Raw genomic sequence first — 72,089 nt, 5'->3', positions numbered from 1 at the left:
TACCCCCACACCCGTTCCTACTCAATCATCAACACGCCAGCCTCGACAGACATTGACGTGTGCTCCGACGCCACCGAGGAGCCAAGGTCATACGTCCAGGCACAGCACTGGACGGCCTGTACCCACGCCCCCAGTAGGTCACACCCCGGAAGCCACCTGCACCCCCTCTTCATCGCACTCGGCTCCCATCTTACCAACTTCAGTCAGCACTTCCACGGCACCAGATGCCACTTTATCTCAGGACCCGGAACCAGTACCAGTCCTCATTGATAATATACAAGTTGCCACTGACGCCCCAAGCTCTCAGAGCACCTCTACTACTTCAACAACGTCTACTAGCGCTCGCCACGACAGCTCCTGTGCCACGCCCCCAGTAGGTCACACCCCGGAAGCCACCTGCACCCCCTCTTCATCGCACTCGGCTCCCATCTTACCAACTTCAGTCAGCACTTCCACGGCACCAGATGCCGCTTTATCTCAGGACCCGGAACCAGTACCAGTCCTCATTGATAATATACAAGTTGCCACTGACGCCCCAAGCTCTCAGAGCACCTCTACTACTTCAACAACGTCTACTAGCGCTCGCCTCGACAGCTCCTGTGCCACGCCTCCAAAAGGCCACGCCCCGGAAGTCGCCTGCACCCCCTCTTCAATGCACGCGGCTCCCGTCCTGCAAGCTGCAATCCGCACTTCCACGGCACCAGATGCCACTTTATATCAGGACCCGGAACCAGTACCAGTCCTCATAGAAATTACTCAAGATGCCACCTATGCTTCTACTTCATCCACGGCTGTCAGCTCTCAACATGACGGCTCCTGTGCCACGCCCCCAGTAGGCCACGCTCCGGAAACCACCTCCACCCCCTCTTCATTACACTCGGCTCCCATCTTAGGAACTTCAGTCCGCGCTTCCACGGCACCAGATGACATTTCACATCCAGAACCGGAAGCAGTCCCGATCATCGTTGGGACTACACCAATTGATAATGACGCTCGAAGTCCTCACATTACACCATTCGATCCTGGAACCACTGCTACGGTCCCCAGAGAAGACGACGTCATCAGCTCCGTAGGAGTCCGCACTCTTAAAGGAGAATACGAGCGGTCTGTCACACGAATCATCCCTCGAGAGATCGATCTGAGCGCGGACACGCCCCCTCATTCCCACGCGGACCGTCACGAACCGACCGCGGAGCACCTTCCCCCCGCGGGGGAAGGCGAAGCGGGCACCGTAGACGACGGAACCTCTCCGGCGGCGAACGACCCGATTGAAGTCGCCTGTGAACACGAGTACCTCACCACGCCACCTACGCTACAACCCCGCACAGCCTCGATGACCGACGTCACAACGAGAGCTTCAGCCACGTCACTCAACGAGCCAGCAGCGGCTCCATTAACAAGAGCACGACCAAGAAGAACGGCCGCCTAGCAAGCCAGAAACTAGTTCTTTCACTCTTGATGAAAGACCAGCCTTCTTCTCCCAGCTTCAAGCCATAGGGGAGACCGCCCCCCCCTCCTCTTTTTTGGTTCATAACCTGTGTCACAATTTTTTAAATTGTGACACCCAGCTCGTTGTCTCCCTTCCCATTTTCTCGTCTGTTTTCTCTCCGTATCAGCCCTAAATTCCCCATACTCGGGGGAATTTCCAGTCCTTAAGACTTCTAGTAGCAACATCCTGTCTTTTCTCCTCCTCGATATCCTCTTTATTTGTCATGTCATTTTTGACAACCAATTCAATGCCTTAACGAAGGGAGAGACTTCTAATATCTAGAAACACCCCCCCCCCCCTTTTTGATTTGTGTTCTCGGAGCCATGCTCAACGGTTCGCACTCACACAAAGCACTCAAACACACCCCCTTCCCGCCCCTGCGCGCTGCCACATATTTGATTAAGCTAGGCAATTAGAATTATTAGGACTGTGTTTAACCCGCTCGTGAACAGTGTCTACCTCAAAGAACACTTGGAACTGTGTCACCCTCCCGCATGAACATTATTCGTAGTACCCTTCGCAACTAGGGACGGAGACATAGTACTATTGGCAACGTCGGAAGCCGGCTAGCGGACATCGTGACCTGACCTGTCGCAGGACACAGGCAGTCTAAGCATCGAGTTCGAAAAAGGAGGTCAGACCGCTCGATCTCGGAAGAATAAGCGCGTCCTTTCCTCCCTCAAGTGACTGTTGGGGATTTATATCCTCTTGAATAAATCGAGTGTCGATTATTTGGGTATAAACCCCTCAAGCAAAAACTGAGTGTAGTGCGATTGACCGGGAAAAGTACGCCGACGAAGTGACTTACAACCCCCATCACAGCGCGCCCAGGCCGTCCACTCCCCGCCCCCACCAAACGAAGTGGCGCCGATCGAAGCTCAGCAGGAGATCATGCTAATTGAAGACGTCTCCACAAGCAAGACAATTATAAGTACACATTAAATAACAATTTCTTAAGCTAGGAACGCGCGCAGGGAATAGATAGGATGTATGTATGTATGTGAACCCAACTGTTAAAACCCTTATTTAATGTCAAGTAGCTTAATTTTAGTGTTTAATTATTCAATTCATTAAAACTCACAATAGGAGTTCTGGGTTTCATTAGCCTAGGACGGTTCTCTTTATGAGTTGTCCCCACACCCCTCTTTGATTTACGTACATACACGCTTGCTGTGAGGAAGCAAGCGTGGTCCCGTGTGGTAATGCGAATTTCCTGGCCTTCGGTTCCCCACTGAGATTATCCTCCTCCTCCATTCTTCACTCCCTTGAGGTACGTATTTCCCCACGTTCCCTCAACCACCTCCTCCTCCTTCCACTGTCCAGGAAATTTGTAATATCTGGGTCGACCTCAGGCTCTCCTTCACTCCCGAGGTCAAGTGCCTTCGTGAAGCCACAAAGACAAGACTAAATCTCATCGAAGCCATGGCGAGGCCCCGGCTGCTGGGTGCCGGGCACAAGGTCCTCCTAACGTACTATATTCAAGCGGTACGTTCCGTTGTGGACTATGATGCCGTGGCTCCCATCTCCCTCAGATCGTGGGACAAGCTCGGTGTCCTGCAAAATTCAGGCTCTCCGCACCATCACTGCACCATCACTGCGGCTCCTACGGGTGGAGAGTCTCTCTGTCTTCTCGTCCGGCTTCTGACCGGCCTAAGGAAGAGTGAAGTCAAGGACCCCCTTCTGAGTGTCCTGGACATCGAGGGAGACCCCACCAACCACCTCTGGAAGACCCATGCGGTACGGCCGTTCCGCGTCTTTGGATTTCGTAAACTGGTTCGGCGTCGAGTTCTGGGCAACCTGCATCCAAACTGTATCCCCTTTCCCCTATGGCAGTCTCCATGGGCCAGCTTCCAAATCTTCCACCTCACTAGGAGGAAAGCTGACTGCGACCCGACACGATTACGGCCCATGTTCCTCGAGGCCATAAGGTCCATTAAAACACATATACACAGTACTAAAAATAATATAAAGACAACTGAAATCCAAAGAACAATTACAAAGATGGCACCAACACTTTCAAAACTGTCAAAGCTGGAATTACCAACCGTAGAACAAAGAAAAGAAAGAGGTGACCTACTGACCATCTATAGAATTATGAGAGGCATGGGAGTCCTTAAGAAGACTTAATAAACTGGGATAAGAGAAATGCAAAAGGACATGAAAAAAGAGTTATAGAAGAGACCTGAAAAAGAACAGTTTTCCACACAGAGTGGTGGATGTCTGGAACAAATTGGACAAAACAATAGTGTGTGCAAACACCATACATGAATTTAAGAGGAAACTAGATATTGTGAGATACAAAGACGGGACACCATGAGTGTAACTCCCCTTTGCATAAGATACAACTAGGTAAGCACACACAAAAATACACACATATATATCCCTGATAAAAAAAAGTAGTAACACCCACATCACAACTGATACCACAGTTGGAGCAGAAAAAAGACTGTACATGGATTGTCTATATATTTCGAGCAGTTAGCAGTCATAATATATAGAAAATCCATCTCCAGTCTTTAGTTCTGCTCTGACTTTGGTATTAACTGTGATATATATATATATATACATATATATATATATGTGTATATATATATATATATATATATATATACACACACACATGTAGACCATCGATTTTCTGGCATGCTTGGTTCCTAGGCCATGTAGGATTATCAATTTTTCCAGACCAGCAATGGTCCCCCTCTTGTCAACATGCACTAAACAAATATTAGATATAAACCAAGCAATAAAATGAAATTCAAGTATAAACGGTACAAGTTTATTAGTACTTTACAAGTTCCTGTTTCAGTATCAGTATAAAAAAATCAATGGATGCCTAGCACTAGGACCATCAGGTCATTCAGTGCTGAAAAAAAGGAACTCGCACCTCACCTATACCTATAGGTACCTGTATAAGTAAAACTGGATTAATGCAATATGATTAATAAGCAGAATCTAACAATAAACACATTACTTAAAATAGTCTTGTTCAGTAATTTTGTAATCAAGCTATCATAAGAAAGTCTTTCAGTTGTATTTGTTTCATCTACATCACTGTCATCTTTATCGTTTTCCCTTCCTTTCTCTGGATGCATAAAATTGCCTATAATTTCAGAGGCTGTAAGTTAATTTACACCAAGTGTTCCTTCGTCAACATTCATCCATTCAACCAAATCTTCTTTAAATCCATGGCAGCAACTCATGAACAACTTCTTTTCTCTTTGATACATGAAAACCTGTGAAGTCGTCAATATTTTCGTCAGGTGCGTCACCAAACATCATGGCAGGTCTCAAGTTATCCCATGCTGCATGTTACTGTGGCAAAGTAGCATGCAGTTGATACTTTAGGGTCTATATGGGGCACCCCTATGGATCAGAGCCACACATCATTTTGGCTGATAGAGGAAAACTCTGTTCATAGAGAAATGATGACACTTTTATACCAAGACTGTCCCTCCATTATGCTGTCCCCCAACCCCTTGTTACTGTCCTGTATAATTTCTCTGAATATTCATTTCCTTTTTCACCTACCTACCCTGTGGTGGAGGAAAAGAATACTGCTACCAAGTATTTTCACTTGGATCGTAGGAGGCGAGAAAAAAGGGACGGGGATTGGGACCAGGCATCCTTCTCCCTGTAGCCCCACAGGGGACATTCCCCCCCCAAAAAAAAAAAAAGTAAAGGCATAAGAGGGTCTAGGAGTTTTCCGAACAGCACCCTAAGGTTTGGGTCTTTTAATGTGCATGGATGTGGTACAGATGAGAGTAAAAGGGAAGAGATAGGTAGTATGTTTGTGAGAAGAAAGGTAGATGTGTTGGCTTTGAGTTAAACTAAGTTGAGAGGGAAGGGCGGGTGTAAGTGGGAGGTTATCAGGAGTGAAGAGAGGGCGAGGGAGGGAAGGGGTGGCTATACTATTAAGTGAAGAGATAGGTAAACGTGTAGTGGTGTGGAAGGAGGTTTCCTCAAGGAGGGAGTCACAAAGTGTGCAAAGATGGTGTGTGGAACAAGAAGGACAGGAGGAAATAGAAGGAAGGGTAGTGAATGGTGGGATGAGGAAACAATGAAGGTTGTAGAAGAGAAGAAGCGAGCTTTCACAGATTGGTTACAAAATAGGACGAGGGAGTCATATGAGAGGTACAAAGAAAAGAGAAGTAAAGCAAAAGGTAAAGGAGGCAAAGAGGAGAGCAGATGTGAAATGGGGTAAGAGTATGACAGAAATTTTTGAAAGTAATAAAAAGATGTTTTGGAAAGAAATTAAGAGAGGAAGAGGAGGCGAATCAAGTAGAGAAGGAAAAGTAAGAGGTGCAGATGGAGAGATGATAATGGAAGAGAAGGCAGTAAGGGGAAGATGGGCAGAGTATTTTAGGGAGTTGCTAAATGTGAAGGAGGATAGGGAGGGAAAAATAGCTGCAGTGGGAAATGACAAGAAAATGAGAGTGATGAGTGAGGAAAATGGAGGAGAAATAAGGAAGGATGAAGTGAAGGCAGTTGTTAAGATGATGAAAGCAGGTAAGGCACCTGGTCTGGATGGATGCCATGCAGAATGTCTAAAAAAAAAAAAAAAAAAAAAAAAAAGAGGTACAGTGATGGTGGACTGGTGGTGAGGTTATTTAATGTTTGCTGGAGAGAGGGTAGAGTGCCGGGGGACTGGAGGAGTGCCTGTATAGTTCCACTTTACAAGGGAAAAGGGGACAAGTGTGAATATAGTAGTTTCAGAGGGATTAGCTTGTTAAGTATAGTTGGGAAGGCTTATGGGAGGATCTTGATTGAGAGGATTAGGAGAGGAACAGAGGGAGTAGTTGGTGAGGAACAGTGTGGATATAGAACGGGTAGAGGTTGGTTGTGTAGATCAGATTTTTGTGGTAAGACAGATATGTGAGAAAGCTATAGGAAAGGGGAAGGATGTCTTTTGGGCTTTCATGGATCTGGAAAAGGCTTACGACAGGGTAGACAGAAAGGCACTGTGGGAGGTTTTGCGGATATATGGGATAGGAGGAAAGCTTCTAGGAGCTGTCAAGAGTTTTTATGAGAGTAGTAGAGCTTGTGTAAGGATTAGAAATGGAGAGTGAGTGGTTCGAGGTAAAGATGGGACTTCGTCAGGGATGTGTTATGTCGCCCTGGCTGTTCAAATTATACATGGATGGGGTAGTGTGAGAGGTAAATGCAATGATGGGTGGTGGGTCAGGGATTGGAAATGGTTAAAGAAAATGGAGAAAAGTGGGAGGTGAGTCAGCTGTTGTTTGCGGACGACACTGCGCTTGTGGCAGGATCAGAGGAGGGATTGAGAATGTTGGTGACAGAGTTTGGGAGAGTGTGTGATAGAAGAAAGCTGAAGATAAATGTGGGTAAAAGTAAGGTGATGAGATGTTCAAGGGGTGAAAGTGGCAGTAGACTGGAAGTGAGCATTAAGGGAGAGCAACTGGAGGAAGTGGATAGTTTTAGATACTTGGGTGCAAATGTGGCAGGAAAAGGTGGAGTGAAGGTAAAGGTAGAATGTAGATTGAGAGAAGCGGGTAAATGCTTTGGTGGATTGAAAAGTGTAATGAGGAATAGACATTTGGGAATGGATGCTAAGAGGAGACTGTATGAAGGAGTGATTGTGCCAACAGCACTGTATGGGGCAGAAACATGGAACATAAAAAGAGAGGAAGAGAGAAGGAGTTTGAATTTGTTTGAGATGAGGTGTCTGAGAAGTATGATGGAGGTTACGAGGCTAGATAGAGTGAGAAATGAGGAGGTGAGGAGGAGAACAGGGATGGAAAGGGAGTTGGGAGATAGGGTTGATGAAAGAGTATTAGGATGGTTTGGACACATGGAAAAAATGAGTGAAGAAAGACTAGTAAAAGACGTATGGAAGGTAGATGTGGAGGGAGTGAACATGAGGGGACATCCTAGGATAAGATGGATGGATGGGGTGAAGGGGGCTTTGGGGAAGAAGGTAATGTCTGTTGAGGAAGGATGGCAGAGGACAGAAGACAGGGGTGAATCGAGAATGGTTGTATATGGATGATGTTGTGATGCATGAGGTGGAATGGGCAGGGGCTTGGGGGGTGAGGTAGTATGTGTGAGCAAAATTTTATGCAGCCTGAAGGGATTTCTCCCCCGTCTTCTCCTTTTAGGCATGGAGGGATGGAGAGGGGGGTCGCCGACTTAATGAAGCGGCCTTGCTGTGGATGTGCTGTGTCTTGCGACACTGCTTCTGACCCAGGGTAGTGGACAAGATGCAGGGATGACCCGTCATCCAGGAGGTACTAAGATAAGAGGGAGGGTGGAGGTGTGTGGAGTGTATCCAGGGATGGAATGGGTGGGAATGATTTTATGCCTTTTCCTTTTTGGCTATCTCCCTTGTAAGGGGGAAAAAGCCTTGATATATATATGTATGTTCTTTAGTGTTGATGATTCAACATTATCCCATGTAATAAATCAAAGAACAGTTTCCATGTTAATTTCTTTTATTGTTAGAACAAACTTACCATCATTTACATGTACAGAATCCTGCATATGCTTCATTAAAAGTATGCCATATTTAGCCTTAAGAGAGCATACCACATCTTGGTCTTGGGGTTGGAAAAGTGATGGACAGTTGGGGAGTAAATATACAGTGTAAACATTGTTTTTACACAGCAGCTCAGCCTTGGGGTAGGCTGAACAATTATCTAAAGAAGATTTTTTGCAGCCTTTTGATAGGTTTACAGTTACCTATATCATGTGATTCAGGAAGACATTTTCTATCAATAATACTGTACAGTATATGCTTGTTTATAGCAATTCTTACCAAATGCTCTTTTTTAAGATTTACCAAAAATATAAGCAAAATGAGCAAATAATATAACAATATTCAACAATCACTGCCAGCATTAATAAACAAAGAGAAAGAGTGCTGGTACACTTAGCATCATCTTTAAGCCACCCAGTATTCTAGCCTTGTGGTGGAGGGATTAGAAAAAAAAAAAAAAAAAAAAAAAAAAAAAAAAAAATAGTTTGGATTAAAAGAGGTTCTGGAATATCGAATACTGGAAAATTAATGGTCTACATACATACACACACACACATATATATATATATATATATACATATGTGTATATATATATATATATATATATATATATATACTGAATTTCCCACTATCAGAGAAATGAAAGTTCTTTGCAGATCCATATATTGCAATCACTGTGATCCTCTTCAGCATGGTTTTACAAAGGGTGGGTTGACTTATATATGCTAAGAGGGAATACACAGAGGGGATATGGTGACGTAAGCATGCTAATGCATGGTCTGTTAGAGCCCAACTCATGACAACCACAAGGTCAATTTGACCCTGGGTCAAATGTTTGTGCAACAAGAGGTAGGTTCAGGTCTGGGCTGACAACTTGACCTATAACATTGTTGATGGCTAAACTGGTAATGGAGTCGGGGGGACCATTGTCCTTTTAAAGTATTAAAATTTGGTAGTTATTTGGTCAGTCCTCCACTGCATTGAAATATTCATCGTACCAATCTTTAGGAGCTATGGAAATGGCACAACCTTTATCAAACTGCATAGAAAGTTTAGTATTTTTCAGTTTTATTGACACTATAGGAACAAGAGATTTTTCACTACCTTGTACAGCATTCACAGAATGTACTGTATTTTAAATTTGTACAATTCCTTCAGTCTCTTCCACTTGAACATTATGAAAATTTCTCTTGCACTTGTAACACACAGAATTACGAAAACTGCACTTATCTCTACGATGCCCTGCCCTTGCGGAGGACAGACACACACAACTTGAAGTAATCAGAGCAGAAGCAGTAGAAATCTCTTTTGAATTCCCAGCAGGAGGGGAAGACCTTCTTAAATTTCCAACAGGAGTGGAAGACTTTCTGGACTGGTGTATCTAGTACACATTTGTTTCTTCTTCAGGATCTTGTTTGTACTTAATGAACAGAACTTGAACTTTGGAACTGCTGGGTCTCAATTCCAGCAACTTCTTTATCCTCTGCTATTTGTAAACATTATTCAAAATTTCTCTCAGCAGTCATAAGCTTCTTCTGTATCTCAGTACTTTGAATTCCACTAACAAACTGGTCTCTCAAGGCTTGTGTAAGGAACTGACCAAAATCACAAGTGGAAGCCATGTGCCAAAGCCTGGCACTGTATTCTGCAATGGTTTCATTGGAATCCTGTACATGTCGATGGAATTTGAAGGTTTCAGCAATGTGAAGCCTTTTTGGTTGATAGTGACCCTTCAATAAATTTATAATCTCACCATAGGTCTTGTTCTTAGGTAGCACTGGACTGCATAAATCTTGAAGTAGCTGGTAGGTATCTTTTCCTAAAACTGTACTAAGAACAGCAACCTTCCTTTTCTTAGCTGACTGAATCAAAGTTTCACTTGCATTTTTGGCATGAATCCCAATCTCATTTGCACAGAAATACCGGGTATTACTCTAATCTCTCTGAATAACTTGCAAAATCCTCTGTAGAAAGATCAAAGGCATCAATGTGTCCAAGCAATTGTTGCCCTACCATTTTGGAGGTATGTCATATATATCACAATAATAGCTCACTATCAACTCTTATTGCCTTGGAGACTTACTGGATAATTTTGGCAATCCTATATGTCATCACCATCTGTGATTTCCTCCATATTCAGGGAGCTAAAATGAGAGGTATTTAGTGGGGTCAACCATATTTAATCTATTCCTAATGGGGGATCCTCAAATGTGAAAAAACAAACCTAAGGGAGCATTTGTATGTAAACATAAAGCCAATTTTTAAGTAAATGATAAATACTATATAACACCCAGTATCTGCTGGAGACACCTGGTGTGAAATTCCTCCAGTGTGCAGATCTGGCGTCTATACGTAGTCCAAGTTTCTGAGCCATAGAGCAGGGTGGATGTATATACGGCTTTATATACTGCTGCCTTGGTATCTACTCTTAAGTTGTTATCTGAGAAGACTCTATCTCTGAGATGGCCAAATGCAGTGGAGGCAAGATCAATTCTTCTTTGGATATCCAGGTCCAGCGAGCAGTCTGAATGGATGCTGCTGCCAAGCCACGTGAAATGTTCTACTGTCTTAACAGTTTCTCCATTGACAAGGAAAAGGTGAGGTGTTTCAGGTGAGTGTAAATTTTGATCAAGTATTTCTGTCTTTAAAGTGTTGATTCCAAGACCCATGGGAGCATAAGTAAAGGAAAAGACATCAAGGATACTTTGCAGGTCTTCAGCATCATGTGCAAATATAGCACACTCAGCAGCATATTGCAGTTCTATTGCCTGTGTCGAAGAGATTTTAATTCTGGTATGCAGGTGCCGGGTGTGGTAAAAAGTTGTTAAAGAGAATGGGTGCAAGGGTGCAGCCCTGCTTAACTTCAAACTTTATGTCAAAAGGTTCTAAGAGTGCACTGCATACTTGAACCCATGCTTGCATCCATTCATGCAGCCCTTTCAGAAGACCATGTCTGTGGTGGTACAATCCTTTTTGAAAGCCACATTGTCTCTCCGGGAGGTTTGTTTGACTTAATTTGTCAATAAGGCGGGAAAGCATGATCTTGCAACAAATTTCCCAGCTACTGCTAGGAGCCATATGCCCCTGCTATTGCCACAGTTAGTCCTGTCCCCCTTCTTATAGAGAGTGATGATATTAGCATCTTTCAGGACTTGAGGTATATTCCCAGCTGTCCAGACCTCGGAGGTAAGTTTGTGGAGATCAACCTTTAGTAGGTGGCATCCTTGTGTCTAGAACTCTTCTGGGATCCCATCTGGCCCTGGGCTTTTGTTATTTTTCAGCTCTCAGATGGGTCTTAGAACTTCTCTCATTTCTGGTGTATTGTCTACAGAAACCAAATGGACTGACCTCGACTCAGAGGACATTCTCGGAGTCAAGCAAAAACACTATCAATATCGATTAGACCAAAACTCCCCTCATATTCACCAACTATTAGAAGACAAAGAAAAGAAACATGCTCATCTAAACAATCCCCAGTCCAGTACACTGAAAACTCAACTTACCAACATTAGAGCTTTGGCACAGAGGGACCTGAGGAAAATGGAAAACAACTGGTGGAAAGCCAGGGTAACAGAAACTGCAACAATATGCCGACAGCAACAATTCACATGGATTTTACAATGCATTCAAGACTATACATGATCCAAAGAAGCATAACAACCATATAGTCAAAACACCAGATGGAACTACACCCTCCCCAATCTCCCCATTGGGAAACCTTTCAAATATGCTACGCATGATGGGATTTGCCTGATGAAGAAGGGTATTAAAATGTTCAGCCCATTTGGAGGTAATTCACTCATTGCTTTTCAGTAGTATGGTTCCATCTGCTGTTTTGGCTGGATGGTTGTTATGCTTCTTTGGACTGTTGATAATTTTAAAGTAAATCGCTAGTAACAACAAGAATAATAAAAATAATTTTCAATGGTCGCCCCAGGAATCAAACCAAGACCTAGCTTGATGCCAAACAATTACCTTACAGACTGAGCCATAGGAGCTACAAAAATACTTTAACTTGGAGTTAATTTAACTACCAAAGAATCTAGGTAGACTACTACCGTCCTTACCTAATTTTCACAGAGTCCTTGAGCTCAACTCATGGAACAGTAGTAAGCTGGTACAAAACTTTGATGGGCTTTTGTCGTCATTGTAAATACCTTCAGTGAACCACTAGTAACAGCGATAATCATACAATTTCTGACAGTTGCTCCGGGAACCAAACCAAAGCCTAGCTTGATGGCAAACAATTACCTTACAGACTGAGCCAAAGGAGCTACAAAAGAACTCTAACTTGGAGTTAACCTAACACCTGAAGAATCTAGGTAGACTGCTAACTGCCATCCTTACCTAATTTTCACAGAGTCCTTGAGCTCAACTCACGGAACAGTAGTAACTTGGTACGAAACCTTGATGGGCTCTTGTCATTGTAAATACCTGAAGTGATAGTAACAGCAAGAATTGTACAAATAATTTCCAAAAGTTGCCCTGGGAATTGAACAGAGGCCTAGCTTGATGCCAAACCATTACCTTACCAACTGAGCCATAGGAGCTACACACACATATACATATATATAAATATATATATAGTGGGGATGAAGAAAGTAGACTAACATCAGCATTAGTAAGGTAGAAGTAGTCAAACAGATTGATAGACTTAAAGCTACAAAATCCCCAGGTCCAGACAAAAAAATTCTGAGAGTTTGGGGAGGTGTGTGAAAGAAGGAAGTTGAAGATAAATGTGGGTAAAAGGTGATGAGATGTACATGGGGAGAGAGTGGGAGCAGGCTGGAAGTGAGTATTAAAGGAGAGAGACTGGAGGAAGTGGATAGTTTTAGATACTTGGGTGCGAATGTGGCAGGAAAAGGAGTGGGGGTGGAGGTAGAATGTAGATTGAGAAAAGTGAGTAAATGCCTTGGTGGATTAAGAAGTGTAATGAGAAATAGACATTTGGGAATGGATGCTAAGAAGAGATTGTATGAAGGAGCGATTGTGCCGACAGCACTGTATGGGGCAGAAACATGGAACATAAGAGAAGAGAGAAGGAGTTTGAATGTGTTTGAGATGAGGTGTCTGAGAAGTATGATAGGGGTTACTAGGCTGGATAGAGTGAGAAATAAGGAGGTGAGGAGGAGAACGGGGGTGGAAAAGGAGTTGGGAGATAGGGTGGATGAAAGAGTATTGGGATAGTTTGGACACAGGGAAAGAATGAGTGAAGAAAGACTAGTAAAAGTGGTGTGGAAGGCAGATGTGGGAGGAGTGAACATGAGGGGGCGACCTAGGATGAGAGGGATGGATGGGGTAAAAGGGGCATTGGGAAAGAGGGGAATGTCTGTTGAGGAAGAACGGGAGAGGACAGAAGATAGGGGTGAATGGAGAAGGGTTGTATATGGCTGATGCTGTGATCCATGAGGGGGAATGGGTGGGTGATGGGGGGTGAGGGAGAATGTATGCAAAAAATTTGATGCAGCCCAAAGGGATTTCTCCCCGTCTTCTCCTTTTCTGCATGAGGGGACGGAGAGGGGGAGTCACTGATTTAATGAAGCAGCCTTGCTGTGGATGAGCTGTGTCTTGCGACACTGCTTCTGACCCAGGGTAGTGGACAAGATACAGTGATGACCCATCATCCAGGTGCCAAAATAAGAGGGAAGGAAGAGGGTGGGGGGGAGTAGAGTGTGATAGGGATGGAATGGGCGGGAGTGGTTTTTATGCCTTTGTTTTTTGGCTACCTCCCTTATAAGGGGAAAAAAAGGCCTTTGGTATATGTACATATGTATGTAGAAAGAATACAAAGAGCAACGACAAAGTAGGCACCAACTCTCTCCAGATTAACATACAAACAAATATTGTCCAAATTGGAACTACCAACTCTGGAAGAAAGAAGAGAAAGAGATCTACTGACTATACAATCATGAATGGAATGGAAACCTTAGATAGAGATGATTTATTAAAATGAGACAACAGAAAAACAAGAGGACATGAAAAGAAACTCAAAAAAGATAACTATAGAAGAGATCTGAAAACAATAGCTTCCCACATAGAGTGGTGGATACCAGGAATAAGTTAGATAAGGAAACAGTGTGTGCAAACACTATTCAAAATTTTAAGAAAAAACTTGATACTGAAAGATACAAAGATGGGTCACCATGAGCATAACTCCCTTCCCGTATAATACAACTAGGTAAATACACACACACACACACAAAACAGTTTTCCACATAGAGTGGTGGACACTTGGAACAAAATGGATGAAAAAATTGTGTGCACAAAAACCATTCATGAGTTTAAGGGCAAACTTGACACTGCGAGATACAAAGGCGGGACACCATGAGTGTAGCTCCCCTTCCCATAACATACAACTAGGTAAAAACTAGGTAAATATATATATTATAAATATACAAGCATATATGTATATGAGGGAGTGAACATGAGGGGACGTCCTAGGATGAGATGGATGGATGGGGTGAAGGGGGCTTTGGGGAAGAGGGGAATGTCTGTTGAGGAAGGACGGAAGAGGACAGAAGACAGGGGTGAATGGAGAATGGTTGTATATGGATGATGTTGTGATGCATGAGGTGGAATGAGTGGGGGGATGGGGGGTGAGGTAATATGTGAGAGCAAAATTTGACACAGCCTGAAGGGATTTCTCCCTATCTTCTCCATTTATGCATGGGTGGACAGAGAGGGGGGGTCGCCAATTTAATGAAGCAGCCTTGCTGTGGATGTGCTGTACCTTGTGACACTGCCTCTGACCCAGGGCAGTGGACAGGGTGCAGGGATGACCCGTCATCTAGGAGGTGCTAAGATGGGAGGGAGGGTGGAGGGGAGTGGAGTGTATTTAGTGATGGTATGGGTGGGAATGATTTTATGCCTTTTTCTTTTTGGCTACCTCCCTTGTAAGGGGTAAAAAGCCTTGGTATATGTATGTATGTATATATATTATACATATAATAGAAATTAGCAGCAGTTTCTGAATGCAGAAGCTGCTGCAAATTTCAATGACATCTGCCTAAAAGATGATCTGCTGTCCAACTATAGCAATATTATATATACTATATATATATATATATATATATATATATATATATATATATGTATATATATATATATGAACATTTTTAGAAGCTCTGCCATGGGATTCGAACCCTGACCCATGCATCCATAATCACGAGGTGAAGATGCTAGCAACCAAGCTACATGTGATGGTTCAGAAGGACTGTACAAGTTCCCGACCACGCTTCACGTGAAGTGTGGTCGGGGACTTGTACAGTCCTTTTGAACTATCACATGTAGCACAGTTGCTAGCATCTTGACCTTGTGATTATGGACACATGGGTCAGGGTTCGAATCCCATGGCAGAGCTTCTAAAAATGTTCAATCTGTCTTTAACATACACAACATATATATGTATATAAATAATTTCCAACAGTTGCCTTGGTGGGAAGGTCCCTTCTTGTTTGACCACAATATACTTAAGAGCAGTCTTGGTGAGGAATTTTATAGATGCCTGGACTGCTAATATCTTTAGACCTTTGCTGAACATTTACATTTTTTTATGTTGTTAGGGTGACAATATATTATTTTGGTGTTGTCAGGGAGAAGAGAATTGGAGGCGTGCACAGAAGCATTGTATGGAATTATCAATTTATTTTTTCAATCAAATAGATTTTGGGGAGACAATTTGTAGAAACTTGATTTAGCTTGGTTGAAAGCTTCAGTTAGAAACCAAAGTGAGTATCCTAAATTTTTGAAGTTGAGATGTTATGGTGTTAGTTTCAGTGTCTAAGTAATGGGGGCTACAAATTCTCAGTGCTCTTAAGTAAAGACCTAAAGCTACACTGAGCTTGATGTTGTCAGGGTGGTAACTGAAGAAATGTAGATAGTTACTGGTATGGGTTAGTTTTCTATAAACAGATGTAAATACTTGTCCTTCTTTCCTGATGATCAAAATATCAAGGAAAGAAAGCCAATTGTGCTCTCCCCATTCAACTTTAAATTCAATGTTGTTTGTTAGTTTGTTGAATTATAATAAAAAACTATCAAAAGACCCCCATTTATTAGAACTCAACAAATTGGCCTAAAGAATGGGATCCAAAAAAGGTGGACATCAATGATCAGATCTAGATATCAAATCTGTTAGGTGACTGGAATGTGTTGACCAGATTAATGAAAAGGGTACTTCTGCAGTGGAAATGTCTGCAGAAATAGATGATTGACAATTTTAAAGTGAAAGATTGAAACCCATGGTCTTCAGCCCATTGGGCTTTAGTGGACAGAGCTCATTGGGGAAGATGGTTGATATGGACAAGATGAGATCTAATAGAAAATGGGAAGAGATCGTCGACATATAAGCTGACAGTGATTCAGTGGAGGGGAAAATAGTTTTCCTATATCATCAATGGGTGGGGTAAAGAGAGCACTGAAGACGCTTTCTTGAGTAACTCCTTCAAACTCAGTATGTGTGTGGAGAGGACGAGTAAGTCCTAATGTACAATGAAGAGTTGGTAGGAGAGGCTGGCACCACTATCACCAGGTTGTGTTATATTCTGGGTTCTAAAAATAAATAAATAAAATAAAAAATAAAAAAAGATGAAGGGAAACATGGTACTTTTTGGCAAATGTTCTGAAATATTGCTTCCATTTGCACCAAGCTATTTGCATGGCTAGCATAGAAGCCAGCTCTGAAGGTTAACAGGAAAGAATAATGTTCCATTTGTGAGAGAGATGGCAAGACAATATTTTATTTGAAGGATGGTAGGAGGGAGTTTCAGTTTCAGTTGTTAGGAGTGTCAGAAAGAGAAAATATATTTTTCCAAGTTTGCAAATCCAAGTTGTAAGAACAAATGAGCAGTAGTTATCAGTCGTGGGCGCAAGATAAGTAAAGTGATAATATCGCTTTAACGGGAAAAAATTATCGCTTATATTTATCGCTTTCATATTTCCCACGCTAAATCCAGCGATAAAGTAGAAGTAGAAAAACCGTTACGGCGGGAGGTTACAGGCTCACTGTTACGCGGCAAACAGATATGGTGTTTTAAGTGTAAAAAAGAGGTTTTTAAATGCATAAGTAGCAAAAATAGAGTATTTTTGGATTTATCGCAGGATTTATCGATTATCGCTTTAAGGTATCTTGGAAATTTATCGCTTTATCGTTATAAGACTAATTTATCACTTTATCATTATCGCTTTATCGCAAAATTTATCGCTGCCCACCACAGGTAGTTATACAGAGAAATCTTTTGCCAGTTTGGGGAAAGGGAGGATGATGGCCACCCAATTCTATCCTCATACAGTTGAATACATCTAGTGTAAAGAATACTGCCTTTTGTATGCAAGTGCTGTATCATATATATGTATGTATCATATGTATGTGTGTATGTTGTTTTGTAGGTAGACAGAAGAGCAAAATTCTTCTCCCATGACCAGTCGATTATATACTGGAGATGTGGGGTGTAATGTCAGAATGGATTGAAGTCTTCCAAGATGTGCAATTTGCGTGGTTAGAGGTCAATGATAACCTTCTTATCAATGTCTCTACCACTTGAGGGATTTAAGAAATGATCTGGTTGCTGAGTTGGAGGATAAGGGGGGAGATTATCAAAGTAGTTTTTTTTGGAGAATTTCCAAATGATTTTCCATATTTTGGAGATAATGGGGTCTGATAGGTGATTGATGATATGTAGGTCTGCCAGGAGGATCAAGGTTTTTCATCCTTACTCGGCAGGCATGAACTCATGCTTTTGTGAACAGGAAGTTCTCTATGGTGGAATGTTTTTGTATGCGGTAAAATAGTGTCTTCCTTGCTCTATAAATGTTAGTGCAATCCATGTTTCAACAGAGAACTAAGCATTGAGATGTGGATGGTGTGATCACTGGGAAAGAAGGGAGGGCTGTTTATGCTAATGCTAGGTGATCTATAGGGAAGGTTAGTCAACTGATGAGAACTTCTCTATTGTTTGGGAATATCTAGTACTGATTGGAGGTTTTTCCAATTTACTTGGGAGAGTGATCACTGGCGTCACAATTGATTTGTCCTACTTACTGCAGCACACAGCAACATACTCTACTAGTCTTATTCTATCTTGAGATACCAAAAGAAAACTGGAATATAGTGCACAGAGTACTGGAGAATGCATCAAGCATAGTGTTCACAGATAAGTAGTAGAGTCTGTTGTTTTTGGACAAATAAGGATGGCCACTCCAGGAATTCTGGTGGCTTTATCTGGACTATTGTGCAGTGAGCCATTAGGCTTTACTCAATACATGAAATCTGAGTGTCTAATTGGCACTCTGAAGTAGTGTGACAATTTTGGTGCACAGTAGCTCCTCATAAACAGCCCAGACTGGGCTTAGCTAAAACTGTCAAATATATTAGCTGACATTATAGCATTTTTTTTTTTTTTTTTTTTTATAGAATTTCTGAATAGGCATGTAATCACAAAAACATGGTCAATGTATAAAACTATCACTTTATATAAACACTTTCTTTGTTATGGTCTTTATCAAACTGTATATTCCATTTTTTAATTCTTTTTTTTTTTAATTTGAAAAGAAACACATTTGGATATTACATAAATGTGGATTAGCTTGTTAATCTACTTCATACATTCATCAATGATATACTGTTAAGAAAGACTTGCATGATTCCTTATACTAAATTGGTGAAAATTCATTAGCTGAATTTGAATTATAAAACTTTTGTGCTAGGTTTATTAGTACTAATAGTCTATCGGACAATCAACTTTTTTTTTTTGTAACTGAAGATTTGTACACTGAGAAGTATAAGCAATTGTTATGAAGATTAAAGGAGAAATCTCCATTAAGATAGTACAGACTGGTTACAGCTGTTGTTACTTCTTGTTATGGCAGCAGCAGCAGCAGTAGTCTTTTTTATCACTGATACTTATCTCTCTGCTTACCATTATTATCTATACTTTTTTACTACCACTGCAGCAGCGAGATTTGCTATCTGTCCCAGTGATCTTGAGGGCTGAAGTTTGGACTTCTATATCTTCTGTAACTGCCATTTGCCTGCAAGAATCATGAAGAATGGATTACATACTTCACATTCAACAACTCTCTAAAATACTCTACCTATCTTCCTGTTACTGCCTTCACTTCCATCATCTGCTCATCTTACCTGCCTGACTCACCCCCCTCCTCACTCTCTTAATTTTCTTCCAAAACACCTTTTTATTATTTTCAAAAATAAGTCATACTCCTACCCCATTTTACACTTGCAGGGATGGCCCGTCATCTGGGAGGTGCCAAGAGGGGAGGGAGGGAGGAGGGTGGAGGGGAGTGGAATATATAGGAAGTGGAATGGGTGGGAATTGTTTCTATGCCTTTTTCTTTTTGGCTACCCCCTGTGTAGGGGGAAAAAGCCTTTGGTATATGTATGTATGTAACATTTGGCTTCCACTTCTCTCTTTTCCTTGTATCTCTCATATTGTCTCATTTGCAACCAATCCCTAAATTCTTGTTTCTTATCTTCTACTACCATCTTCACTTCATCATCCCATCTCTTACTACCCTTCCTTCTATTTCCTCTCATCCTCCTTGCCCCACATACAATCTTTGCACACCTTGTCAGTTCTTCTTTGTAACAAACACAACAAATTATATCTTTCAAAGTACATACATATACCAAGGCTTTTTCCCCCTTCCAAGGGAGGTAGCCAAAAAGGGAAAGGCATAAAAACACTCCCACCCATTTCATCCCTAAATACACTCCACACCCCTCCCACCCTCCCTCTCATCTGAGCACCTCCTGGATGACGGGTCATCCCTGCACCCTGCCCACCGCCCTGGGTCAGAAGCAGTGTCGCAAGACACAGCACATCCACAGCAAGGCCACTTCATTTAATCGGCGACCCCCCCTCTCCGTCCCCCCTTGCATATAAGGAGAAGACGGGGAGAAATCCCTTTGGGCTGCGTCAAAATTTACTCACACATACTACCCCACCCCCCGCCCATTCCTCCTCATGCAATCACAACATCATCCATATACAACCATTCTCCATTCACCTCTGTCTTCCGTCCTCTCCCTTCCTTCCTCAACAGACATTCCCCTCTTCCCCAAAGCCCCCTTCACCCCATCCATCCACCTCATCCTAGGACGTCACCTCATCTTCACTCCCTCCACATCTGCCTTCCATACATCTTTTACTAGTCTTTCTTCACTCATTCTTTCCATGTGTCCAAACCATCCTAATATTCTTTCATCAACCCTATCTCCCAAATCCTTTTTCACCCCTGTTCTCCTCCTCACCTCCTCATTTCTCACTCTATCCAGCCTAGTAACCCCCACCATACTTCTCAGACACCTCATCTCAAACACATTCAAACTCCTTCTCTCTTCTTCTCTTATGTTCCACGTTTCTGCCCCATACAGTGCTGTTGGCACAATCACTCCTTCATATAGTCTCCTCTTCGCATCCATTCCCAAATGTCTATTCCTCATTACACTCTTTAACCCACCAAGGCATTTACTCGCTTCTCTCAATCTACATTCTACCTCCACCTTTACCTTTTCCTGCTACACTTGCACCCAAGTATCTAAAACTATCCACTTCCTCCAGTCGCTCTCCCTTAATGTTCACTTCCAGTCTACTGCCACTTTCACCCCTTGTACATCTCATCACCTTACTTTTACCCACATTTATCTTTAGCTTTCTTCTATCACATACTCTCCCAAACTCTGCCACCAGCTTCCTCAATCCCTCCTCTGACCCTGCCACAAGCGCAGTGTCGTCCGCAAACAACAGCTGGCTCACCTCCCACTTTTCTCCATTTTCTTTAACCATCTCCAATCCCTGACCCACTACCCTAGCATTCACCTCTCGCACCACCCCATCCATGTATAAGTTGAACAACCAGGGCGACATAACGCATCCTTGACGAAGTCCCACCTTTACTTCAAACCACTCACTCTCTCCATTTCTAATCCTGACACAAGCTCTACTACTCTCATAAAAACTCTTGACAGCTCTCAAAAGCTTTCCTCCTATCCCATAAATCTGCATAACCTCCCACAGTGCCTTTCTGTCTACCCTATCATAAGCCTTTTCCAGATCCATAAAAGCCCAAAAAACATCCTTCCCCTTTCCTATAGCTTTCTCACATATCTGTCTTACCACAAAGATCTGATCTACACAACCTCTACCTGTCCTAAATCCACACTGTTCCTCACCAAGTACTCCTTTTGTTCCTCTCCTAATCCTCTCAATTAAGATCCTCCCATAAGCCTTCCCTACTACACTTAACAGGCTAATCCCTCTGAAACTACTACATTCACACTTGTCCCCTTTTCCCTTGTAAAGAGGAACTATACAGGCACTTCTCCAGTCCTCCGGTACTCTACCCTCTCTCCAGCAAACATTAAATAACCTCACCAACCAGTCCACCATCACTGAACCTCCCTTTTTCAGACATTCTGCATGGCATCCATCCAGACCAGGTGCTTTACCTGCTTTCATCATCTTTACAACTGCCTTCACCTCATCCTTCCTTATTTCTCCTCCATTCTCCTCACTCATAACTCATTTTCTTTGCATTTCCCACTGCAGCAATCTTTCCTTCCATATCCTCCTTCACATTTAGCAACTCCCTAAAATATTCTGCCCATCTTCCCCTTACTGCCATCTCTTCCATTATCATCTCTCCATCTGTACCTTTTACCTTTTCTTCCCTACTTGATTCGCCTCCTCTTCCTCTCTTAATTTCTTTCCAAAACATCTTTTTATTACTTTCAAAATTTTGTCATACTCCTACCCCATTTCACATCTGCTCTCCTCTTTGCCCCCTTTACCTTTTGCTTTACTTCTCTTTTATTTTCTTTGTACGTCTCATATGACTCCCCCGTCCTCTTTTGTAACCAATCTGTGAATGCTCGCTTCTTCTCTTCTACAACCTTCTTTGTTTCCTCATCCCACCATTCACTACCCTTTCTTCTATTTCCCCCTGTCCTTCTTGTTCCACACACCATCCTTGCACACTTCAAGACTCCCTCCTTGAACCATCCCCATTCCTCCTCCACACCCATCTCTGCTCCATCTTATACTCCCTCCCACTCCTCCTTCAGCTTCTTTTCGTACTCCTTCTCCTTTTCCTTTTCATTCAAGGAGTTCACTCTAAGAACCTCCCTACCTTTTGTCCCTTTCCTCTTTCTCCATCTATCCTCCACTCTCAACTTACCTTCCACCAAAAAATGATCTGATATTCCCCCACCCTCTCCCCTTAGCACATGTACATCCTTAACTCTTCCTATCATAATCCTATTTACCACTACATAATCCATTAGCGCTCTATCTACCACCTTTCCCTCCACCACCCTCTCCCATTTGTACTTATGCTTGACTTTCTTCCGAAACACTGTATTTGCTATCATCAACTCTTTCTAGACACATTTCCACCATCAACTCTCCACTACGATTCTTTCCTGGAACTCCACACTTCCCAACCACTCCATCGATTGGACCATTTCCCACCCTAGCATTAAGGTCTCCCAGTACTATTACATTGACATTTCTTCCTAAACCCTCTATGCACTCATTTAAATCTATCCAAAAGGCCTCCCTTTCTTCCACGCTCTTCTCGCTGCCAGGCCCATATGCACTTACAAAGACCCACATCACCTTTCCCAGTGGTTACCGTAAATTCAGTACAACTGATACAGTACAATAAATAATAGCACGTCTTATTACTGTAACAGACTTATTCCCAGCTATCCTATATGTTGATTTTGTCCAACTAGGGTTTATGATAACTTATGAGCACACTCACCTTGCTAGATCAATAATGGCTTCGACCACATTGTCACCAGTTTTACTGGAGGTTTCAATGTAAGAGACACCATTGGTCCGTGCCAGCTGCTCCCCATCTTTGCTGCTAATAGTGTTGTGGCCAGCAGCGGTGGCCATATTCCTCTGATCTGTCTTGTTGCCACAAATGACAATAGGAACTCGAATTAAGCAGGCCTCCTGCACAGAGAAACAGATTCACAGGTGAAGTACATCAATAGGGATCAAAGTCATAGTTATTTGTTCATTCTCTAGTAAATTAAATTCAGTACCTTTCCTTCATGAAAACACCACTGAAGAAATAAATGCATAAATATGTAGGTAGATTGACTTATGAATAAACAAAGAAAATGGCCAGGGAGTGCAAAATACATCACTAACATGCCATCGCAGCAAATAAACATGTTTACATTCACAAACTGCTCAACACAAGGTCATGATTCCAGATGAATAAAGTTGTTTGTCGTTAGCCAGAAGGAAAATTCTAAAACACACTATCATAGCAAAATATTCTTTGGTTATGAAAGTACAATGAAAGTGTTTTTCAATCGATTACTGGTCACATCAGAAATATGTATAGTTCTATAGAAAGATATTTCTTTCTTATTATAAAAGACGATTTCTTTATAAACCTCCCTAAATATAACATCTCTCTTGGTGTACACTTCTGTGTACTGTACATCAAGCCCACCAACCCTGGACAGTGCAGGTAGCTGATGCTAGCCACAAGAATTTGACTCATATTGAAGAGGTTAATGTATGCCCAGATCATACTAATTTTATATTTCACTGGGCTTTCATTGGCTCCATTTATACATTTAAGTTTGTAGCTGATGATTATAATTCATTTTATTCTCCTTTTGCCCAAAGTTTTAGGAGATACAAGAATACCTCATTATACGACTGAGTGCTATAAAGTAGGTAAAACAAATGTTGGGTGTGTGTGAAAGCCCCAGTAGGCAAAAATTGAGGGGGAGGGGGTTGACAGGGTCCATGAATGCAACCCTCCTATTTACATACATGTAAAACCCACCTCAATGTACACAATTTCACATTGCAACCAGTCAGCTGGGAACACAAGGAACACAACTCAGTTGTATAGTGAGGTATTCCTGTATTGCATTATGTACCAGAAATTATGCAATTACGTAGAGGAGGCAATGTTTTAACACTTCTTATTAGCATAATAGTGTTTGAATTTGTGAAAGACAAATTTTGCATGATTCCAAATAAAAATGAATATTCTATAATTCTAAAGAATTTGAAGAGTACAGTACCATTTATATGCCTTGTCCCTATCTTAAACAGCACAATGGATATGGTTAAACCAGTTTTTTCTTTTAGATCTTGGGTAAGAGGATGTGCAGGGGAGCAGAAATGCTGTTCTTCAGAAAGGAAATCCAAGTGCAAACCACAAATACTACAAATCTAAATTAAGAGACAGAAAATGTACATGGGATGATCAACCAGAGCTAACATGACCAACGCTCTCCTGACCAACCAGCTCACATTTACACCTGGTGCTGAGGAATAGTAAAGGAAAGGGAGGGCTATATAACAGCATTATGATTTCCTTCTTAGTACTTTAAAGTCATGCAGTCCACTCACATCAATATTATGAATCCACTGGCGTACATTGAGGAAGGATCTCTCACTGGTCACATCGAAGAGGAGCATAACACCATCCGCTCGCCGGAAGTACGTCTTTGTTATGGAGCGGAATCGTTCCTGGCCTGGTGAGCCAAAACATAAAATCCATTGGCAAAGGGTGAAGAATAAATTTTGAAACTTAGAATTTGCAACAAAGCTATGTTGCGTTGTGTGTGTGTATTTACCTAACTGTGGTGTACAGGAAAGGAGCAACACTCGTTGGGTCCTGTCTCCTATTCTCTAATTTTTTAACTTACATACCTAGACTCAAATTCATGTACGATTCCAACTTAATCTATATCTTTGATTTCTAATTATCATGTTTAGATTTGAATTCACATATTGTTTGAACTTGGGCTATATCACCTTCTAGGCTATTCCACATATTTATATATCTATATAGAAAACTGTATTTTTTCACATCCTCTGGACATGTGGTCTTTCTTAATTTACTTCCATGACTTCTTGAGGCCTTCCCATCTTTAATCAGGAGATCTCTTCTATCAATGCAATCTGTCCCCTTTGGTGACCTGAATACTGTAATCATGTCACCCCTTTCACATTGATCTTTCAAAGTTGACAGACTCAGTAACTTTAGTTTTTCCTCATATGGTTGATCTGCCAGGCTGGGGACCAGTTTGGTTGCTGCCCTTTGTATTCTCTCAATCTTGCTTATATCCTTCACTCTGTGTGGGGACCATACCACTAACGTATATTCCAGTCTTAGATGTATCAGGGTTTCAATGAGTTTTTTCATCACCTCTTCATCCATGTAGTGGAATGCCACTTTAATCTTCTGCATTAGTCTGTATGGCTCTCCCACAAACCTGCTGATATGTCTGTCAGGTGACAGGTTGTCTTTTGTCAAGACTCCCAATTCTTTCTCCTCTTTTGCTTTTATAATGTGTTCGTTTCCCAAGGAATAGTTTAAGGATGGCCTTTTGCCACTATTGCCCATTTCCAGTACTTTGTATATTTTTTTTATATTGAACTTCATTTCCCATTCTTGGCTCCATGCAAAAATAGTATCTAGATCTTTTTGCAATATTCTATTATCCTCCTCATTTTTCGCTCACCTGCAAACATGTTGTCATAGCTTGTTGCTTCCATCATGGCTGCCATTAACAGTGACAAAAAACACTGATGCAAGCACAGAACCTTGTGGTATTACCTTTCTTTCTCTCGCTGCATTTTTATTGCTATCTCTATCACACCCTCTCTTTCTCTCCCTCTCTGCATTTCTATTACTATCTCAATCACCCCCTCTCTCTTTCTCAATTATGAAAGCTAAGGGATACTCTTGTGTTACCTTTTTTACACAATTGTACATTGAGTGGCCCTGCTGTGAATGTAAAAGTAGGAATCTTTCAATAGTGTGGTAAAAGTTGATGGAACAAGTCAAATAAGGACAGATGCTGCTGCAGGAGGCACAAAAGCAGTACTTACCTGCCGTGTCCCACAACTGCAAGGCCATGTTTTTTTCGTCAACACACAAGGTTTTCACCTGAAAGTCCACACCTGCAGGAACATTTAGAAAATCATATAATACATAAGAATGTTTGAAACAAGAGGACACAAAACTGGCACATTATCATACAAACTGCTCATTTCTGAAAAACATCTTGTGACTTGACCTGACAATATTAATGTTAGAGATAATATTGACTTATTTTCCCAAAGACTTTGCAAATGAACTGTAGCAGGGGTGATGGAGAACATGGGACATGATGCGTAACACAAAATCTAAGTAAGAAGGGTTGCTAACATGAAAGATGATCCTGTTACATTTAACTGTTATGTCATGCAAATAGGGATAGAGACTTGAGGAAATAGGCCTATGCTACAAAAAAGACAAAAACAAGAATGTAATAACATGCAGTAACAGACAAAAGAATCTACAGTAAATAAATAATTTAAAAACTTAATATAGAATCTAGGATACTTTATAAGTAGAGCAGGCAAGTGTATCATAAACAAAGAAGAATGATACAAATGGTAGCCGACACAAATGTGTGTCATAAACAATGACGAATACAATACAAATAATACATAAATTTTCATTATAGACAGCACCATAACTTTGCAACAAGTGGGATGTGCTACAGCCAGAACATTTGTATTATGTTTTATTCTAAAAGAACATATGATTTAAGTTTGCAATAAAGAGATAAAGTCTTGAAGAAGTTCAGGAGTGCATTCTGGACATAACTGGATAAAATAGCAACAAGAAGAAAGGTGACAGGTAGGTCAATGCATGCTCTCTTACCAAGTGTCGAAGCGATATTGGAAGCGAAGATGCCCTGGCACAATCTTACGATGAAAGTTGATTTGCCCACGGCGGCATCACCTGCGAAAACGACTTTGTAGGTCCTCTCAGGAGGTCCCCGCGCTTCATAACAACCCACTGGCTGTGCTGTGGATGGTGGCGGTTGCTGTTGTTGGCTAGATACTGGCGATAATTGTCTGCATGCAGGGGAAGGTGTACCCAGACCCCAAAAAGGAAGAAATAAGAGGAGGAATATAAGCTTGTCATGGGGCAGGATCAATAGTATAAATGTGCCTGTCTTAGTAGCACCAAGTACTTTGCATGCGATAATTATGGTAAGACTAGTAAGTACTCAGAAATCACACACTTCCAACAGAACTCCAGAAGTCAGGCTGTAAATTGTAATTAGGAGAGAGAAATATATATATATATATACACATGCATGTATTTATCTAACTGTAGTATATAGGAAAGGAGAAACACTCATTGGGTCCTGTCTCCTATTCTTTATTTTTTTTAAGATACCTAGAACCAAATTCATGTTCAATTCCAACTTAATCTATATCCTTGATTTCCAGTTATCATATTTAGATTTGAACTCATGTATTGTTTGAGTTGAGCTATATCTTTGATTTCTAATTATCATATTTAGATATGAATTCATGTATTGTTTGAACTTGGGCTATATCACTTTCTAGGCTATTACACATATCTATATATCTATATAGAAAACTGTATTTCTTCACATCCTTTTAACACATGTGGTCTTTCTTAATTTACTTCCATGACCTCTTAAAGCCCTCCCTTCTTTAATCAGGAGACCTCTTCTATCAATGCAATCTATCCCTTTTAGTGACCTGAACATTATAATCATGTCATCTCTTTCTCTTCATTCTTTCAAAGCGAGCTGGGAAAAATTCTACAATGAAGAAACACAAATGGAAGAAAAATGGATGATTCTGATGAAAACCTATAAAGAAGGAGTGGATAAATATGTCCCAAAGCAAAAACAGGAAAAGGTGTATATTAAGTGCTGGTTTAACAGAAGGTGCAGTGAAGCAAAAGATTAAAGAGATAAAGCTTGGAAAAGATGGAGAAAGGACAAAAAAAAACTATAAAGTGGCAAATATATATTAATCAAAGGAATGAATATGTAAAAATATGCAGAGAAGAAAAAAGTACATACATACATATACCAAGGCTTTTTCCCCCTTACAAGGGAGGGTAGCCAAAAAGAAAAAGGCATAAAATCATTCCCACCCATTTCATCCCTAAATACACTCCACTCCCCTCCTCCCATCTTAGCACCTCCTGGATGATGGGTCATCCCTGTACCTTGTCCACTGCCCTGGGTCAGAGGCAGTGTAACAAGTCACAGCACATCCACAGCAAGGCTGCTTCATTAAATTGGCGACCCCCCCTCTCCGTCTCCCCATGCATAAAATGAGAGGACGGGGAGAAATCCCTTTGGGCTGCGTCAAATTTTGCTCACGCATACTACCTCACCCCCCATCCATTCCACCTCATGCATCACAACATCATCCATATACAACCATTCTCCATTCACCCCTGTCTTCTGTCCTCTCCCGTCCTTCCTCAACAGATATTCCCCTCTTCCCCAAAGCCCCCTTCACCCCATCCATCCATCTCATCCTAGGACGTCCCCTCATGTTCACTCCCTCCACATCTGCCTTCCATACCTCTTTTACCAGTCTTTCTTCACTCATTCTTTCCATGTGTCCAAACCATCCTAATACTCTTTCATCAACCCTATCTCCAACTCCCTTTCCACTCCTGTTCTCCTCCTCACCTCCTCATTTCTCACCCTATCTAGCCTAGTAACCCCCATCATACTTCTCAGACACCTCATCTCAAACAAATTCAAACTCCTTCTCTCTTCCTCTCTTATGTTCCATGTTTCAGAAGAAAAAAGTAACTATGAAAAAGACATAATAGAAAACTATATGGATCAGCCAAAACTATTCTATAGACATGTAAATGGTAAACTAAAAAACAAACAGGAAATAGCGAAACTACGCCAAACTACACCAAGGAAATATGGAATACACAGAAGATACAGAAATGGCTGAAGTCATGAGCAAACAGTTCAAGCTGGTTTTCACTGGAGAAAGTGTACAACATCAGGATGAAGGAAGAGAAGTGAAATCCCTCCATGAGGGAAATAATAGTGACACGGAAAGAAATAATAGACCAAATAATGAACCTTGATGTCAGGAAATTGCACCGCCCAGATAGAAAAGCAAACTGGATATTAAAAGAGCGTAAAGAAGAACTAATAGACAAAATATATAACATAAGTTACTCATTCAAAGCAGGAAAAATACCAGAAGACAGGGAAAATGGTGATGTAGTACCAATTTATAAAGGAGGAAATAAGGAAGACCCAACAAATTACAGACTGGTTTCCCTTACAAGCACGGTGACCAAAATTTGTGAAAAAGTTATAAAAAGTAGATGGATAAAACACCTGAAGAACAATATGCCAAATCTGAGACAATTTGGTTTTAAACAGGGAAGATCATGTACCACAAATTTGATCTGTTTTTACTCAAGACAACTTGATATAATACATGAAAGGAACGGGAGGGCTGACTGTGCTTTCCTAGATCTACAAAAGGATTTTGATAAAGTCCCACACAAAAAACTATTAAGAAAACTGGAAATCATAGGAGAGATACAAGGTAAACTACTAAAATGAATGGAAGACATTTTACATGGAAAAAAATAATAATAATAAGGGTAGTACTCAGAGAGAAGAGTTCTACTTGGGAAGAGGTGATTAGTGGAGTTCCACAAGGATCAGTATTGGCTCCAATAATGTTTGCTATTTGTGTGAATAACATGGAGGACAGTGTAGAATGTTACATGAGCTTCTTTGCAGATGATCCAAAATGTTAAAGAAAGTGAGTTAAAACAGACTATGAGTCACTGGAGAGATCTGAACAAGGTTTGAGAATGGAGTCAGAAGTGGGAAATGGACTTCAACATTAAGAAATATAGCATAATAATATTTTTTTGGAAAAAAGGGGATAAAAGACAATATAAAATTGGTATGCAAAGGAAGTAAAGTGGGACCTGGAAAAGACCTGGGAGTAATCATCACAAAGGATATGTCCACTGACAAATGGATAAACAAAACTGTCAGTGAAACCTATAACTTGCTAAGATAAATAAAAGTGGCTTTTATTTATTTGGATGAAGAAATGGTAAAGAAAATACTGGTCACACTGATAAGGCCAATAGGAGTATGTAGTGACACTATGATTCCCCAGTACTAACTAAAAAGAATATAAGGAAAAATCAAGAGAATTCAGAGAGCAAAAATCAAGATGGCCCCAACACTATCAAAACTGTCATATGAAGATAGATTGTCAAAAATAGAATTACTGACTCTGGAACAAAGGAGAGAAAGAGGTGACTTGTTGACTATCTACAGAATTATGAGAGGTATAGAAGTCCTTGATAGAGATATACTTACTAAATCGGGATTGGAAAAATACAAAGGACATGGAAGGAAGCTCAAAAAGGACAGTTATAGAAGAGACCTGAAAAAGAACAGCTTTCCCCACAAAGTGGTGGATGTATGGAACATACTAGATGAAACAATAGTGTGTGCAAAAACAATACACAAATTTAAGAGCAAATTAGATATGGCAAGATACAGAGACGGGACACCACAAGCATAGCTCCCCTTCCCATAAGATACAACTAGGTAAATACAACTAGGTAGGTAAATACATGCACACATAAACACACACACCCAGCACAATGTGATCAGACTTGGAAGAAGTGGAGAGGAACAGATGCCAAATCTGAAAAACCCTGCTCTATGACTCCTAGAATTTGGTTGGTTCCACTATTGGCTGAAAATCAATCCCATTCCCCATATTTTCCACTGTTTTAAACATGACCCACCTACAAATCGGAGTTTTTTGAAAAGAAGACAAACTGCTGCAGGCTATGGCTGGCTGCGAAATTAGCCATCTGGTGCTCTTCTCTTCACCCATAGCAAGTGTCTCGGTATTGCTACAGTGGGAGTTATTGCTGGTGCAGATATTGATGTCCTGATCTAGACAGTTGTTGCTGACCTGAAGAAGTTCTTCCTCCAGCTGAGAATGGATGATAATATTAACATAATATATGGCTACATTAGGATATCTGCTGTGAAAAGTAAAGCTAACAAACAATTTTAACCATGATATTCATTACACTGGGTAATACTAGTTTTGTTTCTTTCAATGTCTTAGTGTTTCTAAGGTTGTTTTCTCACCTGTTTTTAGATATACAGTATCACTAAAACGGTCCATGGTAGAAGAAAAGCAAGTACAGGTACTCCTCGTTTAACGACCTACTTGGTTAGCGACGACGCGCAGTTACGACGGGCTTTATGACAGACGTTTAACGTAAATCTCCCAAAGTTACGACATCATGTACGATAATTAAGTTGGCTGAGGCAAATTTGTATGATGTTATAATTGAACTTGTACGGTGGATATTAGCTGTGAGGTAAAGTGTTCTGAAGCTTAGGTCTACATTACCATCCTGCAAGCTGCAAAAACTACCTGGGGTACAGTATATACCAGTAGTGGTAAATTTTTAGTTTCGACCATGGGCGCAATATAGCAATAGAAAATTAATTATTAATTTTGTAAATTATAATGTATCAAAGTAATATGCAATTTTGTGAGCGGAAATAAAAAAAAAAGGTGCTAAAACAAATTTCGTAAGTAACGAAGTCATGTCGGACGAATGGTACACCATGTTTGTTATGATAGATGCCGATGTCGAAGAAATAAAAGGATGATGAATTCGTCTAACCTAAACTAACCTGACCTGTGTTTGATAAATCATTACCTGCAAATTAAATGTCATCCGGCTCGTCCTCGTTGTCGTCGTCATGAGAGACGTTGGCAGATGACAAGATGGCGTCCCAATCCTATGCTACCGACTTCGTTCATTAGCATATTTTCTTGTAGCATGGTATTTTCTACTTTCATTTCCGCCCACAAAATTTTATATTACGTTGATACAGTTTAATTTACAAAATTAATAATTAATTTTCTATTGCTATATTGTGCCCATGGTCAAAACTAAAAAAATACCCCGGTATTCAATATGGAATGTCAGCATACGCGGATTTGGTCATATACGGTAATTTCAGGAACCTAACCACCGTAAATAAACAGTAAATAAAGCTTTAATGTACTGTATAAAAGAGGGAAAATACATGAAAATAAAGATACATGTATTGCTGGACATTGTACATACAGTATATGTACGTATATGTATACACTTTCGCTTAACGACCAATTCGGTTAACGACGGCACGCTGGTCCCAATTGTCGTCGTTAAACGAGGAGTGGTTGTACATATTTGTTATCCTCGGCAATTTGCATTTATTATTACGAACTATGTGTTCTTGTCATTATTTGCACTTCATGTACATTGATTCATTGCCAAATAAAGTCTATCTATCTAACTATAACCAGGACAATTTTTTGCATTAGAAACAATAAAAAAATTAAGAGAAACAAAACTTTTGTGAAAAATTGTTACCCAGTATTTTAAGTGACTTAAAATTAATTGGAAATTACCGTATTTTATTGCATATAAGAAGAATGGGCAGGCATACAATAAGCATACACAAGACAACTCAAGAGCAGGAAATAATAATGATAATGATAATAATAAAAAAAAAAAGCAATTGGGCAGTGCAGACAAGCAATAAGCATACACAAGACATTCACGCCGTAAACACCTCTGTCGCTGTCGTTGTCATAGCGGGACCAAGAAGAAGAGGATTTACAACGAAAAAGGAAACCTGGTTTGTATTGTAGGGGTGGGGAGTGATCGTGAGTGTCCGAAAAGATATCTCTGCAGTGCTAGTCAATTGTATTAACACGGAATTGGCAAAAATGAAAGAAAACAACGACCCGAAATCCAATCACAAACCAGAGCCATCTGGCGTCAGTCTATCGAACCGCGATGTAAACATTCCCGAAACACGAGTATCAACAACGACAAAGAAGATTTTCCAGGATTTAGCAAGTATGAAAGCAGGAATTTAAGTCAATTATTAGATAGAGAGGGATATGAGCAAAAATAGGATACGGTGGGAGAATGAAATTATGGACTTAAGAAAGGATATCATTGGACTAATGGACTGCTTAGCACAAGTGAATCACGAAATTGCTGACCTAAGAAAAACCAACTTGGATCTTACAAACGAGATCAATGAAATGAAAAGGGATATAAATGAGCTGAAGAGTGATAACGAAAAGAGAATTAATGATAATAACAATAGCGAAAACTTAAAGAGGTGAACAATAAAAGACAAGAAATGACAGAAAAAATCGAAGAGAACCTAGGTGAGGAAAGTATTCAGAAAATTAAAAAGTGGAAGGAAAACATTGAAAATAAGGAAACTGCTTTCAAAGAAATAGTCAAGCAGCAAATGCAGGATAATGCAAAAGACACAATTATCCAAGTGATTAATGAAAAAGCTAATTGGGTCAGAGATACAGTAGATAGGAAAAAATGTATTGTGGTATATGGACTAAAAGAAAAACGGATTGGCAAGGTACATGCGAGAAAAAGAAGAAAAAGAGACAGCAGTGGAAATCCTAAATGAAATTCAGGGGAGAGACTGAGATGGCAAAGACCTGGACGAGACATATAGAATCGGTCACTATTCTAAGGATAGAAATCGACCTCTAAAGATAAAATTAAGGTCACAGATAGTAGTAGAAGACATATTTGAAAAAGTGGGCAACTTGGCAAAGGAGTGAAAAGTACAACAAGATATGGATAAAAAGAGAAACGAATACTGAGGAATTAGAAAAAGAAAAGTCACTAAGAGAAGAAGCAAAGGAAAAAAACTCGATGAGAACGGAGACAGAAAGCAAGGAATTCCATTGGAGAGTAACGAGTCTGTTGTTGTCATGTTTGCCTATGTCTTTGAGGGTCTGATGAATCTAGCTATACTTTTCTAACATTTGCTTCCAAAAAGGGTCAAAGGTTTAACAGTGTGGTTTATGGCACTGAGTGGACTCTGATGTAGCTTAAGCGTGGAACAGGGACTTCCATGTACAAACCGAACCACAAGACAACAAGATTACGTACCGAGAGAGGTCCTTCCTCTTCTGTAGGGTCACGCAGAGTTGATAACCCAGAGTCTAGGGAGGAATAGCATGATGCAATCAAATCGGCTCTGGAGCTAAATTTCCGGATATAATTTTGATGAAGATGAACATTGATCTCTGATTATGGTAAGTGATATGTGGTACATAAAGTCATCGAGCAATTTAACATCATTGACAATTGGTTAAAAAAGGCTCTTGGAAAAGTGAGTCTGATGCAGAAGGAAGAACAAGAGAAAAAAATGAAGACAGGAAAAAGGAGAAGGAATATGGAGATAAAAGTGGAAGATACAAGTGTTCTCCTGGTCTATTGTGTCATGTCAAACGTACCAAGGGTGCCGATGTCTTCCATAGGATGTTTAATACCATACTGGACTTCATCCTCGACCTTGCCGCCATCCCTTGTCTTACTTTCCATCTCGGGAGGTAGTAGTTTTACTCGCGGGGAGCGCGAGCGGCTGCAACCAATGCGACAAATTAAGAGAGTTGATGGTGATGGTGGAGCTGATGTCACTGGTTACAGGCAGTGGCAGATCCAGGGTGATGGGGGCTGAAGCCCTGCCCCCCAAATTTGTTCTTTCATTACCTCATTGTAGAGGTCAAGAAACCTGCCACATGTCCACCAGTACATGGCAGAAAGCAAATCCAACCTATCAGGTGGTCTAGGAATGCATCACCAATTAAATTTTCTTTTCCTGGTTTATGAACCAAATCGAAACCACACTGATGTAACAATAAGGCTAGCATTGTATTCTAGCATTAGTATTGCAAGGAATCTGCTTTTCTCTTCCAAACAAGACTAACACGAGTTTATGATCTGTTCTACCAACAAATATTCTAACAAGTAAAAGATACATGAATCTTTTAACAGCAAACACGAAATCTAATCCCCCTTTATCTAACTGAGAATAGCTCAGTTCAGCTTTGGACAATGTCTACCTTTTATTCCTGTGGCGCTCCAAAAATTCTGGCGGGGAACTGCGCAAACTGGAACTCCTGGAGATGAGGGTGGGAGAGTACCCTGCCTCATTTTCAATGCTGTCCCGCATGCTGTCGTTTGTATCCTGAAGCTGCCGGTTCGCCGCACTGTAGGATCAAGAGCATCTAGTATGAAGGTAATGATAACATAATTATGTAGTGATAATATCAATCCTAGGTATAAAAATAACAGCAAAATAGGGTCGAAGGTTAGGGATTGGGGAGGTAGGAGAAAAAGAGAAGGGAAAGAAAGAAAAAGTGAAAGGGGAGGAAGAAGAAGAGGAGAGGGAGAGGAAGAAAAGAGGTAAATGAAGATGGAAGAGGGAAAAAAAAAGGGGGAAGAGAGTAGGTAGAGAGGTGCTGGAGAGGATTCAGAGATGAGAGATTGGGATGATGTTGGGAAAGATGAAGGAAAGCTAAGGGGATAGATATAATGAAGGGCAGCAGAAAGTATAGGGTGAAAAAAAAAGGCATCAAAATCAAATAGATTATAGGAATGAAAAAAGGAAGCTGGACACGGACAGGGAAGAAAGAGCAGTGAGTGAGAGGTGGAAGATGGAAAACAAAGAATCTAATGAAGACTAGAAGGCAATGAGGAAGAGGGACTATTCTAAGGAATTTTCAGAACTGCACAAAATGGTCAGAGGCGAGGCCATTGGGGCGAAGCTGGGGCCTGGGCTCCGCTTAAAGCCCCCCGAAGCCAGTGCTTTGTGGATTTCCTAAGATGGATTCTGAACAATTATGAGGGATATTTTACTGATAATATTAGTCACTATATTTTGTAGAAGGATTTTAGCATTTAAAATAAAAGAAATTATAAAATCTTTATCATTTCCACAAAATACATATAAAATATAATCCTCGCTTCACCCCCCGGTAAGAGTATTGTATGGGTCTAAAATGCTTAAGATTTTTTTTTTATTTCCTGTTCACTATGTAGGTATTGGCATAATATTTTCTTCAGATTATTCCAATGTTAATTGTGTGATTTCTGAATAAAAATTATCTTTCTGTCCACATATTAATAGCTGTACAAATTGTTTTTTCAACTGCACATTTTCATTTATAACTGCACAATTAGTGTAAGAATAATTCCTGATGAGGAATAGTGTCTCCCAAAGCATGGATCCATGTGTCGGAATATGAATTGAGATACAGTCGTACCTCGGTACTCGACCGCCTCTATACTCGACCAAATCGGTGCTCGACCAAAAAATTCGAGTAGAAAATGCATCGGACCTCGAACAGATTTTCGGTACTCGACTAGCTCGAACAGCGGGTAAGCGTCAGTTCGACTCAGACCGCCAGCGGAGTAAGACGTACGCAGTTTGTTCGAGTATTTCTTCCCAGATTTAAACTTTTTCGTGTTGCTCTAGCCCTTAATAATGGGTCCAAAGAAAGACAGTGATAAGGGGAAATTGGTTTCGGTGTTCGAACAAATCGGTGCTCGACCACCACCTCAGAACGGATCATGGTCGAGTACCGAGGTACGACTGTATACGTGAAAGGAAAACAAGGAGGGCAAAGTTTGATAAGATTAGCCAAAAGGGTGAAGGGAGAATGAAAAAAAGGAGGAAGAGGAGGGTGAGGAATAGGAAGAGGTGGAAGAGGAGGAGGCTGAGAAGAAACAAAAGAAGGGACAAGGATGTCGATGACAAGAAGCAAGTATAGAATGAGGCGGCCTGTTCCATCAGAAATATACAGCATTCCTATTCTTGGGGTCAGTATTGCACCAAAGAGGTGGAGCATTAGGAGATATTTCAATATAGGAGGGTGGCAGAATGGAGAGAGAGGATAAATATATATATATATATATATATATATATATATATATATATACATATTCATTTGTTTGCTTTTTCATTCATCTATTCATTCATGTGATTGTTAATATTTTATTCTATTTTATATGTATTCTATTTCATCCTAGGATGAGGTGGATGGATGGGGTGAAGGGGGCTTTGGGGAAGAGGGGAATGTCTGTTGAGGAAGGACGGGAGAGGACAGTAGACAGGGGTGAATGGAGAATGGTTGTATATGGATGATGTTGGGATAGCATGAGGTGGAATGGGCGGGTGGATGGGGGGTGAGGTAGTATGTGTGAGCAAAATTTGACGCAGCCTGAAGGGATTTCTCCCAGTCCTCTCATTTTATGCAATGGGGGGACAGAGAGGTGGGGTCGCCGATTTAATGAAGCGGCCTTGCTGTGGATGTGCTGTGTCTTGCGACACTGCTTCTGAGCCAGGGCAGTGGACAAGGTGCAGGGATGACCCGTCATTCAGGAGGTGCTATGATAAGAGGGAGGGTGGAGGGGTGTGGAGTGTATTCAGGGATGGAATGGGTGGGAATGATTTTATGCCTTTTTCTTTTTGGCTACCCCCCTTGTAAGGGGGAAAAAGCCTTGGTATATGTATGTATTTTATATGACTGTTTTATTTCATCATTATCTTATTTATCTATTTATTTAGTAAACTACTTTTTTAGTGAATATTTGTCTCTAGTCATAAAATCATATTGAGTAAATTGGTCCGTATAAATGCCACTAAAGTCTCTAAAATATACACTGGAAAAACATATAGTCAATATCCAGATTGGGGATGAGGAAGATGAAGAAGAGGCTCCACGTACTATAAGAGGTCAAGTTGTCTCTTCATGTTGTCATTTTGCTGGATGTAATCGAGGACCTGCTCTCGCTCTCTGTAAAAAAAATATGCAAAACATCCATCAGCTCAGGAAAAACGGAAAAAGTTTCAGTGAAAACATTTAGGAAAAGTGAAGAGGCAAAAAGTCGGTGTTTTCAACCTATACGGAATGGCAAGAGGAAGAAAATAATAGAGAATGAAAATGGTAATGATAATGGTAATAGTAATGATAATGGCAATGACAATGGTAATGGCATAGATAATGACAATGTTGATGATAATAATGATAACAATGGCAATGACAATGATAACAATGATGATAATAATTATAAAGATTATGATAATAATGTGTTTGAGATGAGGTGTCTGAGAAGTATGGTGGGGGTTACTAGGCTGGATAGAGTGAGAAATGAGGAGGTGAGGAGGAGAACAGGGGTGAAAAAGGATTTGGGAGATAGGGTTGATGAAAGAATATTAGGATGGTTTGGACACATGGAAAGAATGAGTGAAGAAAGACTTGTAAAAGAGGTATGGAAGGCAGATGTGGAGGGAGTGAACATGAGGGGATGTCCTAGGATGAGGTGGATGGATGGGGTGAAGGGGGCTTTGGGGAAGAGGGGAATGTCTGTTGAGGAAGGAAGGGAGAGGACGGAAGACAGAGGTGAGTGGAGAATGGTTGTATATGGATGATGCTGTGATTGCATGAGGAGGAATGGGCGGGGGGTGGGGGGTGGGGTAGTATGTGTGAGTAAATTTTGACGCAGCCCGAAGGGATTTCTCCCCGTCCTCTCCTTATATGCAAGGGGGGACGGAGAGGGGGGGTCGCCGATTAAATGAAGCGGCCTTGCTGTGGATGTGCTGTGTCTTGCGACACTGCTTCTGACCCAGGGCGGTGGGCAGGGTGCAGGGATGACCCGTCATCCAGGAGGTGCTCAGATGAGAGGGAGGGTGGGAGGGGTGTGGAGTGTATTTAAGGATGAAATGGGTGGGAGTGTTTCTATGCCTTTCCCTTTTTGGCTACCTCCCTTGGAAGGGAGAAAAAGCCTTAGTATATGTATGTATGATAATAATGGTGGTAATAATGATCATAATAATTATCATATTGATGATAATAATAATGGTGATGATTATGATAATGATCTATTCATAGATCATTATCATCATTATCACTATCTATTTATATATCAAGAGTTTTTTCCATCTTATAAACCCATTCCACTCCCATCCACCCCCTTTTCCTACTTCTCATTTTAGCTCCAAGTGAAAGGAGGGTCACCCATGTATCCCACCCACTGCCCTGGGTCAGAAATAATGTAGCAAGACACAGCACACACCTCTCTATCCACTCATGTAGAAAACAGGAAGAAATCCCTTTGGGTTGCGTCAAAATATCATTCGAGCATAACCACTCCCTCCTCGTCCCCATCTCCACCCCCTCCCTTCTCTGCATCACAGCATCATCTATACACAGTCATTCTCCACTCACTCCTATCTCCTACCTTCTCCCTTCCTTGCTCAACAGACATTCTCCTCTTGCTCAAAGCCCCTTTCACCCCATCCATCCATCTCTTCCTTGGTCCTCCCCTCAAATTCACTACATCCACCTCAGCTTTCGACATCTCTTTTACTAATATTTCTTCACTCATTCTTTCCATGTGTCCAAACCACCCCAATACTCTTTCATCAGCCCTATATGCCATCTCCTTTCCACCCACCCCAGCTCTCTTCCTCACCTCCTCGTTTCTCATTCTATCCAACCTAGTAATCCTTACCATACTTCTCAGACATTTCATCTCATATTTAACCTTCTCCTGTCTGCCTCTCTTAAATTCCAATTCTCTGCCCCATACAGTGCCATTGGCACAATCATGACACTTTTTAATCCTGAAAGGCATTTACTTACTTCTCTCAATCTACAATTTACCACAACATTCACTCCTCCCTTTCCTGCCACATGTGACCTAACCTGGAATACTGTGTACAGTGCTGGTCTCCATAAGAAAGATATACAGAAGTTAGAGAGTGCAGCATAGAGTAACAAAGCTCATTCCTAGTTTGCAGAACAAGCCTAGAGTGCTTAAAGGAACTGCATTTTAGTCTCTTGAAACAGAATATGAAAAAACTTATTGAGGTATTCAAAATTGACACTTCCAACACAATTAGGATTAATGAATGCAAGATTATAGGAAAACAATTTCAAATAGATGTGGCAAAATATCTTTCTTCAATCACATTGTTAATATATGGAATGGTCTACCATCCAATGGCATTGGTTGTTCCACTGTAGAGGTAATCAAAAATGTCTCGGCATTTACTTAGCTACACATCCCTAAAAATCATGTTGCTTATTATAACAACTAACTTTGGATTCTTTCTGGAGATGATTCCAGCCTTTAAACCTGGAAGCAAGAAGTTCAGATTGCTTTTTTGACAAGTTTAAATCCCGCACAAGATCATTTAGATCTCACTAACTCAATAAATGTGGTTCACTTGAAGAACAGATTGGCCAAAAGTCCATGTCTTCTGTTTCTTTTTCCACACCTTCCTAACTTGACTCATCATCACTTAATTCCATTTATTCTGGAGGGTCAGGTACAGGAAAGTCTTGACTGTGAGGTACTGGTCTCATAGCAGATGATAAATCAGGATATTTTACAATATACTTGGATTTTGATGTTATACCCTTTATATTTGTAATGCAGAAGTAGCAATCTGAAGTATATTCTTTTGGTTCTCTCCAAACCATAAGGATGGCAAAATGCATATGGTGTGAACCTTTCGCCCATGTAGTGAGAAGCCTGACACAAGTTACACAACACACATGAGGGCCCCAGCTTTTATCCTGGTCCCCCACTTTGCAGCCAAAATAATGTTCATTACACTTTTTAATCAATGGCATGAAACACCATCTTTGTGATTTGAATGTCAATATGCCACAAATAAAGCAAAAATTGTCTGGGTGCTTTATACAGTTTCTTGGCATTGTGAAGGTGAATGGCAGGTATGCTACTGTACAATATCATAAACTTATTGCCACAACACACAAATGCACACTACACAACCTCACACCAACATTTCAAACATATAACAATCTCACGCAATGTTGCCAACCACTTGACTAAAATCTATCCCATGTAACACACATAACGTAACATACCATGGAACACAAAAACTGTGGGTGATGGAAAAAATTGGACATTATTTTTGGGTTCTGCATGCAAAAACTTAAAGATACAGCTATTGTTTTCCTTGGGACAAATTCTTTGTTGACCAGTGCTAGCTATAATTAGGTAAAACACACTTACTTGATATACATAAATGATATGATGGAAAGTACGACAAGCTACACTAATGTATGCAAATGATGCAAATATCATGAGATAAGTATAAGACGAGGTTTGCAAATGTTTTATAATATAGACAATGTGATATATGCATATGGGGTCAAACATGTAAATTTAGATATGTCATCAAATGTGAAGTATTAGAAATAGTTTGCTCAACATTACCATCAATGAATTGCTTGAAAGTATTCAGTTACAGAACAAAAGAAGAGAAAGATATGAAAGTGGTCATGGATATTTTGTTATCTAAAACATACCAGCAAGATCAAATAAAACTGACAGAGAGGCCTCTTTGTGGAATAGAAGGGAGCAATGGGAGCATTAAAAAAAAAAAAAAAAAAAAAAAAAAAAAAAAAAAAAAAAATCTAAATGATACCAAGAAACTGTATTCCATGTGGACACATCAACTCTTGAAATAACTCTGATATTGGTAAATACAATTATGTAAATAAATACAAACTTGTAGCAGAAATACACACAATACTTACACATGGAGTTCACGACTCTTTTCCTCATATTGGAGACGCATCTGTGCCAATTCCGTCCTAAGAAGGGCCATGTTCGTTGAGGACTCCTGCAGGTTCATTTTGAGTTCACGGTTAATGCGAATGGCTTCTTCCATCTTGCGACGCACTTCCTGTACACGCTCATCATCGCCATTCCTGTCCTTCTGGAGCCAAGAGTCGACCTGGCAAAAGAAGGGGAATGAACTCATGAGAAAGACCACATGTACGGACTCAATGCTAAAGTGCTTCTCCCCAACCTTAACCCATCAGGTCCTGAATTTTCTTTTGCAAAAATTATTTTCCTTGTACATTTCTCTAATTATTGGATGCATGGTAATGTGAATAAACAGTTTATTATTTTTTCTTATTTCAAATTAGGAAATACAGACTGCTACCATATGGTCATGCTAGGGGTTGATGAGAGCAAAAATGCTTTCTTCATAGGGAATAATGACATTTTTGTCTATATAGGCTATATCTATTATTTTATTATATGACTGGAACAGATGCACCTTACATATACATTGAAAATATCTTACAAAATTATAGAAATATGAAATAATACATAATTACTTTTGAAATTCAAGCAACCAAGTGAATGTTGATCACCACAGTTTCTTATCATGAACTGGTATTCTGTGCCCATTAACATTTTCATCCATCAGATCTGTTCCTCCTATTTTCTTGTACTCACCAATTACCAATGGCCTTTCAATCACTATCTGTTTTCTTTCTTTCTTTGAATACCTCTTAACCATGTTTACAGGATGCACTGAGTAAACCTTAATTGCTACTGTTACTGTTATCTTGCCACTTGACAACTATAATTCCATCATTACTACACCGGTATGAAAATGACCCCTAATATGTTTTTTCATGTCTGCACTAGGGGATAAATTGCAACTCTTGTGAAGCATATTTTCTCTAATAGTTACAGTTCCATTGTACCCTGAATCCTTTAGGTAATTTCAGTTTCAGACCAGTAAAAAGGCTATCAAGGTAGAACCTGAATGGCAGATTCTTATTATCCTCACTAAACTTATCAATCACATGAACAAGTGGGGTTACTGCTTTTCCAAATTGCTTCTCATAGTCCTCATTTCCTTGCATATTTTTTCCTTGCTAGACATCATAGTTTACCAAACATCCTGAGGCCAAGTTCAAGCACCACTCTTTATATCTAAAATGGATTGGTTTTCCTTTGATAAATTGCTTACAGCCATGTGGTCCATAGTAAGCAATTGTGGATTCATCAAAACTTAGAGATGGTACAGGGACAAAGTTGCCAGCAAATCTTTTTTGAAGCTTGTCAATCAGTGGGTGTAGCTTCCATAATTTATCTGATGTATCTATACAACAATCATCAGCAAAATGTAGAAAATTCATTATCTGAATAAATCTGTCATTTCTAATGGCAGCATGAACCAGTTCATTTCATATATCTGCACCAGAATCCATGTAAAATATATTTTCATGAAGCTTATTGTATCCAGAGAGCATAAGAACTGCAACAAATCACTTCAACTCGACCTTGGTTGAGAATATTATTGTGTTTGCTAAGAATCATTTTCAGTCATTGAATGTGACAAGTCACCTATTTCCCTCTCATATTTCATAACACATACTTAATATACGGAGACTCATCTTATTGGTGACTGACAATTTTCTTTACTCATTCTTTTTTGTTTCTTCTTCTAATCAATTCATCAACTATTTTTCTTTCCACACACACCATCACCCCCTACCTCCCCGTCACCACCCACTTCTTTTGCCCACCACCCACTTTTCCCCTCCTCGTTTTCACAGCCCCATCCACAATGATCCACCTTTTCTTGCTCTTATCCATACTCCCACCCTGTACCATTACGAGCAGTAGCGGGGCTGTTTCCATTATTCTATGTATCTCCATTTTTACATATATTTTGTCTTAAGCCCATTTCCCCCTGGAAAGGATATCAGTTCGTTTTCTGTAATGTTTTTATTTCAAGTGTATTCCAAGCAGACTATTTCTGTTTATTTCCAATTTTCTGTAAGTTGTCTGCAAGCTGTGCTGCAAGATAACATCCCATTATTTGTACGATGTTGGCCTTTAATTTAGAACAGGATTAAGTTGTGTGAAGACCGTTGCCGTTTGTGACGTCAACGACTGACAACTATGCCTTTAGTATGGTTTAAGAACTCACGGTGTTCACACCCTTTTTTGAACTTTTTTGCGGCCAACTCAGTAAGTTGTTTTTGAGCCAAATTTATGTTATATTAGAATATCTGTCTTTTTAAAAGGTGTATTCTTAAGCTTGCTTATATACATATTGTGTACAGATTCTTTGTAATTTTCCATATTTTCATGTTTTTTGGCTCGTAGCTGTGAGCCTAACCAGTACTTTTGTTTTTCGTGTTTTCAGTTTTCATCTACTCCTCTAATGTACATGGCAACTCCTCTCATGTAGAGAGGCAATTCTTCTTGTAAGGGGGTAACTCCCCTCTTTTTTCTATCGTCTAAATATACATGGCAAATGTATAAGCGAGCCTTCTTGCCCTTCCGTGTGAGTGACCAACCCATCATTACATAACTTCGCAAGAGGGCAACACCCAGTGCCATGTTTTAACTATATAACAAGCCAGTCCGCTGCACCAAACACTCACCTTCTGAAAGATTTTGAGGTGGGCCTGCAGCTCGGCCATCTCAGTGTCCATCTGTTCCTGCAGCTGACGCTTCTCCTCTTCCGACTGCTGCTTGACCTGTATTTTTACTCTCTCTTCTACACGCTCAACCTGCTGCTCCATCTCCGCCTCTAGGCTCTGCAAAGCTGTTGAATGTAGCTCCCGTTCCCTGCACCAACAGAAAATATAAATGTAAGAGGTAAGGGGCTGCAATAGAATGTGCTTTGTTGGCAGTTGTATGGGAAGAACAAGTGAGAATATTATCTGCTGGTGATTGTGTGATACCTTCACTAGCAAAGATTGGACTGCATTTGAATGCACTTCACTGGAAACACCAGAGGTTGTGTGAGAAGGGTGTGTGAAAATATACTCCTATAATAAGTCATTGTTGGCAATTGTGCAATGCCTGCACCAGCAAACATAGACCTGCTACATCACAAACTGAGCAAAAAGAAAATAGTGTGTAATTTTAGACATATAAGATGTAATGAAATCAGACTGCTCTCAAAAGTTTATAAAAGACAGTCAAAAACAACAAAGATGCATAGACATGAGAAGTAACGCTTTCAAAATGAACAGGACTTCATTTGCCCTCAAGGTTCTGACTCTCGTGCCGTTCACACCCTCCGCTCAGCACTCCCTACGAGAAAGTAATTCAACATGGCACATACCAGAAACAGCAACAGCTCCAAGAAACTTGAAGATATGGTGGAGTCTTGTGAAAGCAAGAGAAGAGGACAGACAGTTCCTGATGCAAGCAAGGAAAGAAGACCAACAGTTCCTAAGCGAGTTGAAAGAGATAGTTAAACAACAAAGGCAGGAGATACAATATCTCAAATCGACTGTAGTTAATCTCCAAGCTAGAGTGGAAGACCTAGAGCAGTACATGACGAGAGAAGATATAATCATCAGTGGTTTAAAGATTGTGAAAACGTATTCGGAAGCTGTGAAAGGTGACTCCGACTATAGTGCAGATAACAGTGGTCAGAACATTGTAGAAAATCAAGTGATCCATTCTCTAAGTAACAAGGTAATACAGATCAGAGACACAGAGATATCAGCTTGCCATACACTGGGAAAAAGAAAACAGGACAGTACCCAAAATGTGATCGTGAGATTCGTTTCAAGAAAGTCGAAGGTGAACGTGCTGAAAAATGCCAAGAAATTGAAGGGGACGGGTGTCTACGTGAATGAACACCTGAAAAAACGAACCGGAGAGATTGCCAAAACAGCACGCGACATGAGGAAACAAGGGAAGATCATCTCGACATGGACAAGAGACTGCAAGGTGTATATCAAGTGCAAGGATGAAAAAGTACATCAAGTAAGTAATCTTGAACAATTAGTTGAATTTCAATAGTTCACATTCCTTAATCTTCTAACACAAACATAACCATGAACACTACAACTAACACAAAAACTAAAACAAACATATCAAAAAACTGTTCTTCATGCCATACCCTTGTCCCTACAAATCACCTCAAATGTACATTATGCAAACATTTATATCATTTCATGTGTGCAAATATACCCGTAAATACTGCCAAAAATAACCCCAATATTTTCAATAACTGGTTCTGCCTAGACTGCTCAAAAACATTTCCCTATCATGCCATCTCAAACACAGAAATTAATATTTTGTTTTCCGCGCCAAATCTCGCATCAAAAAACCCAGATGTATATACCGCCATTAAGAAGTATAAAGAAATAGACAAAATATCAGAAAAGGAATTTTCGATATTTAATCACAATAATATCCAAATTGACCCCGAATCAAATTTTTACTCAAAACTGACAAAAGACAGCGATTACTATAGTGATACACAATTTGACACGGTATTTCGTGATATTGATGGTTTCACACTAATTCACATCAATGCAAGGAGCCTAAACGCCAATTATCAGAAAATTGACTGTTATCTCAAGTTACTCAATAAAAGCTTTGACGTTATAGTGATAAGCGAAACATGGATTGACCCAGGATGTCTAGTAAACTTCTTACAAGACTATACTCCTTACAGTGCTAATAGACAGATCCAAAAAGGCGGCGGAGTCTCTATCTTCATAAAAAAATCAATTTCATGCAAACTAATAAATCAATCCACTAATTCGTATGAAAACCTATTTGATTGCGTAGCTATTGAGATTTTCAGTAAAACTAAAAAGAATACCGTCATAACAAGTATTTACAGAAAGCCAGGCACAAACATCAATGAGTTCACAAATATGCTTGAAGAAATCATAACTCCATTTAGAAATAAAAATCTATATCTCTGTGGTGACTTCAACATAGATTTACTTAAGTATGAGACTCATGAACAAACAAGACATTTTACAGATATGATTTTCTCTTTAGGTATATATCCTTTGATAAATAAACCAACCCGAATAACAAATACAAGTGAAACATTGATAGATAACATTTTCACCAATATTGTAAACTCCGAGATTCATAGTGGTATCTTAATAAGTGATATAAGTGACCATCTACCGGTATTCACTATCAGTCCAAAAGAAATGCACTGCACAACAAAACCCAGAATTGTACTTAAACGTAAAATTGACGAAAAAGATATTGCAAAATTAAATCAATGCTTAAAAGAAGAAAATTGGGATCAGGTTTACGAGTCAGAAAATGCCAATCTATCATATAACGAATTTGTAAGCATTATCATGAGTAATGTAAACAAATGCTGCCCAGAGAGAGAAGTAGAAATAAAACCACGTAACGTAAACTCAAAACCATGGTTTACAAACGGTCTTAAGAACGCGTGTCGAAAGAAAAACCAACTTTACAAGAAATCAATTCAAAGCAAGTCCTTGACAGACAAAAACAAATACAAAGTGTACAAAAACAAACTTACAACAATTTTACGCAACTGTGAAAAAAAATACTATGACACACTGCTTGAAGGTTATAAAGGTAATATAAAAAAGACATGGGAAGTAATAAACAACTTAACTAGGCACAAAATTAATAACACCAATGAATTCATAGACATTATTAAAAAAGGAAAAACTAAAAAAGAAGTGGCAAACGAATTTAATTAATTTTTCTCCCATGTAGGACTTAACCTCGCGAAACAAATAAAGACAACACATCAAACTTACGAGACATTTTTGAAACACCGAATAAATAACACTATGTTTTTAAAACCCGTCACAGAAAACGAACTTATGAACACAGTAAAATCAATGCAGAACAAGAAATCACTCGATTGCACAGGAATCAATATGAACCTCATAAAACAAATTATGCCTATCATCAAAGATCATTTTCTGACAATATGCAATAAATCATTTGAACAAGGGATATTTCCAGATGCAATGAAAATAGCAAAAGTAATACCGATATTCAAATCAGCCGACAAATCAAGTTATAATAACTATAGACCAATTTCACTATTACCACAGTTTTCCAAAATTCTTGAAAAGTTATTCACAATTCGCCTTGACTCATTTCTAAAAAAAAATGACGTCATTTACCATAGTCAATATGGATTTCAACGAAATCTTTCAACGTCTACAGCAGTAATGGAATTAATTGAAGAGATAACTAACAATATAGAACAAAAGAAAAAGACAGCCGGCATATTTATTGATCTTAAAAAGGCATTTGACACAGTAAATCATGAAATCCTAATTCGAAAGGCCGAATACTATGGGCTAAGAGGTAAAGTTAATGACTGGTTAAAAAGTTATCTAAAAAACAGGAAACAATATGTGGCCATTGAGGAAGAAAGATCACACATTCTACCAGTTACATGCGGAGTACCTCAAGGTTCAGTTCTAGGACCCAAACTATTCTTACTATACATTAATGACATCACAAATGTATCCAACCTTATGAAATTTATACTGTTCGCCGACGATACCACCATTCTATGCTCCGATACAAATTCCAACAAACTGATCAAGACAATTAATGAAGGATTATGTCAACTATCCAACTGGTTTTCAGCCAATAAGCTATCCTTAAACGTATCAAAAACTAACTACCTGCTTTTCTACAAAAATAATGAAAGTACTAAGCCGATCAAAATAAACAACGAAATTATTGAAAAAGCGTCCGTCAGTAAATTCCTAGGCGTGTATTTAGACAATCAACTTAATTGGAAACATCATATAAATCACGTGATAAATAAGATATCCAAAACTTTAGGAATTATGCATAAAATGAGAAATATCCTCAATGAAAATACCCTACGTACCATTTATTGTTGTTGTTGTTGTCGTTCCCTAGACTGTCTGTCCGAGCAGTCCCGTCTCCCCAAGGAAGGCCACAGCCGAAACTGGGTTTTCCCACAAATCCTTTATAGAGTGTATGTTGTGTTGTTTGCGTGCATGATTGTGTATAATGCAGTCTTCCATTATGTGTTGTATGGTATGGGGTGAAGTGTTACATCCTGGGCAGCTGTTCACAACACGGTCGTCCAGCCTCTTCTGGTAGCTTAGAAGTGCTGGGTGGTGACCGCATCACAGTCTGGCCAAGTGGACTCTGTCCTTTCGTGGGAGAGAGGATTCAGAAGGGTGGATATCAGGGGGTCTGGCATGCAGCAGTGTGTTGTCTTTCAGTGTGTTAATGGAGCGGTGAGTGATATGATTATGAATATGTTTCCGGAGGCTGGTATTTGGTAGTTGTGGAGGAAGAGAAGAGAGTATCTGTGCGTAATAAAGGTCTTTGGGTGTGGTTTTAATGTTTCTTGGTGTGTGTGGGTGTTCTGCTATGTAGTGTAGCGGGTGTGATGTGTTTGTGGTGGCTGCAGCAAGTGTTTGTGTGCCTCTCATGTCGAGGTGGTCCTTGACTTTGAGGACTTTTGTTTCATGGTGTAAATGGTCTGTAGGTGATGTATTTGTGCAGCCTGTAATTGTTTTTAGGGCTTTGTTTTGTATGATTTGAAGGGTGTTGTGGTGTGTCTCACTGAGATTAGGAGCCCATGCAGGACTCGCATAATTCATCACTGAGCGTATGCATTGTTTGTATATTGTTATATTAGTTTCTTTGTTTTGTCCAAATGTTGTTCCAGTGATTGACTTAAGTGCGTTAAGTCTAGGTGTGCATTTGTTTTTTATGTTTGTGAGGTGTTGTTTGAAAGACATGGATGTATCGTATGTTACACCAAGAATTTTCGGTGTGTTTGTGTGTGGTATTAGAGTGTTGTTGATGTAGAGATGAGGTATGTATTTGTGTTCTTTTGTCCAGTTGGTGAGAAGTGTTGCTGTAGATTTGGTTGGAGCTATTTTGAGTCTGTTTGTGATGAACCATGTGTTGAGTGTGTCAAGGTAAGGCTGGATTATTTCTGCAGCTTTGTCTGTGTTACGATGTGTGCATGTGATTGTTATGTCGTCTGCGTAGGAAGAGATTTGTATTTCTGAGGTGTCTGGCGTGGGTAAGTCATGCATGTATAGATTAAATAATGTGGGGGATAGAACTGAGCCCTGTGGTACTCTGTTCTTAATGTTTCTGATGTGCGATGATTGGCCATTATATGACACATGAGCATTCCTGCCTGCCAGATAATTGGCCAGCCATCTTTTGGTGTTATTGTGCATGTCTGTGTTATATATATTATTTGTTAGGTTGTGGCGGGGGATAGCATCAAAAGCTTTACTAATGTCCAATGTTATAAGAAGTGTTCTGTGGTGGGGCCTATCTGAATTGATGCCGTCTAAAATTCTTTGTGTGAGGTTTGTCAGAAGAGTGTTTGTGGAGTGTAGTGGCCTAAAACCGTGTTGTGAGTCAGCAAGGGGAATATATGGTGTGACAAGTTTAAGTATTAGGCGTTCAATGACTTTAGAGGGGGTGCAGAGAAGTGTGATTGGGCGGTGCGATGTTGGGATTGTTGGGTCTTTGTTCGGTTTTGGAATGGTGATTATTTTACCATGCTTCCAGATGTCGGGTATAGTGTTGTGTGAATAGCTGTAGTTTGCAATGTTTGTGAGTGCGTGTATACCTTGTGGTCCAATGTGTTTTAGGTGGATGTTGCTTATGTTATCAGGGCCACAGGCAGATGAGTGCTTGAGATTATGCATTATGAGTTTTGTCTGACTGTCTATGAAGGGTGTATAGTCTGAGTCTGTGGGGAAGTCTTTCTTACGTCGAATGGTGCGTCGGTCGTCAGGGTGAGATGTAAGATAGCTCGTCTGTGCAAAATGACGTATGAGTGCGTTTGCTTGTTGTCTGTTTGAGGGTAGATTATCTGTTGTTGTGATTATTGCTGCGTGAGAGCGTGTAGTGTTAGTGTTGGATAGTGTGATGCTGTTGAGTGTTTTGTACAATTTGCTGGTGTTTGTTTTGTGATCAAGTGTATTGATAAAGTTTTGCCAACTTTGTGTTTTTGTGTTCATGTATTTTATTGGCAATCACAGTGTTTAGTGTTTGTATTTGGTCTGCTATGTTTTGAGGGATAGGTGTGGGGGTATCATGTTTAAGTGTGTCACGTTGTCTGATTAGGCCTTGGATTTCTGGTGTGAAGTTGGGGTTGTGTGATTTTCTGTTGCCTCTAGGGATGTATCTCTTGTCTGCGTTTTGTATGATTGTATTAAAAGCGTGCACAGCATTGTTTATGTTTGTGATTGGTGTACTGTTAAGTGTTTCAAAATGTTGTTCTGTCTCTTCAGTAAAGGCTTCCCAGTTAGCTCTCTTGTAATTGGTGTAAGTGTGTCTGTGGCCAGCTGGGGTGCATCTTGTTTTGGTGGTGATGATGATTGGAAGGTGGTCAGAGCCAAGGGCTCCGACCACTCTCCATGATGTTGTTGGGGTTAGGCAGGGGGAGCAAAAGGTGATATCAGGAGAGGAGGGAGTGTAGAGGGCTTGGTATGGGATATGTGTATGATTATGCGTGTTGTTCATGATAGTCAATGAGTCGAATTGAGTCTGTATATCAAGCCCTCTGTCTGTGTCAGGGTTGTCGACAAACCAGGCAGACGACTTGGCGTTGAAGTCACCACCCATGATCAGGTTGGGGATTGAGGTTAGTTGGCTGAGTTGAGGTCTGAAGGTGTTTGGAACTGGGGGGGAATGTACATGTTAACTATTGTTAGTGTTGAATTGTTGCCTGTGCGGATACGAATGGATTGGGTTTCTGTTGTGTTATCTGTGGTAGGGAGGAGAATTTTGGTTGTGGCACTTGTGTCCACAAAACAGATGGAATGGTGGATCAGGGTGATGAGTCCACCGCCATTGCCGTCAGTCCGGTCTTGTCTGATGGTGGTGTAATTATGAAATGATGGTGTTTTGTGTGAGTGTCTTAATTTTGTTTCTTGTAAAATTGCAATGTGTATGTTGTGTTGTTTAAGAAAGTGTTCAAGTTCATGTTTTTTAGTGTTAATACCGTCAATGTTGTGTTGTAATATGTTGATGTTGTGTGTTTTGTATGTGTTGTATGTTGCCGTTTGGGGTTGAGGTTGGGGTGGTAGTGGGGAAGGTGTAGGATCTGGGTCAGAGGGGGGAAAGGAGAGATCGGGGACAAAGGAAGGGGAGTACTAATCGGGGGTATGGGCAAAGGGAAATTGGGAGTGGGTAAGGGTGTTGGCTGTGGTTGGGGAGGTGGGATTGGGTTACTGGAGGGCAGGTAGAACATGTCCAAGTGTTTGTGTATTGGTTTGTGTCAGCAAGTGTTGTACAAGTGAGGTGGGCCCAGTTTTTGCACATATTGCACTGAACTGAGCCCTTTGTCTGTCTGCTCGAAGTAATGGGTTTAGAGCATGTTGGGCATGTGTATTTTGTGGTGGGCCCAGGATTGCTCTCTACATCTCCGGCTAAAAGTAGAAGAAGAGGGGTGATCGCCGGAAAATGACCCCTCAGTGCAGAAAAAACGTAACATTGTGTGTTGGAAAAAAAGGATTGTGGTACTCCCCCAGGTAGGCGTAGCTCCTCCTTGGGGATCGGTGCCATCTGCGTAGAGCTGATGGCCAGGGGTGGTTGCTGCTGATTGGCCCCCAACTCTTGGGGTTGGGGGGTGGTCCCACGACGTAGACGTTGCAGCTCCAGGACCACCATTTATTGTAGTCTACTACTACCATACTTAAACTATTGTTCAGAAATTTGGGGTAATACTTATCAAACTAATCTTCAACGCATAATTACCTCTCAAAAAAGGGCACTGCGTATAATCTGCAATGTAGGTCGTTTGGAACATACAAATAATTTATTTAAAAAACTAAATCTACTCAAATTCAATGACTTAATAAAGTACAAAACTGCCATTGTTATGCACCAAATCTACAATAAACACATGAATCAAAACATATTGAAATTTTACTCAACTTACGAAACTCGCTATGCGACTAGGCAAACAAACGACTTCTTTAAAACTCAATACAGAACAACCAAAAAAAGCCAATGCTTATCTATTATAGGTGTTAACACATGGAATAAACTGGAAAAGGATTTACCTAAGACAAAATGTTTATCATCATTCAAACGATACTTAAAAAAGTCTTTAATCTATAAGTATTAGTATATTGAACACTTCAGGTCCATTTCATGGTTGTATTCATGGAGAAACTGTCATGCACTGCCCAAGTCTGCCGCTCTTTTTTTTCTATTCCAGCAGGTCACGGTGACCCAGATCTGCGCATTAAGCAATTATCGTCCCGTCAACAATCGACCTGACCTCTCACCTCTCACCTGACCCCCACAAGTTGCGATGCTCGCTCGTGCCCCCGATTTCTACGTGAGGTCGGAGTTAGCGGACGTCGTGACGCATGTCATTGTGTGTGTGTATATATGTATTGTATTCGTATTCACTTGGTCTTTGGATCACGTGTTGGACTCGTGATCGACAGCTATTTCCCTCCTGGAAGAGAGCTCAGAGCTCGTAGGTCCGATCTATGGGTAATGCTATGACCTTGCACACACACACACACCCCCAACTCCCCGCCCACGAGAGTTGGAGTAACACCCCTCAGCGCTGCGATACTGATATTATTTCAGCCCCGGGCGAGAGTCGAACCCGGACCTCCGTAGTGGCAGGCCAGAGCTCTAACCACAGCGCCATGAGAGGTGTATGCATGTATGTGTGTATATATGTGTGTAGATGTGTATGTACCATACTAACATGTAACAAAAATAAATAAATAAAAATCATTTTTTCCTTAAGGGAGAGCAACTCCCCATAAGCTTTGCTTCTCGCTCTCCCTTTTCAACTACCAATTTTGTAAAAAAAAATGTATATATGTATGTCTAATTGTATTTAATATTGTTGAATAAACCTATAATAAATAATAAATAAATAAATAAGGTAACAAGTACTGCCAAATTGATGGTGTAGCAATGGGATCTCCCTTGGAGTATTAATGGCAAACTTCTTCATGGGTTGCATAGAAGAAGTATTCAGCCATACAGAAAAAACAGATATTTACTGTCAATACAACAATAACATTTTTATAATAACAAAGAACAATGCAGATGCTATATACATATATATATATATATATATATATATATATATACACATTTTATGTACATATACAGGGCTCGACAAGGAAGTACGAATGGTTAGCGAGAATGAGTGATGAGGAGAATGAATGAGTCATAAATCAATAAATAAAAGCTCACTTTGTACCTCTAATACTTTGATGGGTGGCCTTTACGTGCAATGATCTCATGAAGGCGGTTTGGAATGAAAGTGGTGTACTTGGCAAGATGTGCAGGGGTTATACTAGCCCAGGATTGGCGAATGGCTGCCTCGAGCTTGGGCACAGAGCTTGTATCTTTACCCTGCAGGTCTTGTTTAATGTGGTTCCACAGGTTTTCTATTGGGTTTATGTCAGGACTATTGCCTGGCCAGTCTGCTATGTAAGGTATATGATAGTCTTTAAGCCACTGAGTAACACTACTCAGATTCCTGTGGAGAGTGTGTTTTACCTAAAATAGAGTCTTGCAAGAAACGTAGGAGAAGACACATGTTGTGAAAGACCTTGCCTACAGAAAAGAACTTACTTTTTGTAGACTTCCTCAAGGCCTTGGTTCTGCACGTGAAGGGTATGTAATTCCTGTAGAAGGGTGTTCATTATGCCTTCGATCCTTGCCACTAAGGCAGGAGATGACCCACAGTCCCGCAACTCAGAGCATAGCTCCCGTACGTCCAAGCTGCAAAATCAGAAAATAGAGATTGTTAATACCAAGGTTGCCACAAATTCCTAAGACAGCTCACGTCATTATTCCACTAAAGCAATTTAACACAAATAAGATGGTATAGGTCACTGATAAAGTGTAGTCCCAGAGGCAAGCACTAATTCAGACATTTGTTCCATAGATGTCGCTAAGATCAATTATATTTTGCATACAATTAATACCATGCACTTTCTTAAATGTGAGAGAAGAGGATTACACTATTTCAATATACAATGACAAGCACATATTCATTTGCCTGGTATTATGACATCACTGTGATAACGGCAAGTGAGCTCTTTTTTTTTTTTTTTTTTTTTTTTTTTTTTGCCTTCATCCCCTGTCAATAGATACCTATACAATTGAGCACAATATTTTTCTTTAAAATTCAGTCTGCTGAAAATCTTAAATTCATGGACATATAATTTAGATATCTTTATAAAGGAGCTCAGATTATCCATATGTGTATATATGAGATGCAAGGGGGGACGGAGAGGGGGGGTCGCCGATTAAATGAAGCGGCCTTGCTGTGGATGTGCTGTGTCTTGCGACACTGCTTCTGACCCAGGGCGGTGGGCAGGGTGCAGGGATGACCCGTCATCCAGGAGGTGCTCAGATGAGAGGGAGGGTGGGAGGGGTGTGGAGTGTATGTAGGGATGAAATGGGTGGGAGTGTTTTTATGCCTTTCCCTTTTTGGCTACCTCCCTTGTAAGGGGGAAAAAGCCTTGGTATATGTATGTATGTATGTATATATGAGATCTGCATTGTGATTTACATTAATCACAATCAATCCATCAATCAACCATTTCAAGTACACTGATGAAGAAAGGCTTTTCTCCTAGCATTCTATGAATTACACGACTACGACAACCTCTACTATGTTGTTCCTTCAAAATTCTCTTCTCTCCACTTTCTGCCTGGTCTCCTTTTTCCTTGTTTCCCATCTCACGGCCAGTCGCCCCACTAATTGACACACTTCCTCCATCATCCATCATTCTTTCCCACTAACTTTCCTGCTCTATTCCACTTCCTCTTTTTACAACCACCACAATAGCATTCATTCCAGTCAGCTCTCTCACCCAACATGTACTCTTCTTGTCTTTCAGCATTATTCCAAGCACTGATCTCACCATTCTCCTCTGCATTTTCTACACTTGCCTTCACCTTCATTGTCAGTTTCCAAGTCTGCACATTGTAGCTGGTATTGTACACTGATTGTAAACTATATGTTTCAGAAATATTGGTGCCTCTCATGGCTTCATATGTACTAATTTTTTTAATCAATTGTGATATGTCTTTTTACTTAATTCTGGACTAATGCCATCAGCAAATCTAAGGTGAATAAAATATTAACAATTATTCATTAAGCACAGAGATGTCAGTAAAAAAAAAAAAAAAAAAAAAAAAAAAAAAATATATATATATATATATATATATATATATATATATATATATATATATATAAAACATATAAATTGTAAACATGTAGGACATTTCCGCACCCACTATAAACGCGGACGGACAGTTAGTCCATGGGTACTACCTCTCCTCTCTCACCAGGAAGTCTCCACGTTCCCTTTGTTTCCCACCTTTATATTCTGCACCTTTGTATCTTTCACTATGTATTATTTGCACTGAAGATGTGACTACACAAAAGCGCTCTGCTTTAATAGTTTTTCTTCGTGGTCAACCTTGCATTTTTAAGAACACACGCTCCCAGTGTTTTTCCTGCATATATATATATATATATATATATATATATATATATATATATATATAGTTATATATGTATATATATATGTATATATATATATATATATATATATATATATATATGTTCACTGTAAACCCACTATCGGAGATATAATAATGGAAATAAAGAGAAACTGTATATTTCGACTACTATCTGTAGTCCTCTTCAGCAGAATGCTTACAGAAAGTTAAGATACTAGTTTATATAGGGTGGTGAGGTGGTACATAGAAGGGGGTGATGGGGGAAAGTGGGGGGACTCAGGTTACATGCCCTTGAAATGGCCGGGTCACGGAAGGACATTTAGGGCTATTTTGTCCGACCGCTCTTGACAATAATTTATATATAATATATATATATATATATATATATATATATACAGTATATATATATATATATATATATATATATATATATATACGGGCTGGGGTGGGGTGGTTTTGGGTGCCTGTTTGAAAAGGAAAAAGCATTCATGTACAGGGCCCCGACAAAGGGAGGGTAGGGGGGGGGGGGCAATGCCCCAGGGCATGTTTTTTTTTAGGGGGGGGCGGCACGGTTTTTTTTTTGGGGGGGGGCGGCACGTTTTTTTTTGGGGGGGGGCGGCACTTTTGGTGAAAAGAAGGTAAAACACATTCCTCCAATATACTTTTAATGCATGATTTATTTATCATGAGTTGTATATATGAGTGTGTGTATAAACGTTGTTTTGTGGAGGAATGCTACATGTGAATTGTGCTGGTGACCATCAGATGTGGAAGGTGGTGGTGGTATACGTGGTATTGTGTGTGTGGGGGTTGGGGGCACTTTTCGACTCGCCCCGGGGCGGCACTTACCCATGTCGAGTCCCTGGTCATGTGTAAGATATTTTGATTCAGAAACACACTAGCTACTTCACAAGATGTTAGTAAAAATAATGCACAACCTTTTGCCGGAGAACAAGCTCGAGTCAACCAGGTTGTAAGTGAGGTTGCTCCACGCCTGGTACACGCTTTCCCGGCGCCGAACCTCCTCTTCGCCCATCGGGCTCCTCCCTCGTGCCGCCGTTTCGTTTGGGTCCCTGACAAAATAGTTCAATTAATACATAGATAAGAAAATAACTTCGACAGAAGGGATGTTTCCTTAAAGACAACAACGGCAAAGAGAGAGGCGAGACATGAGAAGGAGGAAAGAGGCAGAGATAGATCGCATTGAAAAATAGAAAGGGGTTATGCGAGAAAACAGAAAGAGAAAGAGAGACAGTAAATTACCAAAGAAACGCAGAAAAAAGAGGAAAGAAATAGAGGGAGAGAGAAAGAAAGCCACGATAATAATTAGGAACATACCACCACCATCTTCAGAGACAAAATGAAGAGGTCGTGAGAAACAAATACATGTACAGACAGGTAAGCGTAAATACTGTCAGAGAAAAAGACTGCTATAGGCATTATAAGATTCATACTGAATTAGGTGCGAAGAAATACAGGTAAAGGCATATGTAAATTAAAACAACAGTATTACCCTTTTCTTAAGTTTCTTTTTAAAAAAAGAACAAGTGTGAGTCGGCACATCAAAATACAACGGAAAACAAATATTCATGGTGTAGCCATAATCAACATTTATAAATACGATCCTAATGGAACAGCTTAACTGTTTGAGCTGGTGGAAAAGAACAACCTATAAATAAATAATAAAAAAAAAAGGTTAAGAAGAAAGCCGTCAAGGTTTTCTTCACTTTCTTCTTTGGCGTCATCTTAAATTTCGTCATGTTGACGAAACCAAATATTTGTTATATCAGGATACAATCCTTTATGGGTATTGACTATATAAGATTATTGTGGTCAATACTAAAGACACTTTAATGGTATACAGCATTCTTTATGGCTGGAGCCCAATCAATGATGAATAATGAATCCCTATTAACTTTCTTCTCTACTACCTTCTTTAGATATTTATCATTCCTACGATCCCATTCCCTATTCCCGTAGCATCTTTTGGTGAGAAACAAGAATGTTGACATGTTCTCCTTAGATTTTTTAACAATATCGCCATTCATTTCTCAACTGATTTTTACAAAATTTAGCAGTCACATGTATCAAATGATAACGCATGGACTCAGATAATGCTGCTACAGGCTCCCTCCAGTATTCTCTGTAAAGTATGTTTGGCGTCCAGGCAACATTGGGTACTTGTGCAAGGAGAAATCGTATTACACTTTACCTCAAACGCCTGCGCGTGTACACCACAAACAGAATCACGCTTGTAAGCATAAATGGCCTCCACATAAATTCTCTTCTATTAAAATTCACTTATTTTCCTACTTTCAAACTGTATCTCATTTCAATTTACTTTTCATTGTTTTTCTGTTTATCTCTACTACTAAATATACAATTTGCCTACTTTTTGGTAAATTGGGTCAACGTTAGCCTCTTCCCTCTCATGCATAGCAAACTGCGACGAACGCTTTCACTGGCAACAGCCACTCTTCCGCTCACTAGCAGACTATCTTGAGGAGTTCCCACTACCCGGGCTGGAACAGTACCCGAGGGTTACCGCCACCAAGAGAGGTCTTGGCTAGAAAAGGGAGCTCAACCACGACATCGTGGAAATGCTGGACACGCTCATTGCAAACCCAAACCTGGAGATTTGGTGCAAGTTCAAGCTTACCACCCAGAACCGCTTCGATGCTACCGGTGCCAACAATTCTACCACGCCACTGTCGCCACCAGACCAAGTGCGCCGTCTGCAACAGTCCACGGTTGTCGGAGGAATGCTTCCAGCGGCACGGGGAAGAAACAGAAGTTACCCAGAGGCGTCCCAAATGCCAGGAGGAGTATAAGGTCTTGAGCCGAGGCAGATCATGGCAGAGGCCATCCCAACCCCTGTCCCCCAACCCACAAAAAGCGCCGAGATCCCCACCCAACATTGGGTCTCCAGTCTCATACCACCCTTGCTCCCCCCCCCCACCACCACCATCAGCGGTAGGCATTCCCGCCGTTGCTGCCTCCACTCCCTCCTCAGCTGCAGTAGCACCCCTGCAAGCGCAGTACACTTGCTCCTACACGAGCCCCTTCGCCAGACCGGTAACAATCCGCCCCTAACCCTTCCGTGACGAAGGTGAACATGTGAATGAAGTTTATCACCTCGATGGCAACTGCGTGCCGAAGTGTACCTGAATGACCGACACCACAGAGACGATTTCTGATGAAAGATTTCATGCAACCTCTGACCTAACAAGGTTTCCATTTGCACTTCACATCACTTAAAATTCTGCACTTACACTACAGAAAACCTCTTCTTCGCCTGCATTTCGGTAGAAGGCCGGAGGAATTCGCGGAAGCCGTGGGCAAAGTCCTCAAAATCGATCTGACCGTCGCCATCGTGGTCCAGGTCGGCGAAAATCACGTCCGAATCCTCCACACCAATACCAATGGTTCCGCACAGCTCCTGCAGCTCAGTCGCTACGATGAATCCTTTGCCTGGTTGGGTGTGGGCGTGCAAAGAGCAACATAAGATCAGGTCGTGATGAAGATTTATAGGAAGGGGGCATCTACTTACAGAATTAACATTTCCGGATTCTGCAAAGCAATCGGTCCTCTAAACGTTAGTTTCTGTAACTGCCATCTACTCACAAGGAATGTGAATACGTCTGAGCACATCCTAAGCAGCATCAGCCCTCACTAATTCACTGAACGAAAAACAGGACGTCAAATCATACTGATTAACTGGCTGATCGAAAATTGGAGGAAAAATAAATTGAAAGAGTTAGGCCTTAATATTATTTTACTATTATTTTCCACTCACCGGGGTTAGACCAAAGGGAAAGGGCATATTCGTAAAGATTCCAAGGATTATTATTACTATTTTTTAATTTGCAAGACTTCTGTCTTCAACTTTTTTCATAGCCGATCCAAATTATAGTACATTAAAAGTCCTACAATCCGAATCGCAATGGTGTAGGTTGTTTGGATAATTATTGATCTATTTTTCCGGGCTACAGGGTGGAACGTCAACACCGATGCGCATCATTGTTGTCTGACGACATTCAAGGCATCATGCATGCACTGGGATAAATATATAGACAATTATTGATGTGCATTGTTTCAATCTTCATCTATAATGTCTAGAAGTGTAGAACAGTAGTTACAGGCACGTTAATCTAGGTTCATAAGCAAGTCCAAGGCAGATAAAGCACCCGAGTGAAAATTCAAGTAGGTCCAGTGCGTAAGTTCAAAATAATATAAAAGTACTGTACTTTCCACTCAAAACTCTATCTCATGTCCAGTAATATAGTCCTCATAATTTACTCTGTTCACGAAGATTATTTTTACGTTCTCTCACTGTCCACATCTAGAATCTCAGGATTATCAGGTGACATTAGAGAATGCACTTCTTTAGGGCTACCTGTTTGCTCGACACCGTTACTGCCTCAAGTTTGTCTTCAGGATTTTCACATGCCACCTAGTGCATGGCCTAGAATAACTATTAGCTTGCGCAAGTTTTATGTAGAAGTCATTTCGCATGATGTGGAATTTAAAGACTTCAGCCCTGTTATAGTGGCTACTTTACTCAACATATTTGACAAAGGTGGTATAAGACCCATCGCTGTTCACTTAATTCAGTTTAGAAGGCGAAAAATCGAACGAACGTTTCATTAATCATGCAGGTTTGACTGGATCCGAAAACGCTGTGTAGCCTACATTACATACTATGAAAATGACAGGTACTATATTTTATTAATATAAAAAATAAAAATGGTTCGCCGATAATTTTCTTTTTTTATATACAAAAATATTATATATTACCCCGCCTCATAAAATTTGGACTATCGGTATTTTCGAAGTATCTGTGTTCGGATTATTGAACTTTTACTGTACTTTGTTGTTTCTGCAATGAATTTTGTAACAATACACTAAGAGAAGAGAGTGAAGACAAATTCTCATGAATATTCTCTGTTATAATGTTTTATTGAAAACTTATTTGAAAATATAACATGCACTTGTGAATGCCCTGGCCCTTGAAATCAAATCCAGTGGAGCATGCTCTGGATGAAAAATAAAGGGAGGGAAGAGGATTCGGACTCTCGGGTGAAAGGATGCATTTCGTATTATGAGCAAACTTTGTGTGAGACTTCAGGGTGACTTATCATGATTAGTTTTATAAGGACAACACATATAAGAGCAGAAAGACTATGCCGCATGTAAAAAAAAATGCAAACTGAATGCTAGAAAATGTTAAGGAAACAGAAGTGAGGGTGTGCTGAAAACTATAGCAAGGTCTTCCAGCATAAAGAATTAGGAAGTAATTGGCACTACCAGAAAGAAGCTAAATCTGAAAAGTACATGTTCTCTTCAGGCAAAAAATGAATTCTAAGCACAGGAATTTATGGCAAGCCATGCAGAAGAGCTAGGCTTATTAGGAAAGTGTTTTACACCAAAAATTAGTATAAATAACTTACATCAAAGGTTTGAGATCTCTGTTTTGCATGTGATGATAGCCAAGAGGAGGGATGATAGAGATACATTAATAATAATAATAACAACAACAACAATAATAATAATGATTATAATAATGATGATGATAAAGATAATAACAATACTACTACTACTACTACTACTACTACTACTACTACTACTACTACTACTACTACTACTAATAATAATAATAATAATAATAATAATAATAATAATAATAATAATTATAACAACAACAGTAATAATATTAGTAATGATAATTATAATAACAATAGTGATAATAATAATAGTAATTATGATAATGATATTTATAATATATAATAACAATAATACGTATACCAAGGTTTTTTTTCCCTTACAAGGGTGGTAGCCAAAGTCAAGTTATAATTCCACTCCCACCCATTTCATCCCAACCCATTCCACCCCTATCCATCACCCCTCCTTCCCTCGCTTTCATCTTGGCTCCTCCTGGATGACATCCCCTTCTTGCTCAACATCCATTTTACCCCGTCCATCTCATCCTCAGTCATCCCCTCATGTTCACTTCATCCACTCTTATTTTACTAATCTTTCTTCACTCATTCCCATGTATCCAAAATATACCAATACTCTTTCATCAACCCTATCTCCCAACTACTTTTACATCCCCGTTCTCCTACTCACCTCGTTTTTCATTCTATCCAACCTTGTAACCCCTACCATACTTCTTATATGCATTTAAACTCTTTCTTACTCTCTTATGTTCCATATCTCTGCACTATACAGTGCTGTTTTCACAATCAGCCCTTCATACAATCTCCTCTTAACATCCATTCTCAAATGTATATTTCTCATTACACTTTTTAATCACCCAGGGTATTTACTTGCTTCTCTCAAACTTCATTCTACCTCCACCTCCACTCCTGTCACATTCGCACCCAAGTATTTAAAGCCCACTTCCTCTGGCCTCTCTCCTTTAATACTCACTACCATGTTTTGGCCATCCTCTCCCCATGTATATATCATCACCTTACATTTACCCACTTTACCTTTAACTTTCTTCTCTTGCATACCCTCCTAATCTCCGTTACTAACTTCCTCCACCCCCCACTGATTCTGCCACTAGCGCAGTGTCATCAACTTCCCACTTTTTTCATTTTTTTTTAACCATCTCCAGTCCACCTGCTCATTATTTTGCCTTTTAACCCCTGCACCACCCCATCCATGTGTATATTGAACAGCCATGGCGACATAATACTTCCCTGGCAGTCCTACCTTTGCCTCAAACCACTTGCTGTCTCCATTTCTAATTCTAACACAGGCTCTATTACTCTCCCATTGTACACATCACCTTATATTTACCCACATTTATTTTCAACTTCCTTCTTTCATACTCCTTCCCAAATGATGTCACTAACTTCCTTAATCCCTCCTCCGATCCTGCTACAAGCGCACTGTCGTCAGCAAACAACAACTGGCTTTTCTCCCTTTTTTTCAATTTTCTTGAACCATCTCCAATCCCTAGCCCATTACCTTTACAATTACCTCTCGCACCACCCCATCTATTTATGAATTGAACAGACATAGTAATATGACGCATCCCTGTCAAAGTGCCACCTTTACCTCAAACCACTTACTCTCTCCATTTCTAATTCTAACACAGGCTCTGTTACTCTCGTAAAAATTCTCGACTGCTCTTAACAGTTTTCCTCCTATTCCATATATCTGCAATACCTCCCACAGTACCTTCCTGTCTACCCTGTCATATGCATTTTCCAGATCCATAAAGGTCCCCTTCCCCCCAAAAAAAAACTGATCCATGCAACCCCTTCCTTTCTTAAACCCGCATTGTTCCTCACCAATCACTCTCTCTGTTCCTCTCCTAATCCTCTCAATCAAAACCTATCCGTAAGTCTTCCCCACTACACGTAACAAACTGATCTCTCTGAAACTACTACACTCACATTTGTCCCATTTTCACTTTATAAAGCAGAACTATACAGGCACTCCTTCAGCCCTCCGGCACTCTTCCCTCTTTTAGACCAAGATTTAACAACCTCACCAACCAGTCCACCATCACTATACCTTTTTTTCTTTTTTTTCTTTTTAGATATTATGTATGACATCAATCCAACCGGGTGCCTTACCTGCTCTCATCATTTATAATATAACTGCATTCACCTCATCTTTCCTTATTTATTTCCCACTTTCCTCATTCACTGTCATTTTCTTAGCGCCTCCCACTGCATAATAATAATAATAAAAATGATAATAATAATAACAATAATAATAATAATAATAATAATAATAATAATAATTACAATAATAACACTAATAATAACAACTGTAATAATAACAATAACGATAATGGTAATAGTAATGATGAGAATAATAGTAATAATGATAATGATACGGTTTAACGTCACAAATTTTTCGTTTTTTGAGCCAGGTTTGTCTCTTTTTCCTTCTCAAGTTTATTCTTCAGATCGTGTCATCTAGCTTCAGGCGAGGAAATGAAGTCTCTAAATCTTTCCAACTCTGTAAGAATTTCATTTACCCCCATGGCAGAATATCTAACTCGATTACAAAGGATTACAAAGGCGGAGCATGCCGACAGGAGACCTTTTGGTCCATATCTAGGTCGGATGCGAAAAAGAATCATAATGATAATAAATGAATAAATAAAAAACTATTATAATGTAGATAACAAATAAAATACATAAATAAATGCATAGTTATAGTTAAATGATAAACAAACAGGTAAATAGTAAATAGTAGTAAATTGACATATAACTAATAATAGATGAGAATCAAACAGACAAATGATAACAAAACAAAAACAATTAATATAAAATAAATGATAGTCATTACAGCATCTTGCTTAGGTGTTTATCTAAATAATTCTTAAAGCTTCGAACTGAACTACATTGCATTGCCTCTGCAAGAAGTTTATTCCATTTATTAACTACACGGTTGGCGAAGTTGTTTCTACCCACTTCCAAATTGAATTTTATTTTCTGTACTATATTAATTAGTTTTTCCATTTGAGTTACCTTTATGGGTGTGAAACCTTCGAAATCATTCATTATTATAATAGTGTAGATCTAGCAACGAAAGACAACAACTTGTGATGTAAACAAAACTAGATATTAAATCTTATCTTTCTGTGTTTTCTATCGTGAGCGACTTCAGAGACGAAGGCCTTCCTCTCTTCAAAAGCTGAAATCAGCGACGTTTTGGCTCTACTGTGACCCTGAATACCTTTGTTTTCCTCCTGTCTATTCAATCTGCACAATATTTTGATTTAGCTTTGCTTGATAGGCAAATCTAGTGCGTCGATTCGCGTCACCGTCGTCGCGTCGTGACGATCACTAATTTTACTCCTTGACTACATCCTAAAGTTGGAACCAGAAATATTTTGCCCCTTTTGTGACCCTGAAATAGCGCTGGTTCCTTCTGCTCACTCAATTATTAGATATATCACTCTGGATTTGCCTATTGGAGGCAATTCGTTGAGCGTCGCGTAGCGTCGAGTCGCCGCGTCCGCCGACTATGAAGTGTGTGGACGTGTGTATACGGAAAGGAACAACGCTCGTTGGGTCCTGTCTCCTATTCTCTAATTTTCTAACATGACTAGACTCAAATTCATGTGTGTGTGTTTGTGCATGCATATATACAATATATATATATATATATATATATATATATGTGTGTGTGTGTGTGTGTGTGTGTGTGTATGCGTGTGTGTGTGTGTGTGTAATGTTCATAGGTATGATGCAGAACCAAAGAAAAAAAAACAAGAATATAAATTTCTAACCGGTGCGGTCACAGGCTTCAAATAGCTGCTGGAGTTGTCCGTCGCTCACGCCAGTGTGAGAGGAACATGTAGACATTGTTAGTGACTGGAAGGCACAGCAGAACACAAGGAAGTTAAATATATATATAGATTTGTGTTTGACACAGGTCCGCGGAGGCTCAGCCAGCAGGGACACCTTGGATCTTTCAGTTCCCTTGTGATGATATTTCCTTATATTTCTATTTTCATACACCACTGTTTTTCAGTTAATCGTAAACTGTCTAACGTTTGCCATTCCACTGACAATCACTCAGTTAAAGTCTAATTCAGACAATTTGTTCACAAGTTCAAATGTTTGCAAGTTGAATTCACCATGATGTCAAGGGATTTACTTTTTTTCTGACATGTAGCACCCCTTGAGTAAACTTTGAAGATATACAACAAATTTAAGCGTCTCACTATTCGTAAGCACAATTTCTATTATTCTGTAATAAATTATAACAGATTAAGATACACTGAAAAACAAACTCACACACAAAATATGTTGTCCTACATTTGCAATAAACTAAAAAAAATTTTTATCAGGCATCAAGAGAAGTTATCTGTTAGAAGATTTTTACTCCATTTAAAATAATTTTGTGTGAGGATGTTTAGCACTACGTTTTCCCCCCTCAAGACCCCCAAAATGTTGTTAGAAATGTATTCAAATTTATATGCATGCAAGTTAGTGTACTTTGATAGCAGTTTCCGACGTGAGCAGTATTACAACACTTATAATATTTTTTCAGAAGAATTGGGTTCCTATGCGAATGTAGTTCTCCTCTTTTCCCTCTTACAATAAGACAAACAACGTGGAGTCTATGAGACATTTCGTCATTAAAAAGTATGTGTATGTATACATAACAGTATGGGGACACACAGATAAATTGAGGGGCTCCCCAGTGTAGGTGCACTCCATGTGCTACTTAGAAGACAGCACGAATGCCTTTTTGTTCATTGTTCTGAGTACCGGCAGTTACTCGCCCTGTACCCTCAAATTAAGACGAACTTCAAAGTAGTTTTTATGAGAGGGGCACTGCGTCCTCATGGTGTCAGCCTCCTGGATGATCTTAACTACATTTGTGGGGCGATAGGCAAAACTCCAGCGTACTTTGCACAGGTACGCCGAGACAACATTTCCTTCCATTGAATGGATCAAGAGGGATTCGATGTTTGTTTTCGTAATAAGACATTTGAGATTGAAGAAGTTGGGATTCGTTCCCCAAACTGTTGTTTCCATCCCAGAGCGAGTGAGTTAAAGCAATCCTGCACATTAGGAAGGGTGTCTTTGACTCCTTTAGAGAAAGGAACAGTAATCTCAATAACCTAAGGAGAAAGAATGAAGGCATCGAGTTCGTAGATCCTTATCACTTTCCATGACTGGGTGTGCTTAAGTGGACACTAGGATCTAAGACCTTCAAGTTAGGATTAAATTTGCTTTATTTTTGCCCCTTCAGGTGCGAAGGTGGTAGAGCACATTAAGATCAGGCAATGTCTGTTCTGTTGTTATGGCCTTACCACCTTTTCCGATTGTACTCTACCACAAATTTCTCCAGGTATTCCAAATGCAGGTCAACGGGGCACAACTATGCTTTGTGCAGAGTTCATGAGAACGAGCGTACTCTACGGAGGAAGACATGGTGTCTTCTCCTACTCTTTTCCAGAGAAGCTGAAGGCAACAGGTATTGTTCGTCCTGCACACAGTCCACTGGCGACTCCCTCCCTGCAGTCAGCTCCCTCCTGCCTTTTAAGCTTTCTGGTCCCACTCTCCATCCTCAACACCAGGCAACAACCAACACCCGAACCTAGCTCCTTCCCATTCCCAACCCTACACCACCACCTTTCTTCCCTGTACCAATCTCACTCCTCTCCAAACCCCCGAGGCATAGAGGAAGCAAGATCTCCTGCCGAGACAAATTTGTTGCCTTTCTAATGGCACAGAGTGTGACTTGTCACAAAGGAAACACATGTTTGCATTTAGAATGATCTACCCTCTTTTGCTCATGTCCAAGAACAAATACAAGGTCCAAGAAGTTCTCACGGCAACACTAACACATTTGGGTGTCTGCCCTCACCCTCCCCTCCCGCATCTATTGCCTGCAGAGCCAACTGTCTTTCTCTCCCCACCAGGCTTCTGTCTTTGCCCGGCACTCTCTTCCTCCCCCCAAACTTTCGCCAGAGAGGCTGAACAGGAGTCCTACCTAAGGACGTTGCATTCTAAATCCAGGGATTACAATCCTAAAAGCACTGTCCCTGCATTGGGCGCTCGTGTTCCCCAATCCTCAACTCTCATTGCTCCTCACACAAGACAGCCAAGTACTTCGGTGTGTCCCTCCACCGTCTGCCAGTGCCATGAGTCATATCATCTCTGGTAGGTCAAGGTCGAACGTAACTACATTCATGAAGAAGACGCTGCGGAGCATAATCTCATAATTATGGATGGCAGGACGGACATACTATCATGGCATTGCCCAATCCAATGGACGTGTGTCCAACCTAGACCCACTGTACACACACACACCTCGCCGCTCTTTTAATGAACATTAAGACTTGCTCAGATCAACTATTTCAAGGAGATGATGCATTTTCGGTTCAATGAAATTTTTATAGTTTTGGGCCAAATATGTAGCATTTTAAAGTAAGGCTTATTAGCTTCCATTTGGTACATAAAGTATTTAGATTGCACATACAGTATATTGACAAAGTTATTATTACATGGCAAGTTAGGTGCCATTTTGTATGTGACGTGGATACAAATGAAAATTACGTTTTTCGATGTTTTATGACAACTATCACTGAAATCTGGAAAATATGACCTGTTTATAAAATAAGTTTATTGTTTTTCATACACATATGCATTGTATTGTATAATAAGGTCAAAAAATAAACTAATGGATTTTTTTTCTTCTTTCTTAAAATATGCCAACTCTGAATCTCAGGATTTTTTCTTCTGGTACCAGCTATTTTTGGAATCTAGATATACTAAGTTTTCCAATGATTCCAAACTTACAGAGTCGTGTGGGGAAGGGGGTGGGGGTACACCTGGGACTAATCTGGAACATGACCTACAACGGAAATGGGTGACGGATGGGAGTGGGATAGGTAGGGGTGGGTGGGTGGTTGCCTGGCTACCTCCTCCCTAATGTAAATATGGAAGAAGTCTATTGGTATATAGATAGACAGATGATTCATATTTTGATCAATGAGGTGTAGTCATACAACTTTACAATATTTTTTTTTAGGTAACTGCGATTCATTACTAAGTACACTTTGGCTCCCTCTGCCTGACGCTATAGCATCTTTAGGGAAACCGTTCTTATAGGATGTATCTGTGTTCAAAAGGTGCTCCTGAGTCCTCGCAAGTACAACATCGATTTATGTTAGAAATCGCAGCATACTACGTCGCTCAAAACTAACTCACCTTACATTTTGCTGATCTATTACATTTTTATGATCAGTTCCCCACCTTCTGTGTTTCAACTTCGTAATCTTTTATTATTACATATTTCTAGGCTATTTTTCGTAGACAGACACATTCCGGAAGTTTCATCTAGAGGTATACCATGCAGAATTCTAGGGTATAGATATATTCGTGTCGCATTCGTTTTTCTACATTATCCACTGCATTCTCCGTGAAAAAGTTGTTTCGCCCCTTCTCACAATAGCTCTGACGCAACATTAGCCATACTTCTTGTAATATAATATTCCTGTATGTTTTCTGAGTACTTGATATTACCCACGATCACTCAAATTATTTTTTCAATAACTTACATCAAAATAAGCCACGGAAAACCTCAGAATCAGTTAAAATTTGATAATCACTTTAAAGATAAAATTTGATAAAAAAAAAAGTTAGAAATATCCACTTTGGGAACAATTCCTTTGGGTATCACGTCACTATTCGAGGAGTCACTAACATGATAATAAAGTGAACAATTAATGGATATATTTCTTGGTTCGTCCCATCTTCTTTGTCGAGAAAGGTCACTACATAGGACTAGTAAATGGATCAGAAAGAATGTTCCCTCTAATGTTTTGTTATAAGCGAGCGCAGAAATTTACTTGTGTGCAAAATTTGCCTACTTTGCAGAGTACGCGTGTAACCATGCTGACTGCTGGACACATTGTGGACGATCTCAAAACTACATGTGAAATTGTTCATTTACATTTCAAATGTCATTTACAGATTCTCAAAATCATACTTTTAAAATGAACTGTTATGAAAATATAGATTAGTTTCTTTAAATTAAAAAATACAAATTCATCAATAACATTGTGTGCGCACATTTTTGTTTTCCTTTGTGCGCTAGTTGTCGTGTGCGCGTGCACATGCTTAGAGGGAACATTTAGTCAGAAACCACAAAAGGAGTTTAGAGGCACTTAATTGGTCTTTCTTTACATGAGGTATAAAACTAAAGACCGATATTGAATCATTTCCTTGTATGACTATTTTATAGAACACATAATGTATCGTTTCACTTCATTATATTTTCATCGAATATTTCACTTCATTTATTCTAGACAGTCACAGCCACGGGAACTTGTTTGATTAGAAGAACTTTATAAAAATTATTGGCGTCACCTCTTCCTGGTGAGTTTGTAACGAACTGACAACCTCCAGCTGCGACGATGGCCGAGAGCACCGTCCCGCACAGGTGTTCACACACTTCTTAGAGGCCTTGACCAACATACTTTAGCTACTGTGAATCACCCTTCTTGTACAGTGCCCATCACGACTCCAAAATATGCAATTATCTTTGGTATAGGAACTTTGAATCAGCTATGGGACGTATAACCTCTCTATGATACCGATAAGGACCGACGATGAATTGCCTCCGACCTCGGTCTGGTATCAAGCGCAGTTAGCTGCTGTTGGTGCATCAAAGATATGCGTGACGACTGGATGTAATCGTCACTTTAACGTTTTTGGTTTTTATAGCATTTACTTAATTATTAATTTTGAAAATATGTAAGATTAGAACAAATCAATGCAGCCTGAAATGCGCACGACACGTTATTTTTTTCATTTCAGGGACGAAATCTAGCAATTATGGTTGAGATTACGGCATTGATCGTGCTCTCACTCCACTCACTACGGTGACGCATCATTGGGGGAAATATCTGGCGTTAGCCAGAGAAAAATCATGAAATTCTTTAACACGATAACTTTTGTCGTTGAACTTGTGTTAACCATAACAAAATCCGTGTAGAATACAGAACATATCAAAGCTGAATGAAGTACTTAACCAGAGCACATTCACTCAGGTGTGTCATCGATGTGAAAGAATTAATTGAGTTAATCAACCCCCTTGCTTCCGTGACAAATCTTCACTTACAAGAATCGCCTGACAGCGGCCATTGAGAGCTCACCTAGATAAATGAAAGGAACATTGTCTTCTAAAGTTATGCGCATATACAGTATACCTGTTTAGATTTTACTTTGCCACAAATAATCCTCATTTCTTCAATCAACTTATTTACACAAAATATCTAAGTTGAGTAGAGCTATGGATGGTACCTAAATCAATATATGATGTGCATACCACCTCACGTTCGGAAAAGAATTTCAGATGCCAGATAATCATATTTAAGCTTATGCCGATAAGTTCTCCGATCCCTTGATGACTATAAAACGAATTCCAAAGGTAATCGTTTCATATATGAACATTACACATAACTTTTGTCCGTATATGTACATACATACAGAATATACATGTTTACACAGAAGTGATTTTCAACATTAAAAAATGTAGTATAATGGAATTTGGAAAAAGCAAAAATAGAATATCCGGCAAATACAAAATTAGAACAAAAGAAGTTACAAAAGTAAATTCAGAAAGAGACCTAGGAGTGATAATTTAAAATGGCATGGCACCAGACAAACATGTAGATAAAATAGTTGGAGAAACCTACAACTTAATAAGATCAATGAAAATGGCTTTTGACTACATGGGCGAGAAGATGGTGAAGAAAATCCTAGTTACACTGATAATACCAAAATTAGAGTATACAGCGACACTATGGTCACCCAGTAAAAAAAAAAAAAAAAAAAAAAAAAACATAAAGACACTAGAAAGAATTCAAAAAGCAATAACAAAGATGGCACCAACACATTATGCTGACATATGATCAAAGATTAGAAATACTAAAAATATTAATTTTGGACCAAAGAAGAGAAAGAAGCGAAAGAGGCGATCTGATATCCATCGATAGACTTATGAAAGGGATGGAGATCCTTGACAGGGATGATCTACTTAAATGGGACAATAGAAATACAAGGGTATACAAGAAGAAACTTAAGAAGGACAGTTACAGAAGAGATCTGAAAAAGAATAGCTTTCTACATAGAGTGATAGCTACATGGAATAAATTAAAAGAGAAAACAGTGAGCGCAAAAACTATACACGACTTTAAGAAAGAACTGGATGCGGTAAGATACAAATGCGGCTCCCCACAAGCATAGCTCTTCTTCCGCAAAATACTAGGTAAACACACACACAAACACACACACACACACACACACATATATATATATATATATATATTTATATATATAAATATATATACAGTATAACTTATATATATATATATATATATATATATATATATATATATATATATATATATAAGGTGTGAAAACGCGTTCTAGCTATAAACAAATTATGTCTGCTACGCAACAACATGACATGCATAGAAACGTCAAGGTTACTGCGTATAGAAGGCAAAAATACTCTAAAAGAGAAAACATACAAGAAGCTTTGTCATAATAAGCTTGTCATTCACTCCAGTGATATATATATATATATATATATATATATATATATATATATATATATATATATATATATGTATATATATATATATATATATATATATATATATATATATATAATGTTACGCATTTATGTGTCTTATGCGTATTGATAAAGATAAAGGAAATTTTACACTTCGTTTGACAAACGTAAGTT

At 39.8% G+C, this 72,089-nt stretch overlaps 1 protein-coding gene across 2 annotated transcripts; it reads right to left on the bottom strand.

Moving 5' to 3' along the window:
- Positions 1-15,371: 15,371 nt before the first annotated feature.
- On the bottom strand, positions 15,372-69,966 carry LOC143021944 (ras and EF-hand domain-containing protein-like). Of its 2 annotated transcripts, none has more exons than XM_076179853.1 (17): positions 69,931-69,966; positions 65,104-65,567; positions 59,114-59,312; positions 56,780-56,914; positions 53,937-54,086; positions 43,973-44,159; positions 41,312-41,511; positions 37,466-37,534; positions 34,799-34,945; positions 34,190-34,317; positions 33,843-33,895; positions 30,636-30,829; positions 26,700-26,896; positions 25,880-25,951; positions 24,392-24,516; positions 22,767-22,963; positions 15,372-19,013 (listed from the first exon to the last, which is right to left on the bottom strand). In XM_076179853.1, exons 2-17 carry the CDS (start codon positions 65,177-65,179, stop codon positions 18,911-18,913), a joined length of 2,232 nt encoding a protein of 743 aa, XP_076035968.1. In that variant the 5' UTR covers positions 65,180-65,567; positions 69,931-69,966; the 3' UTR covers positions 15,372-18,910. The 2 variants fall into 2 exon arrangements, with proteins under 2 accessions (XP_076035968.1, XP_076035967.1); XM_076179852.1 differs by lacking the exon at positions 69,931-69,966 and adding an exon at positions 69,704-69,864.
- Between the last annotated feature and the right edge of the window lie 2,123 nt (positions 69,967-72,089).

The sequence above is a fragment of the Oratosquilla oratoria genome, chromosome 43, assembly GCF_046742065.1.
Source record: "Oratosquilla oratoria isolate Oo_2021 chromosome 43, ASM4674206v1, whole genome shotgun sequence".
NCBI lineage: Eukaryota > Metazoa > Arthropoda > Malacostraca > Stomatopoda > Squillidae > Oratosquilla > Oratosquilla oratoria.
This window is presented reverse-complemented; position numbering and strand designations above follow the sequence as displayed.

Bases quoted from the DNA above. Each gene is read 5' to 3' on its own strand.
- LOC143021944 (XM_076179853.1), bottom strand. From the start codon at position 65,179: ATGTCTACATGTTCCTCTCACACTGGCGTGAGCGACGGACAACTCCAG. The intron at 37,535-41,311 runs GTAAGTATTGTG...TTTTTTTTACAG, and splicing joins AAGAGTCGTGAACTCCATGT to AGAGCGAGAGCAGGTCCTCG. The intron at 33,896-34,189 runs GTACGTTTGACA...ATTCCTCCCTAG, and splicing joins GGAAGACATCGGCACCCTTG to ACTCTGGGTTATCAACTCTG.